General features: G+C 34.2%; 1 protein-coding gene across 1 annotated transcript; it reads right to left on the reverse strand.

Moving 5' to 3' along the window:
• Positions 1-25,722: 25,722 nt before the first annotated feature.
• Positions 25,723-40,623, reverse strand: LOC133334344 (tyramine beta-hydroxylase; the record flags this gene model as incomplete). The annotated part of the gene is made up of 7 exons (XM_061542634.1): positions 25,723-26,023; positions 29,869-30,056; positions 30,630-30,812; positions 36,246-36,412; positions 36,917-37,308; positions 39,958-40,106; positions 40,265-40,623. Coding segments are annotated over 7 exons (1,739 nt in total), but the record flags the coding sequence as incomplete, so codon positions are not given.
• Between the last annotated feature and the right edge of the window lie 23,787 nt (positions 40,624-64,410).

A 64,410-nucleotide genomic window follows, 5' to 3' on the forward strand; every position in this document is an offset into this window, starting at 1 on the left:
TTGGCCAGAACCCATCCTACATGCAAAATTTCGTGAAGATTGGTCCATAACTGTGGCCTGTATCGTGTTTACAAATTATAATGGACAGACGAACGGACGGACACACATGTCTAGATCGACTCATCTAGTCGAGATATGACGATCGGTATGCTTAAAGGTGGGTCTAGGACCAATATTGCGCGGTGTTACAAACTTTTGGGGCTGCACAAAGCTATAATACCCTGACAACATAGTTGTGTAGGGTATAATTAGTCCCTGGCAAGATTCCCTGAAATCGGTTTGATAACAAAGACGCGACGTCTGTTAGGATACATATGTAGAATATACCCAAAGTGGTGAAGGGTATCATATAGTCGGCCCAGTCCGACTTTACTACTTTCCTTACTGATTTCTGTTAATTGGTACACCAAAGCATCCAGCTTTGTGTAAATGGTTTAAAACAGTCTTGTGGTGATTTTTAGCTCGTGGGCTATGTTACTACTGCTAACATACCGGTCAACTTCCATCATTTTTTCGATTTTTTTTTCGACATTCTCGACGATTTGGATTTCATTTTTCCCAACCTAACATGTAAAAATGATGAAAACTCTTTTTATGGATCTGGAATACTCTGATAAAGAGATGTGAAAAAGATGATAATAAGGGGACTAGCGTTTTATGGGGCTATAGCAAGGCGAAGGCCAATATCGATCATTTGGGGTAGGGAAAATTTGAAAAACGTGTGAAAATTTTCTAAAATACCGACTTTTTTCAATATTAATCATTTTTAGTACAGAGATGTGGGGGTACCGTTATGTGGGTTCAATAGTAATAATTTTGCTATACAATGAAACCCCAAAATTAAAAAATACAGCCAATTTGATTGAAAAGATTGTCCTTGGGTACCGTTATGTGGAGTCTACCACGAAAGTTGGGTCAATACGGATATGTGCTATTGAGAACTCAAAATACCAAATTACAGCCAATTGGGTGTAATGCCATAAATACCGAAAATTAGAAAATTTGGAGTACCGTTATATGGGGGCAACACCAAAATATGGACCGATGGACAATTGCAATATCAAACATCATAGGAGTACTGGCAATGTCTGCGACAAATTTCAGAACTCTAGCTTAAATATTACTATCTCTATAATAATTTCGTCAAACGTAGAGACAGACGGACATCGACATTGAATTGTATTATAATCAAGAATATATATGCTTTATGGGGTCTCCGGTGAATATTTCCAGGTGTTGCAAACGGACTGAACAATTTAATATTGACTCCACTTATGGTGAAGGGAAAAAAAGCCAAGTGTATAATGTTGGACTTGATTCACTGTATATCGAATCAGAAAATGATTCTATGTACCACAGTATAGTAAATACTATAAACACAAATATTTAAAAAGTTTAAAAGCGTTAAAAATTTTTGAAACCAATTTCATTTGAATATTATCCCGGTTTGTGTTTATGATTATAATTAATTGTATGAAATGTGTAATTAAAGTTGCTAACAACGATGTGCGGATTATAAGCATAACTGTCATGCATCATAGAATGTTATTGGATTACCATAAAAAGAATAAACAAACATAATTATTGAGCATTAAATAAGCATCAGTTGACAATTTTAATTATGAATTCTAATTCGAATAATAATTAAATGTAATTGTGATTTAAGTCAAAAACAAATTACACATTCGTTACTGTTATAATAAATATTTAAAATATTTAAAGAGGGGATTTTTTATATTCCAAATTAAAATTCTCGTTTGATTTAGGGTAATTTGAATTTAATGTAGAATCCGCCCACATTTTTTCGTGTTTCACTAAAAGTTTGCGTGCCCTTAAGAATTTTTAATGTTTTCATTCAGGCCTATTTGTAAAATGTTGGTGTCGAAAACGTATCCTTTCTGCTAGGCTGAGTATAGGCTGTTGTACATTTGTTTATTTTATCTTTTGTTTACTTTTGATTGTCTGACATAATGGTGTGGCAAATGACCCTATTTTATCAATGTTCCATCCATTTGTTGAGCAAAGTTATAACATGAAAAAACAGGATGACAACAAAAAATGTCTTTAACCCTTTTGTTCTCAGAGGCCAATTAAATATTTTGATGAATGTAGAGGTTGTTGTTCAAATTGCCTAAACAAATGAACCGGAATGTTGAAATAGGTTTGCATCATTTTCCTTTTTCGTCTTCGTTTATTTCTTATTTATATTGTTTGATGAAGAGATCACATTCGACATACCCACTTATGTAATTGTAATGATTTATTTGAGGTTCAGAAGTAGTTTCTTCGCTTCTGTTATATTTCAAATTAAGTACATTGCAAAATTAAAACCATTAAGGAAAGTAGTAAAGTCGGACTGGGCCGACTATATGATACCCTTCACCACATTGGGTATGTTGTACATATGTATCCTTACAATTGCATGTCGCTGTTCCCTCGAAGTAAGATACTCATGTCTTTAGCAACCTATGACAAATTTAATTTCATTCGTGCAGATTTAGAGTCGTCTGCGTGGGACAAATTGCACCATTTATGTAAAATCGGACGAATACATGTGCATATTTTGGAGTGATATCTAAATATGAACCGATCTTCTAAAATTTAACATACATCGTTCTAGTCTTAATTCAGTACGCTATACCAAATTTCGCAAATCGAAGGATATATAGCGGAAGAAATATATATCGGAAGAAAATGTATATGGGAGCTATATCTAAATCTGAACCGATTTCCACGAAACTTGACACCCATCACTCTACACTTCATTCAGTACGCTGTGCCAAATTGCGTTCAAATCGAAAGATATATAGGAACTTTGGTGCACCATTTACATAAAATCGGACAAAAATATTTATGGGAGCTATATCTAAATCTTAACCGATTTTCATGAAACTTGACTCACATCACCCTATACTTCATTCAGTACGCTGTGCCAAATTGCGTGCAAATCGAAAGATATATAGGGACTTTGGTTCACCATTTACATAAAATCGGACAAAAATATTTATGGGAGCTATATAGAAATCTGAACCAATTTTCACGAAACTTACCACTCATCTCTTTTGGGCTCATCACGCTATGCCAAACCTATTTACCTAAAATCGGACGAAAATATATATGGGAGCTATATCTAAATCTGAACCGATTTTCACGAAACTTAACACACATCACTCGACACTTCATTCAGTACGCTGTGCCAAATTGCGTGCAAATCGAAAGATATATTGGGACTTTGGTGCACCATTTACATATAATCGGACAAAAATATATATGGGAGCTATATAGAAATCTGAACCAATTTTCACGACACTTACCACTCATCATTTTAGGCTCAATTCAGTACGCTATGACAAATTTGGTGCAAATCGAAGGATATGTAGGGGCTTTGGTGCATCATTTACATAAAATCCGACAAAAATATATATGAGAGCTATATTTAAATCTGAACTTATCTTCACAAAATTTAACACACAAATTTCGTGTAAATCGAAGTATATATATAGGGACTTTGGTGCACTATTTACCTAAAAATCGGACGAAATTATATATGGGAGCTATATCTAAATCTGAACCAATTTTCACGAATCTTAACACACATCACTCTTAACTTAATTTCGTACGCTATGCAAAATTTGGTGCGAATCGAAGGATATATAGCTTCTTTAGTGCGCCATGTACCTTAAATCGGACGAAGGTATATATGGGAGCTATATCTAAATCTGAACCGATTTTTCCCTATTTCAATAGGGTTCGCCCTTGGGCCGAAAATTGGAGGGTTCCCGTATATGGGGCTACCCTAAAAAAAATTTCCCTTTTTTATAATTTTTTGTGGAGCGATTTGCTACCCAAGAAGAATTCAAATTACTAAATTACAGCGAAATCAGTCGAAAAATACTCTCAAATACGCTTTGGGCTACAAGAAACAGTGGACCTATATTTATAATGTACCATATCAATAACTCCAAAATACCGAAAATGGTGGGGTACCCTTATATGGTAGCTATGCTAAAACGTGGACCGATATTGCCCATCTTCCAACTTGACCTGTCTGCAGACAAAAGCTGACGCTACGCAAAATTTTGGCGATTAATCTCAATTTGTTTAGAGGCTAGAGTGGTTAGAACAGACAGATGAACATGGCCAAATCGTCATAGAATTTTACGCTCATTAAGAATATATCGACGCATCCGAACCGTAGTATGCTCAGTCTGAAAAGTGAGTTTTTCAGCAGAAGCTTTCAAAGTATGGAAGTTTCTTTAATCGTACGTGCAATGCTAAGTACATTTGTGCTTATAACTTTGGTTTGGATTGGCCGATGATTACCAAAATTTCAGTGAATTTAGATAAAGGACCGTAGTATCTAAAAACGCGAAGAACTTTAAAACATGCTAAATCGACTTAGCATACTATGGTTCGGAGGAGTCGATATATTCTTTATAGTGTCAGAAATGATTATTTCGATGATTTACAGACGGAAAAACAAAATTAATATACCCGCGATACTATGATGGAGGGTTAAACCAGTAAGAAAAGTAGTAGTAGCAGAATGTGATTCTATGCATATTCTCAAAAAGAACCATGTGTCTATCTCGATTCCTTTTGCCTGTTACAAACATATGCACAAAGACATAATACCCTGTACCTCAGTGTGGTGAAGGGTATAAAAACAAATCGTTGTCTCTGGAACAACTATAAATAGTCTCCATCTCATCACTACACACCACCCGAATATGCATAACAACATAATACCCTATACGAAAGTATGATATAGAGTACAAAAATACTCTAAAACACGTTGATAACTACACAGACAAATGTCCACACTTTCCTCTAATGTACAACAATCACAGGCGTTTTGCATATTTATGTATGTTCATTCCCATACAGCCCGATTGATATACAACATAAACAGTTTGTTTTAAATTTTCAAAACATTTTTCTCCTTAAATGAACACAATTATATTTACTACCCTGTTATAATACGATTATGGTAGTTTGCTTGTCAATCAATTTGTTCGCATTTCTTCCTAGAAGGAAGTGAAAAACAAAACTGTGACATTATTATTTCCATTATACGCAATATAAATGTCAATAATGACATCAATTGCCTTTGGTAATTTTTTTTCTATTTGTTTCATGGCGGTCTATTTATTGAAGTACTTTTTCACACCAAATCAATTGAAAGCGACAAACAATTTTATTCGCTATAATTCTTCATTGTGGGAATACTAGAAAATTGATAGCAGAATAAAAGGCAATAAAAGGAATTATCAGATGAGAACAACAAGAGCTGTCAGATATTTAAAAGATCTTAGACTATTAGTAGTAAAAATATTCACAATTTACAACACTCTTAGATCTGCTTTCGACAAATAATTTCGAAACTTCAAACGTTAATATTCAATTTTGTTATCAATTCTTCCATAATCTACATCCTTTCAGATCGATCAAAATATAAATTTAAATAACTTGCTGTATTATTACAAGAACAAAAATGTCATGCTTTAATTTGTAGTCAATTAAAGTATATACAGACATGATTGTCATTTTTAGAAATAACACGCTTCGATAATTGTCTAGCTATCTAACATGATTGGCAATTAAAATCACATGGCAATCTATGGTATTACTCGTTGTCATGAAAAAATGTAAAAATTAAACAGATACATCAACAGTACATCACTTCCACGAAGTGTGACATAGACTGATTTTGATGAACGTTGACGACTTACATGCATGGTTGAGTGCATTCCATGCTTTGGAAATACCATTATACAATTTCAGATAAATCCCCTCCAGCACCTACAATGATGCACAAGTGTAATAACAGCAGAACAACCACAAATAAATTAAAAAAATTGATAAATTACATTTTTTGGACTATCAAAGCTATAAGCTTGGCTTATTTAAATAATAGTTTGATTGTCTATCGGAGCAGGATAATATTTTTGAAGGACTATCAGCGTGGATATTTATATGACATGTTTGTATTATATTGTATTGATATGTTTGTTCTCTTTATCCCCTACATAACTATGTTGTCAGGGTATTATAGCTTTGTGCAGCCCCAAGAGTTTGTATCGCTGCGAAATATTGGTCCTAGGCCCACCTTTAAGTATACCGATCGTCATATCTCGACTAGTTGAATCGATCTTGACGTGTATGTCCGTCCGTCCGTCTGTCCATTATAAATTGTAAACACGATACAGGCCACAGTTATGGACCAATCTTCACGACATTTTGCATGTAGGAAGGGTTCAGCCCAATGAAGACCCCTATTGTTTTTGGTAAAGATCGTTTAATATTTAGGGGATGAAATGGACCAAATATTTAATTTTTGTCGGTTTTTGTGGTTGCTCTAGAGGCCGCAATTATGACCTAAACTTCACGAATTTTTACATGGAGAAGGGGATTGGGGCAAAGAATAAGCATACCTGTTTTGATAAATATCGGGTCAAATGGACCCTGACTTTTGTGTGAAAAATGAGAAAATTTGTATTCTATATTTACTCCTGAAGGACATAGACCCGAAAAGTTGATGCTATATCCAAGAGGATATCTTTAAATTGATACCAATTATATTGTCGTATGTACTCGTATGTGAGAGTTACGCTTAAATATTTTCATGTGCTTCCGTATTAATATATTATTTAGTAAACTATTACCACACTAGAGGGCGGAAATATAGCACTGTTGAGGTAGCAATTATGCTGTTGATGCTGTTGAGGTAGCAATTATCACGAAATATTGCCCAGGTTCGAAATAAACATCCACAGAAAGATAGAGTTCCGTGATAGTTGTGTGGGGTATCGTATGGTCGGCCCCGTCCGATTATACTACTCCGCTCACTGGTTTAATAATCAGAGCTAATAGCATGAATTTTTGTGCCAGTCACCACACCGTGGTACAGGGTATTATTAAAATTCTATTTTTAGAGGACCATCAAAGCTTCAAGTGCAAAAATTCGTGGATTAAAACAAGTAAAAAAAAAACGTTAGGTGAGTCCACTGTAAATATTTTATATCTTAGACCACGTGATATGCATTCAAACTTGCTTATTTCAGACCGGGAATTTATATGGGGACTATTATTGCATTATTTGGTAATTCATGCTGTGAAAAACAAAGTTCAAAATTTGTATGGACTATTTTGAAACAATTAACCTATATTGAATATTTTATAGGAAGAAGATATTTCGATTGTTCGAAGAAAAAATTGGGACTTTTATGTATGGACTGTATCAAATGGGTTTACCCAGCTATATCCCGGTGTGAACAATTATATTCTGTGTGGGGCTGATACCTAAAAAATACTGACAATGGGCGCCCAGCTTGATCATTTTATGTATATATGTATGTCAGCCTAAATCCTTCAAAATACCGTCAAATTTTCGATAACGTTATATAGAACCTGAAAAACATGCGGCTACCTCGAAACATGGACTGATGTTGATATTTCGAGCCATATTCGCCAAAAAACGTAACTCTTAAATTTGAAATTTTACAGTAGAAGGTTTCTTTTAATAAATTCAGATTTAATAAAGGTATTATTTTGAACTTTAGAACTATCGTTTTGTTATATAGTAGTTTTGTTTTAAAATATAGTTCTAAATCTCAAAATAATGGCTTTATTAAATCTGAATTTATTTTAAGAAACCTTCCACTGTAAAATTTCAAATTTGAAAATTTCGATTTGTTGTAGGAAGATTATCTACCCAATTAAAATTTAAATCGGGAGGTCCCGTTATATAACAAAATCAGAACCGATTTTCTTCAATTTTAATAGGGTTCGTGTACACCGGGTTTCTGCACAGGTCACCGATTTGGTCCTATTGAAATTGGGAAAATCGGTTCAGATTTAGATATAGCTCCATTATTTATTTTCATCTGATTTAAGGTAAATGGTGCACAAAGGTCCCTATATATCATTCGATTTGCACGAAATTTTGCATAGCGTACTGAATTGGGTCTGGAATGATGTGAACTAAGTTTCGTGTTAATCGGTTCAGATTTAGATAAAGCTCCCACATGTATTTTCGTCCGATTTTATGTAAATGGTGCACTAAAGCCCCTTCACTGAATTAAGTCTAGAATGATGTATGTTATGTTTCGTGAAAATCGGTTCAGATTTATTTTTTGTCCGATTTAATTTAATGCAATATTTTTGTCTGATTTAATGCAAATGGTGTACCAAAGTTTTTATATAGCATAGCGTACGGAATTTAGTCTAGAATGATGTTTGCTAAGTTTCGTGAAAATCGGTTGAGATTTAGATATAGCTCCCTTATATATTATCCATAGATTTTAAGTAAATGATGCACCAAGGACCCAATATATGAATTAGTATAACCTAAACTGTGAAAAGTTTCGTTGAAATATTTTAGTCAGATGGACATAAAATTTTGCACAACGTACAAAATTGAGCAGAGTATAAGTACTGACATAGCTCAATGGATGTTCGATAATAATAATTTCGTCCCAATGAAAAAAAAAGATTGTCATGTTTATGGATTTATCTAAGACGGTTTGCATTTAGATAAAGATCACATATTTTAGATCATCCAATTTCATGTTAATGGTGTGACGTCTGTTAGGATGCATATGTTTAATATAACCATAGTGGTGAAGGGTATCATATAGTCTGCCCGTCTGACTTTACTACTTTCCTTACTAGTTTACACAGTAAAATTAGTTCATCATGTTTTTTTGGCCAATTCGACGTAGGATTTCTCTAATTAGTCAAAGTGATATGATTTTTGTTTGTACATATGTGAGATAGTATTTTTTCCTTTTCAAATTACCACATTTCACACGAAACACACACACACCCACATTGTCATTTACATTCCTTTCATTGGCTGTCTGGATGGATGGATAGATGAATGAGTTTTTTATATTCCCCCAGATAATTTGTTCGTTCGTTCGATCAATGAAATGAAAGACATGACGATGTGTTCACCTTTATCTACAACGTTATGACTGCGCTGGTTTTACCTGTTATTTTCTTGTAAATTTGTTCTTTCCCCCAATGAATATATGTTTGCCATATCGCCCGTAATATATGCAGTTGCGTATGTATGAATGGATGAATATGAAGTCTGAACTTTATGGTTCACTTTTCATGTTATGTCGAACATTGATCTATGCAGATGGATTTTGCAATTCAAATTTAAAATCGAGACATGTACCTTCGAAGTCTTTTATGCTTGCAGCACGGCTGAGTTTTTAATAATTCGCATTTAACCTCGATGGGATACAAATTAAATTGTTCAAATTCCATTAGTTTAAAGAAAATACAGCTTTTTGGATTTTTTTATCGTTCGAAGTGGTTCAATATAACCGAATATTTAAACATAAAATATGGATGTACATTGAAAACTAGTGAAAATAAAAACAGAGTTTATAACCTCCACCTTGAGATGAAGTGCTCATAAATTATCTTATTCCCTTTAGAATATATGGAAATATTTACGTGACACCACATAAAGTCAATATCGACATGGCCGCAATATTAAATGCAGACAAATTGCACCTACATTGTTACTACTACTAGGATGTTTGCTATTGCAAATAGGTCCAAGTTTTCGTGTAGCGCCACATATCGGTACTCCCTAATATTCTGAGCACGTTTTTCAACCAAACTGATTGTCATTTTGGGGGATTTTCAATCGAATTGGCTCTAATTTGATTTTTATACCCTACACAACTATGTTGTCAGGGTATTATAGCTTTGTGCAACCCCAAGAGTTTGTAACGCCGCGAAATATTGATCCTAGACCCACCTTTAAGTATACCGACAAGCTGAGTCGATCTAGGCATGTGTGTCCGTCCGTCCATTATAATTTGTAAACACGATACAGGCCACAGTTATGGACCAATCTTCACGAAATTTTGCATGTAGGATGGGTTCTGCCCAATGAAGACCCCTATTGTTTTTGGAAAAGATCGGTTACGATTTAGGGGATGAAATGGACCAAAAACTTTATTTTTGTCTGATTTTCTAGTCGCTCCAGAGGCCGCAAGTATGGCCCAAACATCGCGAATATTTACATGGAGAAGGGGATCGGGCCAAAGAATAAGAATGCCTATTTTGATAAAGGTCGGTCAATAATTAGCGGGTCAAATGGACCCTGACTTTTGTGTGAAAAGTTACAAAATTTGTATTCTATAGCGTATATTTTACCCCTGAAGGACATAGAGCCGATAAGTTGACAATATATACAAGAGAAGTGGTCGACCTTTAAATTGATACCAATTTTATTGCCGTATGTACTCGGGTGTGGGAGTTACACTTAAGTATTTACAGGTGCTTACGTATTCAGATATTATTTAGGAACCCATTACCACACTAGATGGCGGGAATAAATTTGGAATTTTTCATGTGGATCCAGGTATGGTCAAGGACAACGCCTATAATTTTCGGTGATGATCAGATAATAATTTTGGGATGAACTGGGCCGAAAACATTTGCAAGAGGGTGTAGATATCGCGAAATATTTCCCAAGCTCAGAATATAGAAGAACAGGAAGTTCGATTTTCGTGGAAGTTGTGTAGTTGGTATTATATGGTCGGCCCCGTCCGACTATACTGCTCCGCTCACTAGTTTAAATTTCTTCTATCGCTATAGGTTTACGTTTTGGTATTTTAAGTCTTTATAAAGGGGTCTTAAAGCCTGACATACATTTAACCTTTTTGAATTCATTTAGCGGTCAGTACGATTACTTGAAACCATATATCTTATTGTTTACTTAATTGTTTAAAAGTATATAAAGCAAAGCAGAAGCAAAACTTTCATACATAAACAATGAACTTGAATAAACTTGCAAGGTAAACAGTTTTATATACAACTGTCCGCAAATATTTTACAAACAATTATTAGAACATTAAGCACAACTCCCCTCAATATGGCAAGTAGAAAGTTTGCAGACGTTGACAACATAATTTATCAAATCAAATTAGTCTTTAAAGTTTAATGTTTGCTTAAATTAAGTTATGAAAATTTATTTATGTTGGGGTAAAAAAATGAGTTTCAATGTCATTAAATGGAATAAAATGAGATGACTATACAGAAAAATATTTAATTAATTGTTTTTATACGCTCCAGCTTAAGGGGGTGTGTATATTAAATTTATCATTCCGTTTGTAACACCGTAAACCTCATAAAGTATAAACATTTTTGATCGGAATAAAATTCTATGCCGATTTATTTATTCGTGTAGCCCCATATAAGGGTTCTTTCCAATATTCGGTATTTTTGGGCACTTCTTCAATTTTTCACGTTTTAATTTTTTTTATATTTTAGGTTCTCTATATCACCACACTGTGGTACAGGGTATTATGTCGTTGTGCCTATGTTTGTAACAGGCAAAAGGAAGGGAGACAGGCACATGGTTCCTTTTGAGAATATGCATAGAATCACTTTTTAAGTCGATTTAAGCATGTCCGTCCGTCCGTCAGTCTGTCCATGTTAAATTGAAAACAAAGTACAGGTCGCATTTATGAACCGAATTGTATGAAATTTGGCACAGCTCATTTGGTTGGCCCAAGGACGAACCCTATTGAAATTAAGAAAAATCGCTTCAGATTTAGATACAGCTATCATATATATTTTCGTCGATTTAATGTAAATGGTGTCCCTATATATCTTTAGATTTGCACGAAATTTGGTATAACGTACTGAATTAAGCCTAGAGTGGTGTATGCCAAGTTTCGTGAAAATCGGTCCATATTTATATATAGCTCTCATATATAGTTTCGTTCGATTTCATGTAAATGTTGTACCAAAGTCCCTATATATATTTCGATTTGCACGAAATTGGGCATAATGTACTGAATTGAGCCTAGAATAATGTCTGCCAAGTTTCGTGAAAATCGGTTTAGATTTTGATATAGCTCCCTTATACAGTTTCGTTCGATTTCATTTTAATGGTGCACCAAAGTCCCTATATATCTTTCGATTTGCACGAAATTTGGCATAGCGTACTGAATTGAGTGATGTTTGCCAAGTTTCGTGAAAATTGGTCCAGATTTAGATATAGCTCCCATATATACTTTCATCCGATTTCATGTAAATGGTGCACCAAAGTCCCTATATACATTTCGATTTGCACGATATTTGATATAAAGTACTGAAGTGAGCCTAGAATGATGTCTGTCATGTTTCGTGAAAATCGGTCGAGATTTAGATATAGCTCCAATATAGAGTTTCGTCCGATTTCATGTAAATGGTGCACCTTATATTATAGATTGATTTTAAGTAGTTGACGCACCAAGGAACCAATATATGGCTGATAGGAACAAAACGTACTGATGTTAGCATAACCTTCTCTGTGACAAGTTTCGTTGAAATCGGTTCATATTTGGATATAGCTTCCATATAAGTTTTCGTCCGATTTTAAGTAAATTGGGCATCAAACTCCTCATGTTAGTCAGATTGACATCAACTTGAGAATAGAATTAGGTAGCTGCGTTCTCTAGAAGTACAGACATAGCCCAACGGATGAACTGTTGATATTTGTTTGATGTCGATTTACATACTTTTGCCCCATTGTAACAAACGAATGACATGTTCATAGATAGATATAGTCAGATTCATAAATACCACATATTTTATTTCATCCAATTCCATGTTAATAGTCCTGTTTAAATTATTAATTTTGTTTCAAGGTAGCCCCACATAACGGTAATTATGACCATGAACCTTAACCCATCCGAACGCATCCGAAAATGGTACTTTGAGCAGTGGGCAAGGCATTGCTCGAGTTCAATAAAATAATGAAGAAAAATACTCATAAGAACTCAAGATAGAAGGAGGTATGTAAACTAATCCCAATTTGACTGAAGAAATGTTATCTGAAAAATAACTTACAATAGACACACAGAAACTTATAAAGTTTGCACTTTAAAGTTACGAGGAAAAAATTCATCGCTACATAACTTAAAAACCTCACATATGGCGAAATTATACTTTTTAGTCTTAAGGAATTTTTAACCCATCCACCAGACCATGACCACGATTTTGTGCTACAGTTCAATTGTTAATAATTCCAATTTTATCCCATTTTGTTGTTTGTTTCACCCCCAACAAAAAGTATATTTTCTCCAATTCCGTGTGTAATTTATGCAAATATTTAGTGTCTCATTTTATGTCAAAGGTGAATAATATATTGTCTTTGTGGGAGTTATACAAACAATTTGCTTGTGTTTGTATAACTCCCACAAAGACAATATATTATAATCTACATTATCTACATTTTTTACATGATGAAAAGAAAATATTTATCTAGCGAAATAATGGCAAAAAGTGTGTGAAATTCAATTGTTATTGCATTTAATAAATTAAATGAGTTTTTTATTTTGAAAGCTTCAAAAATATTGTATATTCCTGCACTTTGTTGAATCCACATGAGGTGGATGTCTTTTGACGTCCTTTGATTGTACTAATCACTTCACATTCATTTTTTTCCCAAAATAGCTTGCAGTTTTTATATCGATAACTTTGTTAAATTTTTTCTGCTGAAAAGATAGACATGAATTTTCTGATAATGATTTTATGAACAAAATTGTTTATAATATAACCCTTAATATTGAACACTTGTTATTGAATAAATACCACAATGTTTGTTTCTCAAGAACACGTTTCTGTATACAACATTGACAAATGTTTTGCCGCAATCACGTATTCGTAATATTTTATCCGTAAAATTGTCGGTATTTTTCCTAAAATGAGACGACCTATTGCATAAGTATGAGAATAAGTATCCCAAAAATTTGATAAATTTACAACATTTTAAATCTAACATTATTAATGCGGCTTTTTGTAACGGAATGTGATCCAATTTATAATGGCATGCAAATATTATGGATGCCTTTTGGGAACCTTTCTAGTCGTTATAAGTGTGTTTTTGTGACAAATTACAAGCGGGCATGACAATTTATTTATTTTAGACCGCACTTTATTAAAATAATAATAAAATTCAGTAGAGGAAATGTAGCCAATTTGTTAATATTAACGACTAAGTACATGAAGTAATTTAAGACAAGAAGAAACGTGGTTAAGTTCGGACCGACCGAATTTGTATGCCCTCCACAATGTGGTGTACATTAAAAATGTCTTTTAAAAAGTAGTGATTCTTATAAGCATTGACCCGTTTGAGGCAATTATACCCCCAGACTTTAGGATATTGCTACGGCAAAATTGCGCCTTATGGAAATATTGGTATAAACTCCATGTTTCTTTGTCGTCCTGTCTTATGTCCGCCTCTCTCTTTCTAAGGTAGTAACCGATTTTATACAAATTTTGCAGAATACAATATTTCTTTTAAATTTAAATCAAATTCGAATATGGTCTATATCGGCCCATTTCTTTTGGCACTTCCCCACCAAAATGGTCAACATTTTGCCGAACATTACCATTTTGTCGAAAGGACTCTCTGTTTTAAACCAAACTTTGCACAACCTAATATATTAACCATTTCTTCTTAAAGTGAGAATATCGAACTTGTCGGTCCACTCCTTCTAGTACCTCTTCCACAAAGGGTAAATACTTAGAGTGTAAACATCATTTAAAGTGAACGGAATGTCCAATTTCATCCATAAATTGATCATATAAAATTGACGCAAACTCCTTAAATACTTTAAAACCGAGAAATGGGTGTATTCTCGATTTTAACAAATATTTAAGTTAATTTAGTTTTTTTTTATTTTATTCGAAAATATATATCTATGTATATAACTTATTATGTATGGTTTCATTTTTTTCTATCGATATGATATTGTACATATCAGCGTCTCTTCTATGTACCCAAAGTGAAGTGAAGTCGACCCAGTCCGACTTTTGAACTTTCCGTACTGCTTGTAGTGACTTTTATGCCCTGTGACATAGTTAAGCGATATATTTTCGTCAATGTCAGACTTTCAACTAAAAGAAAATAAAAATGATTTAGCAACTTAGTTTGCCAGATGTCAAATTCTGATCCCAAACTTTTGAAACCAGGAAATGTAAAAGACTTGAATTATTCTAATTGCAATGCTATTTATCAATTGTCATAAATAAATGCGCGCTTAAAACATTGTCGAATTACTTCCATCATTTTCCGTAATTGTATATTGAATTATTCAAAGTCTGTACTAATAATGGAAGATATTACTGAGATATTGATAAAACAAACTGAATCAAATTTGCTCCTGTATTAAATTTACTTGTTGCAATAAAATTTCCATTAGCTTTGAAAATGTATTTGAATATTTAATTTCGTGCAATCCAGAAATGAGAAATGCTGTTTTTATACCCTTCACCACACTGTGGTACAGGGTATTATGTCTTTGTGCATATGTTTGTAACAGGCAAAAGGAAACGAGATAGACACATGGTTCCTTTTGAGAACATGCATAGAATCACTTTCTAAGTCGATTTATGCATGTCCGTCCGTCCGTCCGTCCGTCTGTCCGTCTGTCTGTCCATGTTAAATTGTAAACAAAGTACAGGTCGCATTTATGATCCGAATTGGATGAAATTGGGCATAGATCACTTATTCGGCCCAAGGACGAACCCTATTGAAATTGGGAAAAATCGGTTCAGATTTAGATATAGCTCCCATATATATATTTAACCGATTTAATGTAAACGGTTCCTATATACCTTCCGATTTGCACGAAATTTGGTACAGCCTAATCATTTAGGTCTAGAATGATGTCTGCCAAGTTTCGTGAAAATCGGTCCAGATTTAGATATAGCTCCCATATATAGTTTCGTCCGATTTCATGTAAATGGTGCTCCAAAGTCCCTAGATATCCTTCGATTTGCAGGAAATTTGGCATAACGTACTTAATTGAGCCTAGAATGATGTCTGCCAAGTTTCATGAAGATCGGTCCTGATTTAGATATAGCTCCCGTATATAGTTTCGTCCGATTTCATGTAAATGGTGCCCCAAATTCCCTATATATCTTTCGATTTGCACGAAGTTTGGCGTAACGTACTGAATTGAGCCTAGAATGATACCTGCCAAGTTTCATGAAAATCGGTCCTGATTTAGATATAGCTCCCATATATAGTTTCGTCTGATTTCATGTAAATGGTGCCCCAAAGTCCCTAGATATCCTTCGATTTGCACGAAATTTGGTGCAGCCTAATCATTTAGGTCTAGAATGATGTCTGCCAAGTTTCGTGAAAATCGGTCCAGATTTAGATATAGCTCCCATATATAGTTTCGTCCGATTTCATGTAAATGGTGCCCCAAAGTCGCTATATATCTTTCGATTTGCACGAAATTTGGCATAACGTACTGAATTGAGCCTAGAATAATGTCTGCCAAGTTTCGTAAAAATCGGTCCAGATTTAGATATAGCTCCCATATATAGTTTCGTCCGATTTCATGTAAATGGTGCCCCAAAGTCCCTAGATATCCTTCGATTTGCACGAAATTTGGTACATCGTAATCATTTAGGTCTAGAATGATGTCTGCCAAGTTTCGTGAAAATCGGTCCAGATTTAGATATAGCTCCCATATATAGTTTCGTCCAATTTCATGTAAATGGTTCCCCAAGGTCCCTAGATATCCTTCGATTTGCACGAAATTTGGCATAACGTACTTAATTGAGCCTAGAATGATGTCTGCCAAGTTTCATGAAAATCGGTCCTGATTTAGGTATAGCTCCCATATATAGTTTCGTCCGATTTCATGTAAATGGTGCTCCAAAGTCGCTATATATCTTCCGATTTGCATCAAATTTGGCATAACGTACTGAATTGAGCCTTGAATGATGCCTGCCAAGTTTCGTGGAAATCGGTCCAGATTTAGATATAGCTCCTATATATAGTTTCGACCGATTTCATGTAAATGGTGCACCAAAGTCGCATAACGTACTAAATTAGTGGGATAACGTACTAAATTAAGCCTAGAGTGATGTCTGCCAAGATTCAAGAAAATCGGTCCAGATTTAGATATAGCTCCCATATATAGTTTCGTCCGATTTCATGTAAATGGTGCCCCAAAGTCGCTATATATCCTTCGATTTGCAGGAAAATTGGCATAACGTACTTAATTGAGCCTCGAAGTACGTTATTGCCAAGTTTTATGAAAATCGGTCCTGATTTAGATATAGCTCCCATATAATGTTTCGTGCGTTTTCTAGAAGTACAGACATAGCCCAACGGATGACCTATTTATATTTGTTTGAAATCGATTTACATACTTTATGGATAGATCTAGGTAGACTCATAGTGGTGAAGGGTATCATATAGTCGGCCCCGTCCGACTTTACTACTTTCCTTACTGGTTTGTTTCTATGCAAGTGTTTTGTATTGTTGCCATATTAAATCTCCATTTAGTTTTCAAATGGTTTTAATAAAACATGTCGTGAGTTGTTTTATGTGGATGCACTGCCATAAATCCTGTTTAATATTCATATGTTCACTTGTGGCAAATTTACATATTCATGTGTACAATTTTTAGCTAGACGGAAAAGCGAAACCGAATTGAAAAATGAAACGTAGCTGAGAGAAAGAGAGAACACTAACTGACTTATTAAACCAATAATAAAAGTAGTAAAGTCGAACGGGCCGACTTTATGATACCCTTCATCACTTTGGGTACATTCAACAGGTTCATTAACATGAAATTGAATGAACTCACATTTTCATATTTATCGAAACGTAAACCGATTTATATCAATTCATAAACATGTCATTATGCAGTCCCAACTAAATTTTTTATTTAGACCAATATACAATGGGGCAAATTATATAAATCAATATAAAGCAAATCTCAATCGAACATCTCTTTATTATTTGGAGCTCAATTAACATGAAGTCGGTCGAAAATATGTATGGGCTATGTCTGCATTTCTACAAAACGCAGTTACGTCATTTTTTGCTCATTTTTGTACTTTGTGCAAAATTTCGTATCAATCTGACAAAAATGAAGAGTTTGGTGCACCATTTGCCTTAAAACAAGCAAAAATATATATGAAAGCTATATTCAAATCCGAACCGATTTCGACGTTCAAGGTTATACTAACTTCAGTCCGTTTTCAGCGTATCGGTCATATTTTGGGTCCTTGGTGCATTATTTACTCCAAATCGGACAAAAATATATATGGGAGCTAAACTTACTCAAACTTTTATGCCTACAGGTCATATCAGAATTTTGTGTATGGGACCTATATCTAAATCTGAACCGATTTTTTCCAATTCGGATAAATGCGACCTGTACTTTGTTTACAATTTAACATGGACAGACAGACAGACGGGCGGACGGTCATGCATAAATCGACTTAGAAATTCTCAAAAGGAACCATGTGTCTATTTTGTTTTCTTAAGGGTGTAAAAAGATTCACAATTTTGTATATAAAATCTAGATGATCATGCATGGGAACTGGTGACCCGATTGAGCTGGAATCTTGAAATTTGACGTTATGATTACTGCTGGGGTGTAGAATTGGGCTTTGTAGAATATTTTGGAAATTCGTACTAATGTGTACTAAATTTGGTAAAATTTAAATTTTGGGTGAACCAATAGAGCTGGAATCCTGAAATTTGGAGTTTGGGTCACTGTTGTAGTGTAGGATTGGGATACATAGAAAGTTTTGAAAATAAGTATTAATATGTACAAAATGGTACCAAAATGTGGATTGGTGAACCGATAGAGTTGGAATGCTGAAATTTCGAAATAAGGTTAATGTTGAATTGTAGCATCGGGGTATGGATGTAGTTTTAGAAATTCATACGAATTTGGAAGAATTTGGAAGAGCTGGGATCCTGAAACCTTGGAGTTAGGATCATTGTTGGGGTGTAGGATTGGGCTATGAAAAAAGTTTTGGAAATTCGTACTAATGTGTACAAAATGGCACCAAATGTGGATTTGGATAAATCGATAGAGCTGCAATTTTGGAATTTGATGTTAGAATCCCTTTTGGGGTGTAGGACTGGGGTTAGTAAAAAGTTTTGGAAATTCGTACAAATGTGTACAAAATGGCACCAAATGTGGATTTGCATGAATCCATAGAGCTGGAATTTGGAAATAGGGTTACTGTTGGAGTGCTGGATTGGGGTATGGATGTAGTTTTGGAAATCCATACTTATGGTTACGAAATTGTACTGAATTTTGGTACAATTTGAATTTTGGATTTGGATGAATTTTGGGATTCTGAAATTTGGAGTTAGGATCGTTGTTGGGGTGTAGGATTGGGCTATGTAGAACGTTTCTGAAAATTCGTACTATTGTGTGCGAAATGGTACCAAATTCGGAGTTAGGTGAACCGATATAGCTGGAATATTGACATTTGGAGTTAGGATTACTGTAGTATCTACGAAATTTTGGGAATGTCTGCTAAATAACACTAAATTTGGTATAAATTGGATGTGGAGTGAACCGATAGAGTTGGAATGCTAACATTGGGATTTGGGTGAACCTATGTTTGAAATGTGGATTTTTTTCGAAATAAGTATTACAAGAGTACAAAGGGCAATAAATGATACCAAATTTAGTATAGAGCTAGATTTCTGTTGCGATCAGAATTGGTGTATAGAATTGAGATATATATGTAATTTTGGAAATTCGGTATTGGTCGGTATTGTTTTTAATAATTACCACATTCGCTAACGAAATTGCGGGCATTTGCTATATTTTATAAACTTATAAACAAGTGCGATCAAATATATGCAAGACTTATATAATTTCTGCGTGAGTTTGTTTTCGAATTGCCTTACAATTAATTAATTTTAATTTGATCTTATCTTATGTTAAAACTTATCAAAATATGATGCCGGGATATGAGGTTGTAAAAACGTTATAACTCTAATACACTCACACACTTCAATTCCCCAACAATATTAGTAAACAAATCTTCTTTACACTTAGATGACAAAAACCTTTCAAAGGACAATCCACTTTTATCTAATTTCATTTGACATTTAAAAAAAAAAAACACAAAACATCTACAGACACATTTCCAATGAAACCTTTTGTTTTCCTTTCGACAACCCAAATGAATTTCACAAAATATTCTTTGTCATCATTCATTTCTAATTTATTTATCATTCTGGTATTATGTCTAGGTCATGGGATAGCTTTATCGATTCCACATTCTCAAATGACAGCAAATCTATTAAATTAGTAAAATGGATACTTTGGCAAATTGAAATATTTTCAATTTTATAAATTAGATATTGTTATAATGGTAAAAACAAAATAATAAAATAAGGTGTTATTCTGGGAATTGCAAAGTATCAGTTGTTTAAGACAATTAAATAAATTTAGTAATTATTCCATTTAAAGAGGACGATGTTAAAAGTACGTCTATATATTAAAAGAAATTGTTAGCTCAATTATATCCGTTAAATGTTAGAGGGTAAAGAAGACCCCTCTTTGAATGTCAATGAAGCAGGCCCAACGTTTTGCGCCAATGTAACACACCTCTCGTAGGGCGTCACTGAAACAGGTCCCACGTTGGGCGCCAATAAAAAGGACCTCTCATGGTGATTTAATGTCGCAGGTCCCACCTTCTTTAACTGGCTTCTTAAACTGGCCTCTCGTTGGGCGTCAATGTAGAAGGAATCTCGTCAGGTGACGATGGAGCGTTGGCTATGTTGAACTGCAATTCCTTGCTTCGCAATTTGTAGCGATTCATAAATAAAGAAACGACTTGATTATTTTTTAAATACCGACTTTATTACTATTGTGCGCAAACTTATCAGATGGATACAACAATGTATCGTGTTTAAATGGAGATTGCGGAATGAGCGACTTCTTGTGTTTTCGTCGCTCTTTTATACCCTTATCAGATGGATACAACAATGTATCGTGTTTGTATGGAGATTGCGGAATGAGCGACTTCTTGTGTTTTCGTCGCTCTTTTATACCCTTTTCTGGGTTACAACATTTCCTTATCGTTGTCGATAATATTCTTAAGGATCGATAAGATTCTTAAATTATGTACAGGGTTGTAGTTACATTTAAAATTCAAACAAGCGTTGCATTGCATTTTGTGAAGATTCTTCCATAACTGTGGCCTGTATCGTGTTCGTAATGGACGGACGGACACACATGTCTATATCGACTCAGTTAGTCGAGATATGACGATCGGTATACTTAAAGGTGGGTCTATTGTCAATATTTCGATATAATATGATAACATAGTTGTGTAAGGTATATTGGGGCTGCACAAGGCTATACTGTTGTGAAGGGTATAACAAGTTGTGTAGGATATAACAAGGTTTGTGCTAAGTATATTTTCAAACTTTATCGGCAAGTTAGTGAGTTTCGAAGGAAACAAAACTTTACCTTAAAGAGTGCGTGTTCGATCGATAGCGGGAAAGTATATCTTTAAACGACGATAGCAAGAATGAAAGTTTAACCAACGAGAGTTAGAAAGCAAGATTATGTTCAACGATAGTGAGAATGCAAGGGTTTATTCTACGAAAGCGGAAAAGCAAGTGAGTCGAAAGCGCGTTGAGCAAATGTAGCGTAAACAAGGTCGAGGTCACATCGACGGTCGTAGCACTGGAAAGTCCTCTCTGCATCCGAACTGAGTGAATGTGACTTCTAGGAGAAAAGGTAGGAAAGAGAGAATACTCTCTCTCCTACTATCCGAGCCAGGCGAATGTGACTCAAATGAGTGGTCAATTAATGTGAATAATAACACTGTGCTACAAAATAACAAACAATTTTTTTCAGGGGTTCTAATGTACCAATTTTGTTTAGTTGGAGTCTCTGGACCACGAAAATACCTTTGGTTTTTCTGGGTCACTTCGAAAATTAATTTTATAAGGGTAAATATAGAGAAAAACGTGGTTTCATGGATTTTCGACTTGCAACTCGAATAACTTATTTACTTTTTGACAGATTTATATTATTCTTTTTTTCTTTCGAAGAGTGCAATTTTTCCTTTCAAACAAGATATATATTTGGTAAATCGGTTGAAGATTGACTGAGTTACAGCGGTTGAAATGTGAAAAAATACGCATAAAATTACATAATTTATTTTTCTTCGGACTGTACGGTGAAATTATGATAATCGGTTAAAAAATGGATGACTTATACACATTTTGGTATTGATTCCATGCATTTTCCCTAAAGGAAATATGGGTCTGTATCGTTTCCTGTTACAAACCGTTATGTTTGCAACAGGCAAAAGGAAACGAGATGGACCCATAGTTCCTTTAGAGAATATGCATAGAATCAATACAAAAATTTGTATAAGTCATCTATTTTTTAACCGATTTTTTTGATTTTTATCATTTTCGAAAGCTAATAATATAAATCCGTTATAAAGTAAATAAGTTATTCAAGTTTCAAATTGAAAATCCATGAAACCACGTTTTTCTCTATATTTACCGTTATAAAATTAATTTTCGAAGTGACCCAGAATAACCAAAGGTATTTTCGTGGTCCAGGGACTCCAACTAAACAGAATTGGTACATCAGAACCCCTGAAAAATTTTCGTGTCGCACAGTGTAATTGGTATGCTACGGAAGGGGTGAACAACGTATTGAACATATACATTGTCGTAAACAATGTATCGACTTACCATATATCGTTAAAAATGAAAGAGGGGAAAAAATTAGATTTTTTCTGGTATAATGGTCATTACATTTTATTTAATATATATAGTTTTTTTTTATTTTGAATTGTTTTTAGCAATGCACATATTTATAAATACGATACGATACCCCTTGTTACTCTACTAATATTACAATTAAGAAATATAATTATCACATCTCATATACATAAGTTCATATACATATATAATTTTTTTTTTTTTTTTTTTGGTTTATAAATATCATTTATGAATTTGTCATTTAGCATAAATTAATGCTAATACAATATTATGTTTTTTTTTTCTAAATTTTGTTTTCGGTTGCAATGTATGTCTTATGTTTAAATTCCACTTAATTATATTTATTTACACTTGATAATGCAGCTGATTAGTTTTTTTTTGTGTTATAACATTTTCAGCATTGTGTGATTAAAAAATAACTTTCAATATAAATAATAGTTTTGTGCAATGAACTACATCAGTTTGTGTTGCTTTCAGATGAAATGGTTTTGTATTTGGTTTAATTATTTAGAATAAAGAGTTAAACAATTAATGGAAATTAAAAAAACAAATATTTATATTTCGTAATTATAACATGTATTATAATTTAAATAAATACTTGTGTTAAAATTAATGTTTAAAAGAACAACACTATGTAACAAAATTTCAAAATATTCAGGCATACATGTTGCGATATTTTGCCATGGAAATGTATTCCAATGGATATTCCATTAATATATTTTAATGTATAGTTTCACATGAACTATGAGGCAATCATTTTAAGGTTAAACTTTTTGTAACATAGTGTTAATTATTTTTCAAAAAAAGGATTTTTCAAAAAAAAAAAAAAAAAAAGAAAAACTAAAAAAATTTCTTACGTTAAATATAATAGAGAAACATTCTGAGAAAGTAACAATAACAAAAATGTATTTTCTCAATAAAGGACACAATTTATTCATCTAATATCCAAATAATTAATTATTTTAGCTAATATTTCAGCATGAGCTTGTGTTTTTTTATGACTAACAATTTTCTATAATTTTTTCAAATGACATAATGGCTGATTTGCATTTGAAAAAAATTACAAAAATTGTGATTTATGAGTATGAGCACTGAGCCAGTAATTAAAAATTATTGAAAACAAATAAAAGTTTATAAAAACAAATAATTAATGGACACGTTGTGACAGATACAGATAGCGTGTTGAGGATCTACAAGGGGCAGTTTGCAACGCTTCAGGAGTCAAAGAGTAACGGCGATGAAGATACCCCAGAACCAATAAGAGATGACGATATAGAGTTTATACCACCGAGCCAAGATGAGGTCAGTATGACAATAAAACGTTTGCAGAATAATAAAACAGCAACTGCCGATGGGTTACCAGCCGAACTATTCAAGACCGGTGGTCAGATGCAGGTCAGGAGCATGCACCAGCTGATTGATTAGTGAGTTGAGAAGAATGCCCGTGCACAAAAAATGAAACAAGACGATTTGTGCCAGCTATAAAATAATAAGTCTCCATCCCATCGCATATAAAGGGTGAACGACTGATACCACTGATCAATGACATTATTGTCCATACCAATGCGTTTGGCTAATGGAACGACTGATACCACTGGTCAATGACATTATTGTCCATACCAATGAGTTTGGCTAATGGAACGAATATTCTGTCTCGAGCCAGCTAAGTAAGTTATTACATGGTTAAGTTTGTCAGGCCCAGGGATGGTCCGTTTGACGATTTTTAAGTTTTCGACTGCTAAAAATTTTTCGACGTCAAAAACGTCATATACCTGTATAAAATGTAGTCAACGTCATATATTTCAATATTTTCACCATTAAAATTTTCAAATTCACCAATGTTAATAACTCTTTTGTCACAAACCTAATGGTTTTGTACGGGTTTCCGATGTTTCAGACGTATTTATTATTCGTCGGAAATGTATATCATTTAAATCACTATTTCTGACGGACCATCTCTTGTCAGGGTCACAAAAATGTGGTGTCATTTTCATGTGGATACTATATCATTTTAACATGGCTACTAGTAGATTGTTTGTTCTGAGGAAATTAATATCGAGAATAAAGAAGGACCTTCTTTATAAGGGGTACCATGTCAAAGTATAGAAACACAACGTAAACTTCTGCAATGATGTTGTTCATCCTACCAGAGCCCGGAGTGCCAAATTACAATCCAATTAATGGGAACATGTGGCTAAACCTTTAAAAATACCAAAAATCTTCGGGGCTTATGTGGGATCTGCCTAAAAACACTGATCTATATACACTTTTTTTGCAAAATATGATTTTCAATCCCCAGGAACACGGAATGTTAAATTATTGCTACTTAGGTGGGGAAATTCGGCAAAGAATTTCAAAATATCGAAAAAGTTCGGCAGCAAAGCCCTAAAATTCCAAATAATAGGGTGTACGATACGGGTACACTCCCGCAAACTTGGACTAAAGTTGATCACATTTCCTAGGCAGATGTTTTACTCAATGCGAATTCAAAATATAAAATTACATCCAATTTGTTGAAACACGGTCCAGTAATTTGAGATGAAGCTATATATAAGGGCTATCGTAAAAAGTGGACCAATATAAATCAGTTTTATTAGGAATATTTGGTATTCAGTTGAAACCTTAAATACCAAATTACAGCTGATTAGTTGTATATGGTATCATATGGTCGGACCCGTTCGACTATAACCGTGGCTTAATTTTCAACAATTTCCAGTGGACGAAAAAGAAAGAACCCGCATGTGGGTGCCAAATATAGAACTCCGTACATAAATTTGGGTATATGGAAAATCATATTTCAACTTATAACATGCATAATCCACATAATTCAGTCCAAAAACATGCACAACATAATTCACAAAATTCGATCCAAAAGAATTTTAAATGTGAAAACTAAGCAAAAAAACACAAAAAACCTATCTGCTGTCACCAAGTAATAAGAAAAGATTAGCAAAGAAGAAATCAAAAAAAAAAAAAAAAAAAAAAAACTAAAAACAAAAATACAATAATTTTCGATTACTGTTTCTTATTTAAGTTTCAGTGCATAAACACATATTGTTCTAAGTTTTTGCATGTATTTGTATCTAACTTGCCATCATGCAACACTCTTACACTCTCTTTAAATATTCTCATCTTCCGTTATCTTTTAAATCCATTTCTTGTCCCTAGTATATACATTCGCCCAGCAAATCACATTCACCCCTATCCAGAGGTTTCAGCCACAACGGATTGTAGTGGGGACACACTTTACGCTGCATTGGTATTTTGATTTGGACCGTTGTTATGGGTGCACCCTCCCATTCGTAGCCCTCAAAACGAAAACCATCGGATTTGTTGCACTGCATACTAAGTGGTTCTTCAATGTACATTGTGTACAATTGATCGACCCGTGGTTGTGTCCACTTGATGCTGCGATAATTCTTCGAACGTGCTCCATTCAAATGTATGTGCCGTTGATGTTCCTTCCTGTTTGGTGTTGAGAGAAAGGAATTACAAATAGAAGGCAAAACAAGAAACATGAGATTAAGTCTGTTGTTTTAATATGTAGTTGTGGGTGGTGTGTGTGTATGTAATTGTGTGCTGAGATTGTGTTGGCAAATGACAATGCCAATATGTGTGGGAGTTGGTGTGGGTGTGTAGCGTATGACGCCCTCGATGCCATTATTCAATTGCTACAAAACCAAGAACAAATTATTCAAAATTGTGGCCAAAGGACAATCTTCGTCATTATATGATTGCATTATTAAATTGTTCCCCTTGACTTATCGCCAGTGGCCTCAAGGACACAAACACCCAATTCTGTTGTGCAAACCGATTCGAGTGGGAAAATATTCAAGAAATTTAAGATTTAGAGAAAAAGAAAATATATTTTAGCTCACATATCATAAATATTGATTAAAAAACAGTTATTTGAAAAATTTACGTGTATGGGACCTTTAAAAAATATTTTTTTAATTACCCCAACGGCCCATTTTTATTATTTATTTACAAACTACACGCCTATGGGTCCTTTAAAATCCGCAACTATAGCACCTCTAAAAAACTAGTTGTTTAAAAAATCCAGGCTTATGTATCCTTTAAAAAAATTTTGAATTTCAAAAATCCAGGCCTAAGTCTACTTTAAACAAATTTTTAATTTCAAAAATCCAGGCCTCCGTCTCCTTTAAACATAATTTTGAATTTCAAAAATCCAGGCCTAAGTCTACTTTAAACAAATTTTTAATTTCAAAAATCCAGGCCTCCGTCTCCTTTAAACAAATTTTTAATTTCAAAAATCCAGGCCTCCGTCTCCTTAAACAAAATTTTTAATTTCAAAAATCTAGGTCTACGCCTATGGATTTTCCTTTAAAAAATATTTTTTTTTAATCCACGCCTTGGCTCCTTAAAAAAAAAATATTTTTTTCAATCCACGCCTCGGTTCCTTAAAAGAATATTTTTTTTTAAATCCACGCTTTGGCTCCTTTAAAAATATTTTATTTCAATCCACGCCTTAGCTCCTTTAAAAAATATTTTTTTCTAATCCACGCCTTGGCTCCTTTAAAAAATATTTTCTTTAAATCCACGCCTTGGCTCCTTTACAAAATATTTTTTTTAAATCCACCCCTTGGCTCATTTAAAAATATTTTCTTTAAATCCACGCCTTAGCTCCTTTAAAAAATATTGGCTCCTTTAAAAAATATTTTTTTTAAATCCACCCCTTGGCTCATTTAAAAAATATTTTTTTAACCCTCGCCTTAGCTCATTTAAAACATATTTTCTTAAATCCTCGCCTTGGCTCCTTTAAAAAATATTTTCTTTAAATCCTCGTCTTGGCTCCTTTAAAAAATATTTTTTAAATTCTCGCCTTGGCTCCTTAAAAAAATATTTATTTAAAATCCACGCCTGAAGCTCCTTAAAAAATATTTTTTTAAATCCACGACTTGGCTCCATTAAAAAATATTTATTAAAAATCCACGCCTTGGCTCCATTAAAAAATATTTATTAAAAATCCACGCCTTGGCTCCTTAAAAAAATATTTATTTAAAATCCACGCCTTGGCTCCTTTAAATAATATTTATTTAAAATCCAAGCTTTGGCTCCTTTAAAAAATATTTATTTAAAATCCACGCCTTGGCACCTTTAAAAAATATTTTCTTAAATCCTCGCCTTGGCACCTTTAAAAAATATTTTCTTAAATCCTCGCCTTGGCTCCTTAAAAAAATATTTAATTAAAATCCACGCCTTGGCTCCTTTAATAAATATTTAATTAAAACATCCACGCCTTGAGCTCCTTAAAAAAATCCACGCTTTTGGCTCCTTAAAAAAATATTTATTTTAAAAATCCACGCCTTTGGCTTCTTCAAACCAGTAAGGAAAGCAGTAAAGTCGGACTGGACCGACTATATGATACCCTTCACCACTTTGAGTATATTCAAATAATGTATCCTGACAGGCGTTACCAGGAAAATATATGACATAAATATGTGAACCAATTAGTACACAATCACATACAAATTGAAATATCTGCCACCTATATTAAATTTCATTACAATCGGGCAGATTTAGAGAAGTTTGCGTACAATGGGTGAAATTTATGTAAAACGATTTGGGGCAAACTTGATACACGATATTCGGTATACCTCACTGTTATAATGTAATCTCAATTGCAGAATTAACATGAAGTCGGTGCATTATTTACATAAAATAGGACGAAAATATATATGGAAGCTTTATATAAATCTGCACCAATTTTAACAAACGCTAGCACACATCATTCTAGACTCAATTTAATATATATACCAAATTTCGTGCAAATCGAAAGATACATAGGGACTTTGGAACACCTTTGACATTAAATCGGACGAAAATATATATAGCAGCTTAATCTAATTCTGAAGCGATTTTTACGAAACTTAGCATATATCATTTAAAACTTAATTCATTACTCTATGACAAATTTCGTGCAAATCCAAAGATACAAATTTCTTTGCAAATCGAAAATATATATGGGAGCTATATCTAAATCTATACCGATTTTCACGAAACTTTGCACACATCATCGTAAACCTAATTCAGTAGGTTATACCAAATTTCGTGCAAATTGAAAGATATGTAGGAACTGTGGTGCACCATTTACCTTAAATCGTACGAAAATATATATGGGAGCTATATCTAAATCTGAACCGATTTTCACAAAACTTTGCACACATTATTCTAGACTTAATTTAGTATGCTATGCCAAAATTCGTGCAAATCGAAATATATATAAAGACTTTGGAGCAACATTTACCTAAAATCAGCGAAAATATATATGGGAGCTATATCTAAATCTGAACCGATTTTCACGAAACTTACCTCACATCATCCTAGACTTAATTCAGTATGTTATGCCAAATTTCGTGCAAATCGAAAGATATATAGGGACTTTGGTACACCATATACATTAAATCGTACAAAAATATATATGAGCTATATCTAAATATGAACCGATTTTTTTCCCAATTTCAATAGGTTTCGTCCATGGGCCAAATAAGTGACCTGTATCAAATTTCATCCAATTCGGATTATAAATGCAACCTGTACTTTGTTTACAATTTAACATGGACTGATAAACAGACGGACGGGCATGCATAAATCGACTTAGAAAGTGATTCTATGCATATTCTCCAAAGGAACCGTGTGTCTATCTCGCTTCCTTTTGCCTGTTACAAACATATGCACAAAGACATAATACCCTGTACCACAGAGTCGTGAAGGTTATGAATATTAATTTTAAAAATCCACGCCTACATTACCTTAAAAATATATTTAAAGAATCCACGCTTACGGGCTCTTTACAAAGTATTTGTTTAAATAATCCACGCTTATGAGTTCTTTTACAAATATCCTTTAAAAATATTTATTAAGAAAATCTAAGCTTATTAGCCCTTTAAAAATTATTTATTTAAAAATTCCACGCATATTTAAAAAATCCGCATCTATTGTTCCTTAAAAATATATTTGTTTATGAAAAGCTCATACCTGGCACCTTTATAGAATAAACTTCAAGCCCATGAATTATTTAAAACAAATTTTTAAAACATATTTTAAACTTATAGCGGACAACGCATATTTGGAAACCAAAATTTTATTTACAAAAATGTTCATTATTAAATAATGAATATTCATGTTTAAAAATTAAAGTGACATTTTTCTAAATAGTATCCATTAAATTTTCAACTTCTCATTAATATCATCATGACATTCTTTAGGGCAGCAACTTGCTCACACACACACACACCCTCAAATATAATCTAAATTCCATAACTTTTCGTCGTCGTTGCTGTACTTACTTTTTCATATAAATGAAGTAATTCTCTAAGGCATCCTCTGATACAGAGCTCTTGCAAACTTCAAGTTTTGTGGCCGGGTAGTAGTGGATGTAATTAACGCACATCTCATCGCTAATGGAAAAACCGCCAAGGGTAGCCTTTTCATAGCCAATGGTATTGTAATAGCAGGTGGTAACCAAGGCATCGCCCTAAATTATAATGAAAAAGAAAATCAGAAAAAATGTGAAAATATATAGTAGAATATTTTCATAAATTATATTATATACAAAATATAGAGAACGGAGTGTAAAAACTAACAAAAAAACTTAACCATATCGACACATTTAAATTAACCAATTGCATTTTCAATTTTAAATAATATTTAAACAGCTGTACAATTTATTTATACAACAGTCTTTCTACTTCATCTGCAATATAACTTTCAAACAAAATTTTTCATAATAATCACCAGCATTTTCCATAAATTTGTCCTAGCTTTTTCACTAAAGACCACAATAATTGTATAGTTGATCCTCGATTTTATAATGCAAAATGTGCAAGAAAAACTTATTTCAAGGAAAATTGCACAGCAGACAGATTGTGTCGAAACTTTTACAGCAGAAAAAACACAAATCCACTAAAGAATGTCCACCACTATTACCAACAAGAAAAGGAAAAACCAAAAAAACTTATTTTGTTTGCGGTTAAAAGTTGGACAAGTTGCAATGGTACTGGTTTAATATACTGGTGCTCAGTCACCGTCGCTGTTGCGTAAAACTTACCGGTAAAACTCGTGGTTTGTAATGCAAATTTCTCATTTCCTGAAAATGATGTGAATAATAATCATCACGATTCAGTTCGCGTAATTCTTCAGAGCCACGGAAATGCCGTGTTAATATTCGAACACCACGCAGATGTGTATGCAGCTGTGAGCCAAAAACAACAATACCCGATGGTGGTAATGCCTGAAATTTAAATAATAGAGAAATTTAAGTAAAGAATTGTTAGTTTTTCTGTTTAATAGAATTGTAATTAAAAATAAAATGAAAACAGAAAGTCGGACTGAACCATTTTGGCTATATTCCACATAAAAAATAGATTTAAAGCAAACTTTACACACGATATTTGGTATCCTTCACTATTTAAAATGTATTAATCAGGCACCGATTGATTATTTGGTGTACCATCAACATGAATAGGTCGAAATTATATGGAAGCTATGCTATATCCAAACCTAAGCCGATTTCAAGGAAACTTTCTAAATATTATTTTTTAGTAATTTTAGTAAGTTTTGTCAATCGGCCTAGCTATGGGTATTTAGTGCAAAATTTACTTAAATTCGGCCGAAAGAATATATATAAGCTATATGTAAATCTGAATCAATTTCAAGAAAACTTAACACACGAAAGGTTATAGTAACTTCAGTACATTGTACAAAATCGGGTCTTTAGTGCACAATTTAAATTAAGGGGACCCCCACACTAATTACACTAATTACACTAATTAAAGAATGTCCCTAAAAAATTTTAAGTGAAAATCTCAAGAACTCTTGATGATATAGCCGATTTATTGTGTCAGCATCAGGTAACGGCTAAAGGGCTTCTCAAATTTTAAACGCGTTTTTCTCTTTTGCGAATGGCGGGCACGATAACTCAAAAACTAATAACCCAATCGATTCCAAATTTTTACACGTTTCTCTGTGAATGTATAGCATTCGTATGATCTAGGATAAAGCCAATCGGTGAAGACCTTCCATATTTTTTAACATGATTTTACAAAAATATTTTTTCAAAGGTCCGTCATTTTGTTACTTTTAGAGCGAGGTCAATAATCCTAGTTCATACGAGAGTACTCTTTCTAACGCCGTTAGAATTTTCGGATTCCGATGTTCCAGTGAGGAGTTATTATGCCCGCCATTAAAATGGGGAGTTTTTTTTTAATTACAAAAAACAACAACAAGACAACAACACAATTTTTTTGTAAATTATTTTTCTTCTCTTTTAAATCTTCAAATATATATATGGGCAAAGTTACAAACCTTAACAAGCATTGGTATTGATTTACCAGCCCATTGAAAATCTTGAAAAATTAAAATCGAAAAAAACTTAAGCGGTCGAAAATATATATTGGAGCTTTATATAAATCTGACCCGATTTTCTCGAAACTTGGCGCACGTCATTCTGGACCTAATTCAGTACTCTATGTCAAATTTCGAATCGAAAGATATATAGGAACTTTGGTGCCCGATTTACCTTAAATCGGACGAAAATATATATGTGAACTATATATAAATCTGAAGAGATTTTCTGAAAACTTGGCACACGTCATTCTAGACTCAATTCAGTACACTATGCAAAATTTCGTGCAAATCGAAAGAAATATAGGGACTTCAAAGTACCGAAATGGGGTGTTTTGATGAGCACGTGTCAAATGTACGGAACAATATCCAAAATTTTATGGAAAAATGTTTTTCTCTATATCACTTGAACCCGGAATAGCAAAATTATTTGGGGTTTTGAAAATCATCGAATAATTCAAGAGATGCCATTACATTCAGATTTGTTTAACTATTTTGTTAATCGGAGAATTGTGGTCATAAGACAAACGGCTGTTTGTATCCTTTACCACATTGTGGTACAGGATACTATGTCTTTGTGCATATTTCTGTAACATTCAAAAGGAATCGAGATAGACCCATGGTTCCTTTTGAGAATATGTAGAGAATAACTTTCTGAGTCGATGTATGCATGCCCGTCAGTCCTTCCGTCTGTTTGTCCATTTTAAAGCATTTATGAGAAGAAATTTTGCACAGCCCACAGCATAAATACAAATTTAATGACTAAAAATGCAGACACTCCAGAAATAAAAACTGCAAAATCAACAATGTCGCGTGAGTTACGTCGCATGAGTGACCGAGAAAAATCCTTGGCAAATAAAGAATATGCCATATTTTCAATTTTTGAAAGTGCAATAATAGTGCTTGGTATCTCTTATTCTTGTAATGAATATTAAAAGTTTAAAATATTTACACAATTCACAGAGTTTTCCCATTATTAGTAGTGATGTCTAAACTCATGTATATTTGAAGTCGCATGAGTGACCGCTCTATTGTGGCTTTTATCTCAAAAATTAAAAACTAGAGGCTCTCGATTTTTTTACCACTGATAGTACTCCTAAAGTTCTATAAAAAAGTATGAAGGGAGAATTTTGAAATTTTTTTAAGATTTGATTTTGCATCTGAAAGTCGTGTAAGTGACTGTGGAAGTGTCCAAATATATTCTCTTCTGATTGAATGAATGGTGCACCAAAGAGCATATGTTTGAAACATTTATAAGATATGTGACGTATTGAGGATATTGAATTTAGTTTATAATTATTTGTGTTATGGTTAAATCCGTTAATTTATATATAACTCTCATATATATTTTTGTCAGATTTTAGTACACCAAAGAGATTATTTTTCTTTCATGTGCACAAAATTTCCACCGCATATTTAATTGACTCCAGAATGACGTGTGTTAATTTTTGTTTAAATGACGTGCTTGTGCAGGCCCAAGAGTTTGTAACGCCGCAAAATATTGGTCCTAGACCCATATTTGAGTATACCGATTGTCATATCACGACTAGCTGAGTCGATCTAGACATGGGTGCCCGTCCGTCTGTCCATTATAATTTGTAAACACTGTCATGCAATTTTGCATGTAGAATGGGTCCTGGCCAAAGAAGACTCCAATTCCTTTTTCGTAGTTTTGTGGATGAAATGAACCAAACCACTTACTTTAAATCGGACGAAAATATATATTGAAGCTATATCTAAGTCAGTACCTAATTTCAATAGGGTTCGTCCTTGGGCCAACTAAGAAACTTGTGCCAAATTTCATCCAAATAGGATCATAAATGCGACCCATACTTTGTTTACAATTTAACATCTAAAGATAAATCGACTCAGAAAGTGATTCTATGCATATTCTCAAAAGGAATCATGGGTCTATCTCGTTTCTTTATGTCTGTTACCAACATATGCACAAAGACATAATATCCTGTACCACAGTGTGGTGAAGATACTATCAATGTTTTCTTTAAAATAAATGTCACTTACAACTCCAAGGGTACTCAAAAAATTTCGTAAAAAATCACACTTCTTTCTCTGAATATCACTCAAAAAATATTCATTGACAACATCCGCACTTGTATCTATGAAGTTCCCTCAAAAATATTCTTTTAACACTAGAAAGACGGAAATTTTGTATATACCTATATTGCCTAAAATCGGTCAAAATGACCTCATTCTGAAAGAGTTTTTGTTGTGTAAAGAATTTTTTTACCTATTTTTTTAATATTTTTATACCCTCCACCATAGTATGGAGGGTATATTAATTTTGTCATTCCCTTTGTAACGCATCGAAATATTCATTTCCGACCCTATAAAGTATATATATTCTTGATCAGGGTAAAATTCTGTCTGTCCGTCCGTCCGTCTGTTGTAATCACGCTATCTTCTGAAGCAATTGAGATAATTTTGCATATGGTTGTGTTTTGTTTGCAGGCAGGTCAAGTTCCAAGATGGGATACATCGGTCCACGTTTAGCCATAGCTCCCATATTTTTTCGGTTAGCCCCCATATAATTTTCGGTATTTTGGGGTTCTTGAGCTAGTTTTTCAACCTAATTTGCTGCAAATTTGTATTTTGTAGTCGTATATGGTAACAAATCTCCCTACCCAAAATTATTAATATTCGCCCCCTTTTTGGGGTAGTCGCATTTGCTGCGCGTTTTGAGTTTGGTTTTAAGACTCTTTTGTAATCATTTCACCTGCGGAGGATAGAGAGATACAAAATTAGAACGTAAGGTTCGGTAATGACCTATAGCCGCATTTAGACCTAGCCCCTGATTGGAGGTTCCAGAAGGAGTGGACCGATATTCCCCATCTTCGAATTTGAACTAAGCTTGGAAGAAATAATAAGATGGGCAAAGTTCGGATGAAATCTTAATTTTCTGAAACGGATTTGGTCCAAAGGAACATGGGGTCTAGAACCAATATTTCGATGAGGCACACTTTCACCGTGTTAAAGTGTATACACCCTCATTACCCATAAGGCTGAGGGTATAATTATCCATTAAAAATTTCTGAAATCTGTATTACGGTTTACATAATCCGTTTTTAGAAATGTCGGTATAGGTCCACTTTTTGGCATGTTCCCTAAATTTCATTTCTAGTACCGGTCAATATAACTATGGTGGAGGGTATCCAAAGTTCGGCCCAGCCGAACTTACAGCTTTTTCACTTGTTTACATTATTTACAATCATACAAAACGTTGTTATTATTTGTTTTCGGTGGTAGAGCTCTCGAGTTTCCCCTTTTGAAAAATAAGAGCGCGGACAAAATGTTCGAAAAAGAGGAAGTCTTTACTCTATGAGTGAAATCGACTGGAGATATAAAATTTTTTTCCCGATTTGTGTGTTCGTTTGTGTTTCTAGAGTAGCCAACGGGTTTCGATGTTGTTCTACTGATCTGGTCATATAACACATTTACTTTATACAATAATAAAAGTAGTTTCATTATTTAAGAGGTCAAAATGAACGATTTTAGACAATATATGTATGTGAATACGAGGAATGAAAGAGGGGAGGAAGCAGCTACTATGATTAATAAACGTAGTTCTATGTGGTACAAAAAGTCACCAAATTTTAAAAAGCTGTGTCATAATATACACAATTGTTTTTGTACTTGAAATTGAGAAACGGTAAAAATGACTGCCTTCGGCAATCTAGTGTTAAAAATGCTCGCTTCCTACTATGTATGTTTGTATACCAACCTCTATATGGAACTTTATCATTGGTCGAGTTTTCGTCATATCAACTTAAACAAACATTTCTGAACTGAGTCAATTATTAAATAATAAAATAAAAAATATTTTCATTTTATTGAATATCCTGTTAATTGCTACAAAAAAAACCCCTCACGAATAAATTCCATTACAAGAAAATATTTCCCATGTAAAAATGTTTAGAAAAAATTTGCAAAACTAATTTAAATACTGTGTGAAAAATCATATCAAAGGCTAACTAAAATGCATTTCAGAAACGCAGTAAAGTGTAAAAATTGTTTGCAAGCAATGTTATTTCCAAAAAAACAAAAACATAACACACACATGAATGGCTTCCAAACCCAACAGCAAACAAAAGTCAACTAGGTGTGTACATTTGTATGTATGTGTATTTGTGGCATGTAATTTTCCACCACCTACACACTCTTAATATGCACAAATGGCTTCATCAACATCGTACACAAATGTCAATTACCCAAAGTTGGAAAATAAAAATTGACCCGATAGGTTTCTGTGAGAATATTTTAACATTTGCCCTGCCAATTTACATCCATCCGTCCATCTACTTACCAATTCTGTGCATTCGGCAATGCAATAACCACTCAAAGGAAATGCCACTTGGCCCGGTGGTATGGCCATTTTATCGGTATACTCTAGGCCCAACTCCATGACACCGGCATCAAATTGCCTCAGCTTGGAAACCATTTTAATGTGCATTCCTGAACTATCGATGTGACCTGTGAAAGGAGAAAAAATAGAACGAGTTGAAAAAAAAAACAAATGCCAAAGGGAGATCAGCAATAAAATAAATGAAGAAATTTTCGCTAACTAAAGTAAAATTAATGTTGATGACGATGATGTTTTTCGTGAGTGGATTTTTTACGTCTTGCCATTGGATTGTAAAAGTGAGATATACACTCAAAGAAAAATTTAATTCAAATGGTTACATTATTCACTTTATCTAATTAAAAATTATCATATCATTTCCATAGGTGAGAATTTGTTTTTATTTTTTATTTAATTATTATTTTTTTAGTTCCACAAGTTTTCCTTGAGTGTATTTGAACCACCCACATCGTTGACAAAAATAAATCTCGAATTATTTACTACTCAGCACATTTCGTTTATCCTTGCCAAGCGTACTTCATCAATATGCCAATGGAAATGAATCACACTTCGACAAAATGATGCTGATGCTTCGCCATGGTGATCACCTTCTTCAACCACCCCTCCCAACTTACCTTTCTCAAATTCTGGATTATTGAAATGCACTTCGAGACGTATATAAGGATTGTACGCTTTGCCACCAATGGGCAAGCCAGTCTCCGGCGGATAAGTAAACGTGCTGGCGCCCATGGCCCACAGCGCAATAACTTTCGAACAAACTTTCGCCTGTTCGGGCATCTGTTGACAATCACCATTGTAGAGCGGAATTTCAACGTCCCAGTCGGTTTCACAGTGAAACACCTCCATGTGATGGACAAGACCCGGTGTCGTAATGATAGGTTCAAATTGAACAATGTGATGTTTTTGCTGCAGGAAACTATCGAGCTTTTGTATGTGACACCAATAAGTGGTCTCTTTGTCCGGCACTGTCACTTTATTTAGTCGTATTTCGACTTGTTTCAGGTCACTATACAACAACAGCACCAGAGGCAGTCAGCACCAAAGAAACGACAGGAAGATAAATGGAAAGAAAACAAAAAAATGTAAAGCAGAGTTAATAAATTGTAACGGGTAGTTATAAAAGCGACACTGTAGCAGATGCGAGAATGAGAGGCAATATAAAAAGTTTTTTTCTTTTCATAGTCAACTATTTTTCTTAAGTAGAGTTTTATCCTTCGTTGCACACATCTTAATTTGGGTGATTTGCATTGACAGCCGCAGGAGAATACTTAAGAAAACATTATTAAATAGTTGAAGATTAGCACTTCTTATCATACAACAAGTTGAACCAGTGAGTAGTAAAGTCGGGCTGGGCCGACTATATGATACCCTTCACCACTTTGGGTATATACGACGTCCGAAAAGACGTCGCCTTTTTGAAGGAATATTGACATGAAATTGAACGAACTTAACAGCCTGTTTTTGTAAAATTCTAAACGAACGAATTCGAGTGACTTACGACCAAACCTTTGTTTATGTAAACAAATATTTTTGATTCAAAACAAAAATAAATGACATATTTTACAAAACCAAGGAGTTTGGGCAAGTTTAGAGTCGTTTGCGCACAGTGGGACAGATTTGTGTAAATCGATTTAAAGCAAACTTGACACACGCTATTCGATATGCTGCACTGTTTAAAATGTAATCTCAATAAATAAGTCGAAATTATATATCTGAACCGATTTGAAGAAAAATTGCCAGATATTAATTTATACTAATTTCAATACGTTGTGTCAATCGGCCTAGCTGTGGATATTTAGTGCACAACTTACTTAAACGAAAATATATATAGGAGGTGTACACACCATTACAGACTTAATTCAATACGCTATGCCGAAATTCGTGCAAATCGAATGATTTTCAGAGACCTTGGTGCACCAATCACCTAAAATCGGACGAAACTATGTATGGAAGCTATATCTAAATCTGAACCGATTTTCACGAAACTTAGCACACGTCATTCTAGACGTAATTCAATACGCTATGCCAAAATTCGTGCAAATCAAATGATTTTCAGGGACTTTGGTGCACCATTTACCTAAAATCGGGCGAAACTATATATATGGGAGCTATATCTAAATCTGAACCGATATTCAGAAAACTTAGCACACCTCCTTCTAGACCTAATTCAGTAGGCTATAGCACATTTCAGGCAAATCGAAAGATATATAGGGACTTCGGTGCACCATGTGCCTTAAATCGGGCGAAACTTAGCACACATCATTCTAGACCTAATTCAGTAGGCTATAGCAAATTTCAGGCAAATCGAAAGATATATAGGCTATATCTAAATCTGAACCGATTTTCACGAAACTTAGCACACGTCATTCTAGACCTATTTCAGTCGGATGTACCAAATTCATGCAAACCGAAAGATATTTAGGGACTTTGGTACCTCATTTACCTTAAATCTGACAAAAATATATATGGGAGCTATATCTAAATCTGAACCGATTTTTCCCAATTTCAATATGGTTCGTCCTTGGGCCAAACAAATGAGCCGTGCCAAATTTCATCCAATTCGGATCATAAATGCGACCTGTACATTGTTTACAATTTAACATGGACAGACGGACGGACGGACATGCATAAATTCAGAAAGTGATTCTATGCATATTCTCAAAAGGAACCATGGGTCTATCTCGATTATTTTTGCCTGTTACAAACATATGCACAAAGACATAACACCCTGTACCACAGTGTGTTGAAGGGAATAAAAATCCAGAGTCAGTCGGGCCGAAGTTTGTATACCCTCCGCCACGTGGGGTGCATTCAAAATTCCTTAAGTCGATAGGGACATTTATATGGGGACTATGTTATGGTGGTTGTTCATGTTCCGAAAAAAAATGTTTAAAATTACAGGCACTTAAACGGGACTTTTTAATTTATTTTTTTCGTCACTGATTATTACAGGAAAAGAATTGGAAAGTTTATGTCAAAACTTTTACCTATATATACACCGCACAAACTTGTATATAAGCCACGCTTCCAGAACCCTTTGTTCCAAATTTTAGCCACATCGTCTGGAAATGCGGCTCAAGTCTTCAAAATACCAAAAATGGAATGGTGTCGTTCTGTGTGAAATTGATAATTTTTGTAGGAACATTTTAAATCCCCATAAATCCAATTAGAGCGAATTCCGTTGAAAACATACCCAAACCTCTATATACAGGATAATGTGTGTATGGGGGCTACTTGGAAACTTTGACTATTATTGATGGTTTTTATATCCTTCACCACACGGTGGTACAGGCTATAGAGCGATTTCCGTTGAAAACATACCCAAACCCCCATATACAGGATAATGGGTGTACCATTATATGGGGTCTACCCGGAAATTTTGGTCATTATTGATGTTTTTATATCCTTCACCACACTGTGGTACAGACTATTATGTTTTTGTGCATATGTTTGTGAATCGAGATAGACCCATGATTTGAGAATATGCATAGAATCTCTTTCAGAGTCGATTTATGCATGGCCGTCCATCCGTCCGTCCGTCTGAGAAGCCGCACCAAAATATGTGCGGAATCTATATACAAATCTCCACCAATTCCCTCTAATCTCAAAACACATTCCTATTTCTATTTTATAAACAAATAATTTTCTTACTTACGTTTCTGGTATTAGAATTTTATCGGCTCTCAACAGTTGCATCATTTTTATGCCAGACTCATGGGTAGACACATTTGGGAAGGGAAATTGATAATCGGTCAATTCCAATTCATTTTCACCTCTTGCCCACATAATGTACATTGTACCTTCCTGTTAAGCCACAAACAAAACACAAGAAACGATAAAAACAACAAGAAAGAAAGAAAACATAGAAAACATGTTGAAATTAATTAGCCACATCTGGTTCGAAGAGGCTTTACATTACAAACACCCACTTCTCCCACTCAAACCAGTCTTTCAACACTTACATGAAAACGAAAATCCGACGGATCACATGTATCAAACTTTCGCTTAAACGCCAATGTCGATTCATCCATCTTGAAAAGTACACAATCCTGTTGATAGTCCTTGTGTACATATTTACCATCCGAACTGGTGTAGGTGTCCGTAACCACATTGAAAAATCCATTTTGATTTTCAAAAAAACAGATATCGGCATCTCCAATGCCGCCACGTTTCGAAAAGCCCAAATAAAACCATCGATGCTGTTCGTTGAAGGCATTCTGTAGATGGAAGAGAACCTCTTGTTTGTACCAATCGACCATCCAGCTGAGTTTGATTTCTTTATTATCCAATAGAATTTCATGGAGTTTTGTATCGGAGAGGCCTGAAACCAAAAAATGAAAAAACAAAATAATAAATGAACAAGCCGAACAAAATGAGCCACAACATTAAATAACGATTTGGAAAATATGGTGCTAAGCAAATAAACATTTCCATGGTTCATTCATTCGGTACAATGGTGCTCAGCATGTTGTCATCAGACCAATACATTTCAAATAGGATAAGAGCGTAGTTGTTTTGATTATTGTTAGTACATTGATGGGGATTAAAATAAAGTAAAGGAAAAAGGAGCGAGGAAACAAGGAGATTTGAAAACTTCAGGGATTGTGACCACAATGGACCCTACACAACTATGTTGTCAGGGTACTATAGCTTTGTGTGGCCTCAAGAGTATGTAACGCCGCGAAATATTGGTTAATTTGTTTAAGGCATAATTTTTGGGAGGCTATTGCAGCGTGGATTTTGTAAAGCACAATTTTTGAGAGGTGCCCACAGCGTGAATATTTGAAAGAAAAACTTTTGAGAGGCTACAACAGCATGGATTTTTTAAAGAATAATTTTTGCATGGATTTTTAAGATTTTTTTTATTATTTGAAAATTTTTCACCTTGTATTTATTCTCATTTCGCATACTTGGATACTGTCATACATCTGCTCAGAAAATTACACTATGCAACACAAAAAATAATTACCGGGAAATTTCAAAGGATTATGAAAGAGGGGCTAAAAAAGAAGACACGTGTATCGGAGTTTTGAAAGTTTACTTCGGGGGTAACCTAAAAACGGGGGACAATATTCTCCCTTTGATAATTTTCGTGTTATGATTTCTTGAAATCCTTACTTTTAGGTATATAGTGACTTCGGCAATATTACTGATTACATACTGAGGAATATTTTGATACACAACTTTAATCCTAAAACGACTCATTGAAGGGGTGTTTTCTGCCCCCTTTTCAGACGTTATTAAAAACTCATTCAAACGGGGTTAAAGGTGCACAGAATATCCTATAGAAATGTTCGCCATAATGTTTTACTATAACTTTCAGAATAGGTTACCCCGACGTAAATTTTCAAAACGCTGATACACGTGTCTTCTTTTTATAGCCTCTCTTTCATAATCTGTTGGAATTTCCGGGTAATTATCAAAAAAATTGAAATTTTTCTCACAGTGTTATCATTACAGGTTGACGTTTTTACATAGCCCACCAATCAATTTGGAGTATTTTAAGGGTTCGCATTTGTCAACTAAAATTGGAGGCTGGCTTACATCTGCTCATAAAATAACATCATAGGTCGCTGTTTTAGCAGGTTTTAGGTCGCATTTCCCAACCGAAAAGGCTGCTGACGATCATATGCGTAGAAAATTATTCCTGTAGGTCTATGTTACAGGCATGCGAATTCATGCTTTAGTCTTCTCTTGCTGTCAACATTTTAATCGCGAAATATCAACCAGAACAGGATAAAAACTCAAAATATCTTTCAGGAAAACGTAATGATAGTAATGTGCACATATATTTTGGTTCGAAAAAAATTATTTTTTGTTTATTTATTCCTCAAATATTAAATATGACAGTCAACGAAGACTACGAATTCGCCTCCCTGTTAACGTTATGAATAAACCTTGATACAAAGCTTCCATATAAAGGTCCCGCTCAATTTTCGGTATTTTGAGGGTTTAGCCGCATGTTCCAATCGAAAAGGCCTTATTTGGCATTTCGGATTATAGTAGGCGGGCATACATATAGGCATAAAATGAACCATATAATAAAATTGTAATATGTCCATAACATAGCCCACATATAAAGATTTCATACAAATTTCGGTATTTTGAGGGTTTTCGTCGCAATATTCAACAGATCTTAGTAACGAAACTACTTCCTTCAGAATATGTTCAAAATAGGTTCCTACTTGTTAGTAATACACAAAAAGGTCTCGCTTAATTGTTGCTATGTTTAAGTTACTAACGTTGTTTATCAGAGAGACAAAGTAATTTTCAATGACATTGGTCCAAACTTTTTAATGAAATTTGAAATTTGTTGCCAAATGTTTGCTCAAATAATACTTTGTGAGAGACTACAAAGGGCATTTCGGTTCTATTTTAGTTATTTCATGTCCAATACGCATTTCCCAAACGAAGTTCCTGCAATATGGCATTCTTCATTCTCAGTGCAGAGTATTGTCAATATAGGTATTAAGGGATTTTATGAGATAAAAAACCTCTTGACATAATATTTTAATAGAGGTCAATATTGTGCATTTCCCCCATATAAAGGTCCTGCATTATTTGACAAGATTTTCGTTTTCTCCGAGAATATAAAACCTTTTGTGACAAATTCAAATTGCTGTCGCAAGTTATCTTACCCTGCATTTATAATGTAAATTTTCCCCCATTCCGTCCACATTTTTTTTCTGGAGAACAAAATTATTCATCCTAATCCCGTCCATAACAAATTCATCAAAATGACACAGTGTCAAGGTCAGGACATTGAAAATCGTCCATAAGAGTACATGCCAAATGCGTTGTTTATTGTTGCTGTGGTAAATAGAAATTTTCCTTTGTGGAATTCAAAGAAAAACAGCAGCAACAATAATAACAATATTTTAGCATAATTTGTATTTCATCGCCCCCACAAAACTTTTATTCGATTATAGTATTGTTGCTTATTTGTTTGTTGGCATTTTCAACTAAAATATGTGGGAGTAGGGGCTGGCGTACGTTATGGCATGTTGATGGTCAATTATTGTAATTAATTCATTTTGTTTTCTTAATTTTATTCATTTAATTGCTACCTTGACAAATTAGTAGACATGTCATAGCAAACTTATATAACAATCATTTGACATTTTTCATTTGTTCGGCATTTTTGTGCAAGAGAAAATTTGATGTCATTTGACGTCAATGAACTGCGATGATGTCTAACAATATGTTTAATTATTTAATGCTTAATTATTTAATTGCCATAAATTAAATTAAGTAAAGAAACTTGTTGTGGAATGGTTGTGAAATTTCTAGACGTTGAACCTGTTGATGACAAGTAGATTTTCGTGATTAATTTTTATGAAATCAGTGTTATGAAAATAATTGAAACCACTAAAGAGAAATATCTTTTGATACCCATCACTATACGCATATTGACAGTTACTTGAATTCATGTCTCCAACCCCACGTGACACTATATTACAGCGATGTAATCGAAAATGGGTGGGATCTTTATTTGGTGATTATTAAATAAACGTGAACCTAGCCAAACAATATTTTCCAAGGAAATGTATTAACATTTATTTGTGATGAAATATGCAACCCCAATGGAAACTATACCATACTCTCGCTTCTTGCGATTTAAGGAATAATGAGCGGGGTCATAAATAGGGAATATGTCAAGAAGTGGACTTATCCAGACTATTTGTCGGATTAAACAACGCGAAATAAATCCGATAAATCATACACCTAGAATTGATCCCAGGTTATAAATATGATTTTATGCTACCTTCGGAAGTGTCCTAATGGTTCAGAAGGCAAAGTGGTCTACAGGTTAAAATCCAAGCAGTGCATCGTTGGATTAATTATACCCTTCACCACACTGTGGTACAGGGTATTATGCATATTATTTGAGCATATGTTTGTAACGGGCGAAAAGAATCGAGATGGACCCATGGTTCCTTTTGAGAATATGCATGGAACCACTTTCTGAGTCGATTTATGCATGCCCGTCTGTCCGTCCGTTCATGTATTTTTGTGAACAAAGTACAGCTCGCATTTATGTTCCGATTTGGATGAAATTTGGCACAGGCCACCTAATTGGCTCAAGGACGAATCCTATTGGTTTGGATTAAATTTTGCACACTATTGAAATGGAGAAAATCAGTTCACATTTAGATATAGCTCCCATATATAGTTTCGTCCGATTTTATGCAAATGGAGCATCATACTGTCAATATTAGACCGATATAGACAAAATTTTGCACAGAGTATTAACATAGGTCCAGCTTGATGTATGCGTGAAAATCGGTTCAGATTTAGATATAGCTCCCATATATAGTTTAGTCCTATTTTATGTAAATGGTGCACCATACTGCCAATGTTCGTCCGATTGAGACAAAATTTTGTATACCGTATTGAAGTTACTACAGTTTGATATCCGTGAAGTTTTGATGAAATAGGTTCAGATTTAGATATAGCTCCCATATATATTTTTATCCCATGGCGCACCGAGTAGTCTATGTTTTTTTCTATATTGACGAAATTTAGCAGCGGGTATGGAATTTATATGACTACTAGTAATATGAATATACCTACCATGAAGCCAATGACCACACCATTGAGGTTCGCTACGCAATGAAAAAGCATTCTATTCTGCCTAAAATTTAAGGGAGAAAGAGGCCAAGAAGTACAAGATCAGGCAATCTATCAAAATGATTGAATTGCATTTACACGGATTCATTTGAGGAAGCAATACAGAGTGAATACAATCTTAGAGAACACCCATCACCGACTGGAGCAAAAGAGCACCATCTATAGAAATCAATCGGGTGTTATTGGTACCCTGTTGAATTTATATTGAGCTCGAATTTTGGGCATGATGCGTAACATCTGTCCTACAGTCAGTCAAACAGTCTTAACTAGCAGTAAAGTCGGACTGGGCCGACTATATGATACCCTTCACCACTTTGGGTATATAGTACATATGTATCCCCTTCGAGAAACATACGCAAATCTTTCTTCAACCTATGATAAATTTAATTTCATTCAGCCAGATTTAGATTCAACTTCGTACCATGGGACAAATTTATGAAAAACAATTTATAGCGAAAGTAATACACGCTATTCGGTCGCCGCACTGTGTTAATCGGACAAACATTAGAAGGTTGGTGCACCATTCATGTAAAATTGGACGAATATATATGTATATGTGGGAGCTATATCGAAACCAGACCCGATTTTCCGAAACATACACATATCATTTTAGACTCAATTCAGTGTGCTATGCCAAATTCAAATTCATGCAAATCGAATGATATATAGGGACTTTGGTGCACCATTTACTTTAAATCGTACGAAACTATATGTGGGAGCTATATCTAAATCTGAAACGATTTTCACGAAACTTAGCACACATCATTCTGGACCCAAGTCAATACCCTATGCCAAATTTCGTGCAAATCGAAAGATAAATAGGGACTTTGGAGACTCATTTACCTCAAATCGGACGAAAATATATATGGGAGCTATATTTAAATCTGACCCGATTTTCTCGAAACTTGGCAAACATCATTCTGGACCTAATTCAGTACTCTGTGCCAAATTTCGTGCAAATCGAAAGATATAGAGGGACTTTGGTGTCCCATTTACCTTAAATCGGACGAAAATATATATGGGAGCTATATCTAAATGTGAACCGATTTTTCCCAATTTCAATAGGGTTCGTCCTTGGGCCAAATAAGTGACTTGTGCCAAATTTCATACAAATCGGATTATAAATGCGACCTGCACTTTGTTTATAATTTAACATCTACAGACGGACGGACATGCATAAATCGAATCAGAAAGTGATTCTATGCATATTCTCAAAAGGAACCATTGGTCTATCTCGTTTCCTTTTGCCTGTTACAAATATATGCACAAATACGTAATACCCTGTACCACAGTGTGGTGGAGGGTATAATGACCCATCCCCATTTTTTTTCGAGCAGAGAATAATACTCGAGTCCTTAAAATACCGAATAATATGAGAATCATTTATAAGGGATTCAGGAACATTATTGGCAATCTATCTAATGTGTCCGAATATTTCAATACCTATGCAGTGTGATAGAAAAACCAGAACAACTAATAACGGGAATCACATATTCCTCAACATAAACCAAAAATTAATCCTCTAAATTCTCATTGGCAAATAAACTACGAATAACGCTTTAACAACGTAAAAAATTTTAAATCCTTCTAAAATTTTAAGACGTGTTGTAGTTTTTTATACAACCACAGCACATTTTTCCCGCTTCGCGTTTCTTTTGTTTAACACACACCCGCGTACATCAACTGTTTACTGTTCAATGCTCTTTGCAGATGTTCACGACGGATTTATTTAATTGCTTTGGTTTTGTGGTTCAGTTTTACAGCTGTGTAGGTCACGCAACAAATTAGTGCGGTTGTTTTTCTACATAAGCATTTGCGTACCATATATGGGTATTTGAGTGTATGTGTGTGTTAGTGTCTGAATTTTAATACCATAGCATATGCCATTCGATGCTAGTTCATGCAAGTCAGCAAAAAAGTTTTAGAGCAAAAATAACGATAACCACAAAAATCGAATAAAAAATTGTTGTCGTTGTTGCTGCTGTTCTTTTTTGCTTAATACAAACAATTAAGGTCCTATGGCAGGTAACACACCACACTACCTTATACAATATTGTGATTCTATGTGGGTTATTACTAATACGCATAACATTTATTACTAATACGCATAACATTTAACACGTTTAATTAAACGGCAAGGGATTTAGCATACAAACTTTTTGAGGTTGAAGACGAATTTGAAACAGCATGCGGCAGTATGCAACGAAAAGTCAAAACTGAGAGGTATGTGGATACACACCCACACCACAGTGGTATAAGTTATTATTTATTGTTTTTCAGACATTTCGAACGGGTCGATATTTTCAAACTTTATGCTAAAATAAAGTTGAGATTCAAAATGAACCTCGAATACAAAATCACAACCCGAACGTCCGTACTTTAAAACGCATTTCCTCATTTTTTTTTTTATAATTCGTGTAATTAAACCACTTCACTGGAACATGGCCAGCTGTAATATTATCCATGAAAGTTTACAACAATAAAGGAATAAATTTCCAATTTGGGGCAAATACACACATAAAAGTCCACAAAAGTTAATTGCATTTGGTAAGTGTTGTTTGTAAAACTCATAAAATGCCAGATATTGCATTGTGAAAAAAAACACAACACATATTGCCACTAAAAGTTTGCCAAAATAACCATTAAATCGACAATAGCAACATAAATAAAGTTGACTGTATTAAAATATATCATAAATTAAAATTCAAAAGGGCCATAATAGCAATATGGTGCGAATATTGTAAATGTCATGTACATATATGTATAATATTATATTTTAAACGATTTTTGCGTGAAATGTGAAAACAAGTTTTTAGATATAAAACCGTGGAATATTTTATGTGTTGTTCTGCGGAGGAATTTGGTACATAGAGGATAAAATAGACTGGGTAGTTTATTTTTGCCATGGTTTCTAGTCTGTGTAGAGGTGATAATTATCCTAATTACAGCCAATTTGGTGAAAAAAACCTTGTCCAAAGTACCAAATATTGGAAAGTAGCGTTATATGGGACTACCCTGTAACTGGGGTCAATATTAATAAGTTTTGGTATGGATATGTGTTATTCAATGTGAATCCAAAATACCAAATTCATTTCTGTTGTGATTTTAATAGAAGGTCAGACAGACGGACATGCGTTAATCGACGTAGATTTTTATTCTGATTAAGAATATATACACCTTGTGGGCTCTCCGGTGAATATTTCCAGGTGTTGCAAGCGGAATGACAAATTTAATATACACTTCATCTCATGGTGGATGGTACAAGCTGCGGTAGTATTAAAAAATATTTACACAATCCAAGCATTTATTTGTAATAGTATCTTCAAAATATTCTTTGAACCAGTGAGCGGAGAAGTGATGCTCTACAAAACTACCACGGAACTCTATCTTCTGTATTCTGAGCCTGGGCAATATTTCACGATATTCTCTTTTTAACCTGCGTGGATTTTTCAAAGAATATTCTTCTCATAGAAGCGTGGACTTTTTCAAATACTTGAAAACAAGTTTTGTGGTAATATTTACTATACCTCTCTAAAAAGAGAGTTACCCAACCCTTTGGGCTGACTATATGGTACCCTTCACAACTTTGGGTACATGCAAGAGATGATCATATGTACAATATATTTTAGAGAGAACAGGCATAGCGTATTTGGTTGATAATTGAAATGGAATCGGACTACATTAAATATATGATCTACATAGATATTTGAATCAACTTAAAGGAACACACCTCTCCCCCCTTCCAGATTTTAATTTTTCACGATTTTCAATGGGCTGGTAAATCAATACCAATGCTTGTTAAGGTTTGTAACTTGGCACATATATATTTGAAGATTTAAAAGAGAAGAAACATATTTTACAAAAAAAAAATGTTGTCATTATTTTTTGTGATTAAAGAAAAGTCCGGGCATGATAACGCCTCGCTGGAACATCGGTATCCGAAAATTCCAACGGTGTTAGAAAGAGTACATGTCTAGCTCTCGTGTGAAATAGGATTATTGACTTCGCTCTAAAATTAAAAAAATGGCGGAACTTGGAAAAAATATTTTTTGAAAATCACCGATTTTTGACAAAAAACCAAGTTAAAAAATAAGGAAGATCCTCATCGATTGGCTTTATCCTAGTTCATACGATAGCTATACACTCACAGAGAAACGTGTAAAAATTTGAAATCGATTGGGTTATTAGTTTTTGAGTTATCGTGCCCGCCATTCGCAAAACCAATGTTTGGAGAAAATCGCTTTTAAAGTTTGAGAAGCCCTTCAGGTGTCACTTGATGCTGACACAATAATTCGGCAATATCTTCAAAAGTTCTTGAGATTTTCACTTGAAATTTTGTAGGAACATTCTTGAATTAGTGTAGATTCGAATTAAATCAAAAAAATTTTTGACACCAAGAATGGGAGGTGGTCCTCTTAAATCAACCCATGCGCATACCATTCTCCAATCTATGACAAATTGCCTTCCGGGCCGTCCTGGCCCGATTGACAGGCAATCGAGCAAAATTATATATGCGAGTTTTATGTAAATCTGGACCTATTTGAGCAACTGTGGCATACACTATTTCGTATGCTGTACTACACTGCGCTGTCCAAAATTTGATTTCGATCGGAAAAACGTTATATAGAGGTTATGTCTACATGTAATATCTTATATAAAGCGAACGGACATAGGCTGCTCGAACGAAAATATATGGGAGCTATATTTAAATCTGAACCGATTTGAACATAACTGCACAATCGCCAATCTGTACTTAATCCAGTGCGCTGTACAAATTTTGCCTAAATCGAACAAAGCTTGAGAGTATGGAGCACCATTTACATAAAATCACACGAAATTTATATATACGTCAATTTACATAAAATCGTACGAAATTTATAACCTGTGCCGAAATTTATAATCATGCGTCAATCTGTAACTTATTCAGTACCCTGTGCAAAATTTTATTTCAATCGGAAAACATTGAAACATTTACATAAAATCGGACGAAATTTTATAATTTCGTAGCAAACTTATCGGTGTGGGCCAAAGCACTATATTTCTAAAAAGTGTCGATAATATGGGCGGCAATATATATAATAAGCGCATTAAGAAACAATCTATCGACGCCAAGACAGTGCATAGTAGAGGAAGAAAACGTACAATACACCAAAAGTGGATCGAAAATAAAGAACTGTATGCTCGAAGTCCGAATTCTATGTGCTGAACTATAATAAACCATTAATTTCAAGGAAAAATAGGTTAGCTCGACTTTAGTTTTCGAAAAAGTTACTCTAATGGTATTTGAAATTTTAATTTATTCAGTTCGGATTCAGATGTCTGGTACGTAGGCCAAAATACGAAAGTCTTAACCCCAGATATTCAAAATGTTCTTTAAATCATGGTTGAGGCAATATTATGGTATGGGGGTATTTTTCCAGACAAGGAATTGATCCGATTCAAAAAATCACTGGAATTATAAGGTCAGAAGATTACCAAAATAGTTTATCTGACGTAATGTGGTCATATACATCTTGGGAAATACCTCTTTTATGGGTGTTTTAAAAAGAAAATATCCCAAGCTCGCACGCATGGATATCCAATAAAAAAATGTGTGTGCTAGATTGGCAGTGTTCCCAAAACTTTGTTGATAAAAATGCTAGATTTTGTTTAAGAAAATGCTAGAAAGTGCTAAACAATTTTAAAAAGTGCCGAATTAAAGTGCTAAAAAATTTATAGAGAGAAATGTGTTTATACAACCTAATGAGATATATACATATATACAAGGCGGGTGAGTGAATATTAAATTTGTTTCCATCACCTAGAAATATTCTTCTGAGACCTTAATCAGAATAAAATTTTATGTCAATTTAGCCGTCGTCAGAATTTGAAATTGTACACATACATTGCTACTACTCCAAGAAGGTTTGATATGGAAAATAGGATATATCGGTCATTTTTAGGGTAGCCAATATTCCATATTTTGAAGATCTTGCTTACGTTTTCCTACATAATTTGATGTAACTTTGTATTTTGGTTCTCCATGGATAGAAAATCTTCCTACTAAATAGGATAAATATTGGTTCATTTTTAGAGTATCAATATAATTTTCAAAAATGTTCAATATGGGTACATGTTTCGGTTTAGCCTCCATAAAGCAATACCTCCATTATACATTGTTTTAGTCCTGTGGGCACGTTTTTCAAACGCTCCAATTTTATATTTTGCATTCTCATTTTGTTGGTCAATGTTTCAGGGTAGCCACAAGAGAGTCGTACTCCCATTATTCAGTATTTCGGCATTTTCAGCAGAATCGACTACAATTTGATACTTTTGATTCTAAGGGGATGGCAAAACTTCCTACAAAAAATTATACCGTACTGTATACTACTATAGGTACTATATAACGGTACCACCTGGTTTTCGGTACATTTTGGGAAATAAAGAAAATTATCAATTTAGATCAAGATTTGTACATAGCCACCATATTAAAGTACCATCTCATTTTCGATATTTTGAAGGTTTTAGCCGCATTCTTGTAGGATAGAACATATTTATGCGGACAATGTTCTACATAGGTAAATGTTGGGACATATTTCCCATTAAAAGTTTCCATCCTATTTGCGTAATTTTACAGTTTAAGAACCGAAGTTGCTGTAATTAAAAAATGTCGAATTAGGTCTATTATTGACATGGTCCGGTCGAACTTTAAGGCCATTTTTTACCGTGGGAAATTAAAACTATTAAGTTTCAATGCGTCATTGTGAAATCGAAAAACGGCAAATATTTTTTCGAATGAAACCAAGAATACCCAACATTTTAAAAAAATTTCTGAAAAAATAAAAGTGCTAAAAAAGATGCTAGGTGCTAGATGACTTTTTTCGGTGCTAAACGAGTTTAAAAAGTCTGACCTAAATCACATAGAGACACTAATTGTATAACGAAAAATTGCAAATTAATTTTTTTTTAATTAGGATAACATCCCAAACGGCATAGTTGATCATTTGATTCTCTTCATGCCATGAAGATATGCAGAAGTCATCAAACGACGTGGTTTTGCTATTGATTACTAAAAAAAATTAAGCTTTTATCAATATAAAATTATAAGTTGCAAATGTTTTGAGCACAGAGAAACATGCGTTTTTATGTTATTTTGTAAAATTACAACAAATTCTTGTTGATATTATATTTTGTAAACCTTAAATGCCACTAAATAAGGAATACTTGTGTATTTAAAACTATGTTTAAAAATAAATTGTTTTTATAAAATTAGGGTTTTTGTCACGCAGATGACTTGGTTGCAAATGTATTGAGCAGCATTGTATATGGGAACTGTATCTAAATCTGAACCGATTTTCAACAATTTAAATACGGTCCTTGGGTCAAATAAATAATCTGCACCAAATTTCATCACGGATCATAAATGCAACCAGTGCTTTGTTTACAATTTAACATAAACAGAAAATTATTATATGTATATTCTCAAAAAGAGCCATTTCCCATTATCCCGCTACTAACACATGCAACAATACGTGACACCCTGTATATTTTATATTTTCGATTCCCTATATATTTACTATTCATTACAAACATTTTGTGACAATTGATTGATAACCCTGCCTATACTTGGATTTCAAGTTGTGACTATCGAGTCCAGAAATTTCGTGGCTTTGGAATTACTAGGATCCACACAAAATTCTACTATTCTCACAATATAGTGCTGTAGGATATACAAATTCACAAGCACATAACACAATGTACGACAGTGTGGTGTAGTATATACCAATTGAAATTTAAGTATAATAAATTTCACTACTTAAGTACTCGTTTATACCAGAGCTCCGATTTGCTCGATTTTACTCGCGAGTGAAAAATACTCCCGAGTGGGAGTATGTAAAGAGTACGAGTTTTTTAGGGAGTATACTCTCCACTCTTTTATTTTGTTTGGGAGTGCTCGCGAGTACTCCTTGTTGAAGAAAAAGAGTGTGAGTGAAAATGTTCGAAATAGAGTAAGAGTTCACTCTAAGAGTGAATTCGAGTGGACAAATAAATTTGGTTGTTTGGTTATTTGTGTGTGTAGTACGATTTTTTTTTATGTTGATCTTTTGTGTGCTGTGGGGAGATAGATCATTACAAAAAACATAAAAGGACATTGATTATTTTGTTTATTGAAAATTTTTACACATGTGAGGTACGAATAAAAATCTTATATGAAATGACTTACATAAAGAGAACGCAGAAAACGAGCTTGTTGATGCATGCTTTCCCAGCAGTACTGCAAACCAAACATCACAAAACAAACAAACAATGCACACAAACAACATCAAGTAAAACAACGGTGTCACAAAAAAAAAAAAATAAAAGAGTACTCGGCAAGAGTGTAATCTGCTCGATTTCGAGCGAATTTCACTCCCACTCGAAAACGAGCGAAGCACCTCCGCTCTTATTTGAGTGGCAGAGAAAAATAGAGCAAACTCTATTTACTTTTTCTACTCGCAGGAGTACTCCCGCTCGTATTCGAGCGAGTTTCACTCTTTACTCGAATTCGAGCGAGCATTTCGGAGCTCTGGTTTATACACCAAATAAAGACAATATCTAACGTCTGCTATGGATTATTTAAATTACCATTAAATTATGCTTCATCTAATAGCGATTCAAGACATCTGTCGCTTTTTAGACACAAAAACAAACTTATTTTAAAACATATTAAAAGTTTGTAATATTTAGTTTACTAAAACCGCAAAGTAAACGTAGTCTGCGTCATGTTTTTGCATGATGGCTTGATGTACATTCCCACTACGCCATTGAATTTTCTTGCTTTAATGCAAATAAAAATCAGGGAAAAAGCAAACAAACTTTGCTATGATAATACTTTTAAGTTCATTAATTTACCTTAAGAAAAAAGGTAACCAACCGCCACAAGCAAATATTAAACAGCGTACATTAGAACGAAGCCATAAACATTAATAAACTAGAAAATACTGAAGGATATAAAAATCTTTCACTTTCAAGAACATTGAAAACACATGGGTCATTACTTGGGGCATTGAACTTTTACAGTCATTACCTTTGAACACATATTGAGCTGTAGTACTCTTGACACGACACCGAAGCTGTATGTTTTGTTTGTACTTCTGCAAAACAGTAATGCATGAGTATGATACTCTAGGAACGAGGTATTTCATCTAAAATTTCACACATTTCCAACATACCACCCATAGTACACATTCACCTGACAATGATTTATGTTCGGAGATAAATAATTTTTCCACCCTGCCATTACTTAGTTAGAAAAACAAATAGAAACAAAACGAAGAAGAAGCAGAAACAGAAACAGACAAAAACAAAAACTTTGTAAATCCAAACACCGTCCTGCCACAAGCATGAAACTACCATCTAGGTTAATATATTTTAATTTTCTCCTGTCAGTAGATTATTTATGCTAATAGCTGCTGAATAACAAAAGAGTGAAAGGCAAAAAAAAACAAAACGAAAAAGGATTTTAAGCAGATGTTACGTTTGTAAGAAAATACAAAGAATTCACAGACAATTTATTATATATGTATGCATGTATGTGTAAATTTGCCAAAAGTCAATAACATATAAGGCATAAATTTACCCTAAACATCTTTATAATAGTCAAAAACGTCTACTAAGGCCTGAGACCAATTTTATTCACACAATTTGAATTTTATTCATAACATTTGAATGTAAAATATTTCATAAATTGAAACAGACTATAAGGGCAGATGATGATTACAAAATGATTTAAGAAGCGACTACGGGTATATTTTACTTTGAGTCTCATAAATATAAATTGGGTCAAATATCATTTGAATTGAAGATAAATAACAGTTTGATTAGAGCAATACGAGATTTTTTTATTTAACACTAGAACGCCGAAGGCGGTCATTTTGACCGATTTCCAATTTCAAGTACAAAAGCAACTGTGCATTTAATGACACTTTTTTTTAAAATTTGGTGAATTTTTTATAATAAACGTAATTCTATGAGATACAAAAAGTCACCATATTTAAAAAAAGTGTCATTTAATGCACAGTTGCTTTTGTACTTGAAATTGGAAAGCGGTCAAAATGACTGCCTTCGGCGTTCTAGTGTTAATTAGGGAAAATGGGAAATATTGTGTGTAGTATCTTATTTTATTGTTGTATCCTCGAGGTTTATTATATAATTTGGGAAAATGGGAAATCTTGTGTGTACTATTTATACCCTTCACCACACTGTGGTACAGGGTATTATGTCTTTGTGCATATGTTTGTAACAGGCAAAAATAATCGAGATAGACCCATGGTTCCTTTTGAGAATATGCATAGAATCACTTTTTGAGTCGATTTATGCATGTCCGTCTGTCCGTCCGTCCGTCCATGTATTTTTGTTAACAAAGTACAGGTCGCATTTATTATCCGATTTGGATGAAATTTGGCACAGGTCACTTAATTGGCCCAAGGACGAACCCTATTGAAATTGGAGAATATCGGTTCACGTTTAGGCATAGCTCCCATATAAGGGTACCCCAAAATTTTCGGTATTTTGAGGTTCTTGAGCGCGTTTTTTAACTGAATTCGCTGAAATTTGGTACGTTGAGTTCTTATTGGGTAGCAAATCTCTCTACCAGAAATTATAAATAAAGGTCCATTTTTTCGGATAGCCCCCATATAAGATTACCCCCAATTTTCGGTATTTTGGGGGTTTTGATCGCATTTTCCGACCGAATTCGCTGAAATTTGGTACTTTGTGTTCTTATTGGGTAGCAAATCTCCCTACCAAAAATTATAAATAACGGTCCATTTTTTCGCATAGCCCCCATATAAGGTTACCCCCAAATTTTCGGTATTGTGAGGTTCTTGAGCGCGTTTTTTAACTGAATTCGCTGAAATTTTGTACTTTGAGTTCTTATTGGGTAGCAAATCTCCCTACCAAAAATTATAAATAAAGGTCCATTTTTTCGGATAGCCCCCATATAAGATTACCCCCAATTTTCGGTATTTTGGGGGTTTTGATCGCATTTTTCTACCGAATTCGCTGAAATTTGGTACTTTGTGTTCTTATTGGGTAGCAAATCTCCCTACCGAACATTATAAATAAAGGTCCACTTTTTCGGAAAGCCCCCATATACGGGCACCCCCAATTTTCGGTATTTTCGGGTTTTTGGGCTCGTTTTATAACTGAATTCGCTGAAATTTTGTACAATGGGTTCTTATTGGGTACCAAATTACTCCACTAAAAATTATAAATATAGGTCCAGTTTTTCTGGTAGTCCCCATATAACGGTACCCCAAAATTTTTGGTATTTTGGGGGTTCTGATCGGATTTTTCGACCAAATTGACTGTAATTTAGTACGTCGAGTTCTTATTAGATAGCACATCTCTCCACTATAAATTATAAATATTGGTCAATTTTTTCTGGTAGCCCCCAGGTTTTGAGGTTCTTGAACCAAATTCTTTTTTCTGGTACAGGGTATTATGTCTTTGTGCATATGTTTTTAACAGGCAAAAGGAAACGAGACAGACACATGGTTCCGTTTGAGAATATGCATAGAATCACTTTTTGAGTCGATTTAAGCACGAAATTTGGCACAGCGTAAATGGTGCACCAAAGTCCCTATATATCTTTCGATTTGCACGAAATTTGGCACAGCGTAAAAAATTAGGTCTAGAATGATGTGTGTTAAGTTTCCTGAAATCGGTTCAGATTTAGATATGGCTTCTATATCTGACCAAATGAACAATTTAGTATCGGTTGCAGAATGACGTGTTTATGGTTCCAATTTCATTTTACTGGTCCTTTAAAAATGCGACTTCTGTTAGGATTCATCTGTTGAATATACTCAAAGTGGTGAAGGGTATCATATAGTCGGCCCCGTCCGACTTTACTACTTTCCTTACTGGTATTATATTATCGTTGTATCCTTTACTACAATTCTTATAGTTAGTGAGATTAAAATGGGACATTTGTATTTATTTTAAAACACAGTTTTTAACCGAAAATATTCAAAATCCGGAAAATCCGTGAGATTTTTTATAGGGGGCTATAACTAAACCTTGACCCATATTGATCATGCATGTAAACATTCAATAACTCAATACTATATTTCGAGGGTATACAAATGCAATTACAGATTTGGATCTTCAAAGACGAACCAAATCCAACAAATCCTTTTGTAGAAGAATCACTTGTAAGCAAATAGTTGCCTATTTCTTCGGTCAAACTGATCTTGAGCAACACTTGAGCAACGTGAGACGCTTAAATTTAGGTGTTACGCCCAAACTTGTTTGCCAAAAGTCTTCGGAAAAAACATTTTTCAAAGGACCGCCACTTATATAAAAACAACAACACAACAATAAAATAACATCTGTTGATTGTTGTCCGACGCCTTAGCGTTCAAAGCCACCTCATTATCTTCCTAAGGTTGCACAATATGGAGTTTTATACAATTGACGAAAATATATTGTAGTTCCATACAGACTACAATATATTTTCGTCAATTATTTCGTCAAAGTCCGTCACTGCAAGAAAAATCTGCTCTGAAAAGGAATGTTCAGGTGTGGGATCTCTGGTCCATAGTGCGGTATTTAACAACCTAAGTGGCTTTAATTTAGTCTATGGTCTAAAAAGTTTGGAGCGCCGAATATATATACGAATTTGTTTGATAAATAAATCACTCACACCATAAAGTAAACTTTACTACCAAGGATACTAATAATGTCTTCCATTTGTAACACTGATGCGGAAATATATGACATTTTCCTTCTCATTACAAGTGACTTCAACAAATTACAGATACTAAAAATAAGTTTTACGTTTGCACACAACCCCCTTACCCTGTCACACTCCTTCAACCACCCACACAAAGACATTTTCGAAATTAAGAAATATTTTTCTCACTAGAGCAGAAACTATCATTAAATATGTATGTCCATGGTGTGGTAAGAGATTGGATAAATGTCTTGTGGTTATATACCAAAAATACACACATACATAAACGCACAAACTCACTAATTCACCCAATTGTTGTAATGTTTTGTGTCACAATCATGTAACTGGAAACTGTTTGCAATTACAATTGTTTTTATCGCCAAAGTGCTAAAGTAGATTAATGCGTTCAGCTTGAAATGTCCTTCGGATATGAATGCTATTATTTTATTAAATGTTTAGTGAAACATTTATTTATCGTAGCTGCAAGTTCCTTTACGATGTCGTTCGTGGTTAAGGAAGTGTTTTGTCACAACTCTACGTAAATCAATTATGTTATTTATAATCGATCGAAATTATAGGATACGGGATGTAATAAGCATAAACTAATAATATACGATTTAGAAATGACCTGTGGGATTATTTTGCAATCCTTGAAGCACTTATATAGACTTTTTTGAAATTTGTTATCTTCTTCATCGAAGTGCTTTTTCAGGTTTTGAGAAAAGCTTACTGGGTATCTATTTTAACCCAAGATACAACCATTTGGAAAATCACCAAGTTTTCGATCAAATATCATTTATTTAAATATATACTCAGATCGCTATTCATATTATTCGGAATTTATATTATCCATGCTTTTTTCAGAGTTTTTGCAAAAAAAAAAAAAAAAAAACAGTAAGGAAAATATTAAAGTCGGACGGGGCCGACTATACGATACCCTTCACCACTATGGGTATATTCAACAGATGGGATCCTAACGGACGTCGCATTTTTGAAGGACCATTAAAATAAACATTTCATTCCGCAACCTATACTAAATTTTGGTCAGATATAGAGTTGCTTCTTGCAATGGGAAATTATGTAAATAAATTTAAAGCAAAATATCGAAATCTAAGCCGATATCTTCATTTACTTATAAATCCAAATTTCGTGAAAATCGAAGGATATACTTTGGTGCACCATTTACATAAAATCGGACGAATATATATATATATATAAATCTGTACCGATTTTCAGGAAATTTTACACACGTCGTTCTAGGCTTAATTCAGAATGTTATGCCTAATTTCGTGCAAATCGAAGGATATATAGGGACTTTGGTGCACCATTTACATGAAGTCGGACAAAACTATATATGGGAGCTATATCTAAATCTGGACCGATTTTCTCGAAACTTAACACACGTCATTCTTGACCTAATTCAGTACGTTATGCCAAATTTCGTGCAAATCGAAGCATACATAGGTGCTTTGGTGCCCCATTTACCTTCAATCGGACAAAAATATATATGGGGGCTATATCTCAATCTATATATATATATCATTCTAGGCTCAATTCAGTACGTTATGCCAAATTTCGTGCAAATCGAAAGATATATAGGGACTTTGGGGCACCATTTACATGAAATCGGACGAAACTATATATGGGAGCTACATCTAAATCTGGACCAATTTTCATGAATATCTAAATCTGGACCGATTTTCTCGAAACTTGGCGGACATCATTCTAGGCTTAATTCAGTACGTTGTGCCAAATTTCGTGCAAATCGAAAGATATATAGGGACTTTGGGGCACCATTTACATGAAATCGGACGAAACTATATATGGGAGCTATATCTAAATCTGGACCGATTTTCATGAAACTTGGCAGACATCATTCTAGACCTAAATGATAAGGCTGTACCAAATTTCGTGCAAATCGAAAGGTATATAGGGACCGTTTACATTAAATCGGTTAAATATATATATGGGAGCTATATCTAAATCTGAACCGATTTTCCCCAATTTCAATAGGTTTCGTCCTTGGGCCGAATAAGTGACCTATGCCAAATTTCATCCAATTCGGATCATAAATGCGACCTGTACTTTGTTTACAATTTAACATGGACAGACGGACGGACGGACGGACATGCATAAATCGACTTAGAAAGTGATTCTATGCATATTCTCAAAAGGAACCATGTGTCTATCTCGTTTCCTTTTGCCTGTTACAAACATATGCACAAAGACATAATACCCTGTACCACAGTGTGGTGAAGGGTATAAAAATAAAACAAAATAAACAAAAAAATCCATTCGCATATGGCGACGAAAGAACACATGTTATCAGGTTACTTATTTCTTTGGATGACTTGTTTTGTTTGTGGCTTCATAGCAGCGGCTATGAAAGCAAAATGATGTTCGTTATTGTCGGACAACATGGTTTACAGATATTTAATGGATGTGTTTTTTTCACGCTCTCCCCTCCTCATTTTCACAATAATAATACATCACTGCGTATAATAGCAACTGTGGCAGGGAGGATTAAAAATGAAGAAATACAATAAATAATTCTGTTTATAGAACAATTGTATTTTTATATGTGTGAGTAATGCGCTCTTAAGGGAACCCCACCCATTCTCGATTTTAATTTTTCAAGATTTTCAATGGGCTGGTAAATCAATACAAATGCTTGTTAAGGTTTGTAACTTTGCACATATATATTTGAAGATTTAAAAAAGGAAGAAAAATAATTTACAAAATTTTTGTGTTGTTGTCTTGTTGTTGTTTTTGTGATTAAAGAAAAGTCCTTATTTTTGATGGCGGGCATGATAACTCCTCACTGGAACATCGGAATCCGAAAATTCCAACGGTGTTAGAAAGAGTACATGTCTGGCTCTCGTATGAACTAGGATTATTGACTTCGCTCTAAAATTAACAAAATGGCGGACCTTTGAAAAAATATTTTTGGAAAATCGTCGATTTTTGACCAAAAATTAAGTTAAAAAACCAGTGAGCGGAGCAGTATAGTCGGACGGGGCCGACCATACGATACCCTACACAACTACCACGAACTCTAACTTTCTGAGGATGTTTATTCCGAGTTTGAGTAATATTTCGTGATATTGGCCCCCTCTTGTCCGATTAGAGGTCAACAACACCTCTTCCTTACTTTTTTCGAATATTCAGTACAGTCCTTCTAATTACTTGTCCAGATTACCTTCACGGTGGGTTGTGTTGTGATTTTCGGATTATACTCTACTCGAAAACACACAAAAAATTATGTTTTCGGTCCATTTCATCCCAAAATTTTAATCTGATCATCACCGAAAATTGTAGGCGTTGTTCTTGACCATAACTGGAACTTCATGAAAAATGTCAAAGCCATCAGCGCGATATTTCTCCCTCTAATGTGGTAATGGGTTACTGAATAATATCTGAATACGTAAGCACCTGTAAATATTTGACTGTAACTCCCACATCTGAGTAGATACATCACTATATTTGGTATAAATTTAAAGGCCAACCACTCCTCTTTGATATGCTATCAACTCCTGGGGTCTACATCCTCCAGGAGTAAATATGTATGCCATAGAATACAAATTTTGTCATTTTTCACACAAAAGTCAGGGTCCATTTGACCCGCTAAATATTGAACGATCTTTATCAAAACATGCATGCTTATTCTCTGACCCGATCCCCTTCTCCATGCAAAAATTCGCGGTGTTTGGGCCATAATTGCGGCCTCTGGAGCGACCAGAAAAACCGACAAAAATTTAGTATTTGGTCCATTTCATCCCCTAAATATTAACCGATCTTTCCCAAAAACAATAGGGGTCTTCATTGGCCAGAACCCATTCTACATGCAAAATTTCGTGAAGATTGGTCCATAACTGTGGCCTGTATCGTGTTTACAAATTATAATGGACAGACGGACGGACGGACGGACGGACGGACACACATGTCTAGATCGACTCAGCTAGTCGAGATATGACGATCGGTATACTTAAAGGTGGGTCTAGGACCAATATTTCGCGGCGTTACACACATTTGGGGCTGCACAAAGCTATAATACCCTGACAACATAGTTGTGTAGGGTATAATGAAGAAATAAAATAAATAATTCTGTTTATAGAACAATTGTATTTATATATGTGTGAGTAATGCGCTCTTAAGTGATTTATCAATATTGGAATGGATTATTTTGCTATGTGATGTATGTGTTGATTTTTAAAATGAAACCAGTGAAAGTGGTGCCAAATGAAAACCGTGGCAAACTATTTTAACATTTTATTTCGAAGACCGTTAAATGGAACTTCGGTTTGGAAGTTTAAAAATCTTTAAAAATCGAACATTTTCAGTGGAACATTCGTAAGGGGCTTTATTAAAACATATATCTATATTGAAGAGGTTTGCAAAGATGTGTTCAACTATCCAAAAACCCTGTATGTGAAATAATAATCCCTTCAGCGACTGAACAAAAGAAACCCCGAAAATACCTTTATATATGACATATGCCGAAACATTGACCTGTATCGAAAACAGTCTTCACTTTAATGGATAAATATAATGGATAAATAAGGATAATACCTTCAAAAAACTGATAATACGGGCGACACGTTTATATTGGGGCTATGTCAAACATGGATGTCTTGCAAAAAACAAAAAAAATAGCCAAGATGTTGTACGACCTCACGGAATAAGTATATTCTTGCCGGTTCGGCAACGGAACTTATGGCAAAACGTAGAATTATAATAATTATTTTCTTAAAATATGTTTTTATACCCTCATTGGTTTAGACCCACTGTTTCCTTGGCCAAATCCGTCTATCTGTCTGCCTATTTCATCCGAACTTTGCGTATCGTAGTATTTCTTCCAAACTTAAATCAAGTTCGAAGATGAAAAATATCGGTCCACTACTTCTGCTATCGAAATTTCAACAGACGACCATGGTTAAACCGACATCGAATTCTATTCCGATCAAGAATATATACTTTATGGGGCCTTAGTTAAATATTCAGTTGAAAAAAGTGTCCAAAACCCTAAAAATGCCGAAAATCGAGGGGCATTGTTATATGGAGTATATGCCAAATAACCCGATATTGATATTTTTATACTATCCCTGGAGACCCCATAATGTATAAGTATTCTCGATCAGAATAAAATTCTATGTAGATTTATGCGTGTCTATCAGTCTGTTGAAATCACTATAGAGATCGCAACATTTAAGATAGAGCACAGACATTGCTAGTACTCCTATGATGTTTGGTATTGTAAGTGGGATATATTTTTGGAGACGTTTTCCAAGAATATTGATTTTGACCTAAGTTTCAGGGTAGCCCCCACACAACGGTACCACCCAATATTCGGAATTTTTGGGATTTTGGACACGTCTTTCAACCGACCGCATTTTGGTACCTTGAGTTCTCATTGCATAGTACATTTCCGCATGTTTCAGGGTAGTGCACATATAATCCCATATCTCTGTACAAAAAATTGTTAATATTGACCTAAGTCGGCATTTTAGAAGTTTGGACACGTTTTTCATTGGCTGTCAAATTTCAGTATCCACTATCCAAAATGATCAATATTGATTACCGTTTTGGTATGGCCTCATTAAACGCTAGCCACCTATCATGTTCTAATCTACTTTTCGGTCCTATAATAAAATGTATTTTCTCCTAGAAGCCCCCATTAATTTTTCATATTTTTAATATAATCCTCATGGCGGAGGGTATAAAAAGTTCGGCCGGACCGAACTTAACATCGTTTTTACATGTTTGGTAAGAAGATTTGCCCCCCAAACGATATATGGGAGACGTTTAATTTTGGTATTACCGTCATACCTAATAATAAACGAACATATATGACAAAATTCTTTATAGTATCGGAAAGAAATATTTCGATGAGTTACAATCGGAATGACACAATAAATAAAACATACTCCCCACACTATGGAGGAAGGTGTAAAAATGAAGGACGTTGTTATATGGTGTCATTGCCCAAACTTGTACCGGATATATCGTAATATTAGTAACAATGCATGTACAAAATTTCAAAGCTCTATCTTCAATAGCAAGACTTTTATAATGACTTCAACAGACGTGGCGGAATCGAATTTTGTCCCACAACACATATACGACCAACATTTGGAGAAGTTACAATCGCAATGACGAAATATACTAGAGTAACTTCTGGTAATGTGGACCATGCGTCAAATGTGGACCACCCCCCATATCTAAGAAAATGCTTGAAATATGCCAATGCCGCCTTGACAAATGTTTTCCTAATTAGTGAAAACAAACATCAAACTTGGTTTTTAATAAATAATTGCAATGTTGAAAATTTAGTAGGTGAAAATGTAGTTCTGATTGCAAAAGTGTGATTTGAAAATTTTTTAGCACAATAGTCGAACGATTTTGTAAAATAGTCGAGCATTTTGTTTTTCTCGAATATAAAGAGGTTATGTGGTTTTCTTGTTTTCTTTAACAAAAATACACGTTTATCTGTAATTACTTTCGGTTATTTTTAAATTTTTATTCATTTTTGAAGCCGATAATTATTTTTTAATAAAAATATACAATGTCGGGTAATGTGGACCACTATAAAAAAGTGGGACATTTTCATGAGGACGAGTTCGAAACAAGGGCGCATTTAATATGCGAGGAGGTATTCAATCCTCTGAAAACTCGATATCCGAAATTATAGGTGCCTCGGTTGGATAATGAAGCAAGGACCTTCAAAATACCGCAAATGGGGTGGAATGGGGGCAATTCAAAAACATGGACCCATATATTTTT

Source organism: Musca vetustissima, unplaced genomic scaffold (genome assembly GCF_032173495.1).
Source record: "Musca vetustissima isolate MV318-11 ecotype Yass unplaced genomic scaffold, APGP_CSIRO_Mvet_v1 utg4646, whole genome shotgun sequence".
NCBI lineage: Eukaryota > Metazoa > Arthropoda > Insecta > Diptera > Muscidae > Musca > Musca vetustissima.